The sequence below is a fragment of the Carassius auratus genome, unplaced genomic scaffold (genome assembly GCF_003368295.1).
Source record: "Carassius auratus strain Wakin unplaced genomic scaffold, ASM336829v1 scaf_tig00003436, whole genome shotgun sequence".
In the NCBI taxonomy this organism is placed as follows: Eukaryota; Metazoa; Chordata; class Actinopteri; order Cypriniformes; family Cyprinidae; genus Carassius; species Carassius auratus.
In genome coordinates this window covers 111,801-183,889 of record NW_020523520.1, presented here as the reverse complement: position 1 = coordinate 183,889, position 72,089 = coordinate 111,801, and the positions used below count along the sequence as shown (strand labels likewise).

General features: G+C 37.7%; 1 long non-coding RNA gene across 3 annotated transcripts; it reads right to left on the bottom strand.

Annotated features, from left to right (window-relative positions):
• Window positions 1-16,250: 16,250 nt before the first annotated feature.
• LOC113070196 (uncharacterized) lies at window positions 16,251-46,802 on the bottom strand. 3 transcript variants are annotated; one of them, XR_003279874.1, is made up of 5 exons: window positions 46,446-46,802; window positions 45,918-46,029; window positions 42,000-42,138; window positions 18,156-18,268; window positions 16,251-17,037 (listed from the first exon to the last, which is right to left on the bottom strand). It is a non-coding gene; the product is annotated as an uncharacterized LOC113070196 (long non-coding RNA). The 3 variants fall into 3 exon arrangements; XR_003279876.1 differs by lacking the exons at window positions 16,251-17,037; window positions 18,156-18,268 and adding an exon at window positions 20,114-20,655; XR_003279875.1 differs by lacking the exons at window positions 16,251-17,037; window positions 18,156-18,268 and adding an exon at window positions 34,882-35,078.
• Between the last annotated feature and the right edge of the window lie 25,287 nt (window positions 46,803-72,089).

The following is a 72,089-nucleotide window of genomic DNA, read 5'->3' as shown; positions in this document are numbered from 1 at the left end:
TTAATGCTAAAAAAGATGATGAGAAAGCCATATAAACACTTAAGGACCTGTATGTGAGAGAATGCATGAATATTAATGAGCAGGCATTTATGAAAATGAATATTCATAAGACAAATCCAATCTAACCCTCGTCAGTCACACTTTTTGTGCATGTTGATGTAAAATGCATATAGATGCTAATCTCTGTTAAAAATGTGTGATATAGCATGTGATAACTCCAACCGAAACAAGCTTTTTAATGACAGCATTGTTAACGTCGCCATTAAGCAACGCACCTCATGTCACCAGCAACAGAATCAGTGTGTAGATCCAGCCTAAAGATGTAGGCTTGGGGTTAATTAGCCGTTAAATACAATGCTAATCTAGTCTTTATGAGGTCACTGTCGTGGTCCGATGACCTAAGTTAGACAGGATCATGACAAGACAGGATTTGTTCCACAAGACGAGCTAGGCTTGTTTGTTTTAGTGATATATAATGGCTCTACGACAAAATACATCATACTGGCATGTAAAAAAAAGAAAAAAGAAAAGAACACTTTGCAACATGACAAATTGTGTCTGATAACAAGATATGATGTGTAACAAAATGTTTAAGATGAATTTATGCATCACTTTCATTTTCATAAGGCAACAGGTTTGAAGTCACATTTACATACAAGTGAATTCTGAACAAAAGGTGTAACTAGTAGTTCATAACTGGTTTTGAGGGAATCAGAAACAGAAAGCACAACCAGAAGTGGCATGCAACAATCTCACTCCCAGTTATTGCTCAGAAACACATTTCTGAGGGAAAAACGAGAAAACAACACTTCTATTTGTATGACCTACATTTTGTATATAAGACGCATGTTATCTTATGTTGAGGACAGCGAGGAGATGCATTAGATGGATGTTTTGTTTATTCTTGGCTTTTCAGAGCATGAACTGGATCTAGAAGTGACAGTTTTTACAAGCTAGACGATGCAAAGAGGAACCACAAAGGTCTGTGGCTATTTTACAGTGAGGAGGTCATGTTTCAGTAATCATCCTCAGAATGAAGGTCTGTTAGGAGACAACTTATAAAGTGCTTTTGATAGCATGTGTGTGACTGAAAGGAGAAGAAATTCACATGCAAAGCAGCAATCATTTGTACTTCTGCTACGTTGAACCTAACATGCAGAGATGGTGTTGTCAGTAGTAACCTCCCTTACCCTTTCTGGTATTCTTGACACTGAAGTCTATTGTTCAATAACTTTAACCAGTTGAGGCCAAACAATGGCCATCAGGGCCCTCGGGGTAATATATTCACAGTCACTAACCTCACCCAACAAAAACAGCATTTAGCATTTCTCTCTCAATAACACTGCTTGGTTTTTACTGCTAAAAAACCCTGTTTCTCTTTATGGAAGGATGATGCAGAGAAAATAAATGATATTTTTGATATAACCATGGACTTATTGTGCAGATTAAACCAGTAAATTCCTGTAGGGACTAGTGACTAGACATGAAAGTGATTGTGACATGTTTCTTACGTGCAAAGCCTCCAGCACATGCAGAAAACACATTTACAGTTTCACCTTTGACTGCCATTTGCTGGGTACATTTACTGTAAAATGACTCACTGCACAGAGGATATTGCATGCTGTTGGCAAGTAAGGCATGCATTCATGAGATTCAGCATAAAGAATCAATGGTGTTTAACGCCTCAATGCTTAATTTTCCAAAAGGGAAAACTAATTAAAAAAATTTGGGATATGGGTTTGTGGCTGTTAAATGATTACATACATCTTCAAGTATAAAGTGCCAGCATGTCACTGAATCTGAATTGCCTCATCAAAATTTCCCCAGATTATATTTTTTTTTAATAACATGTAATATAATTTTTCTTTGTTAAAACACTATCTCTTATTCCAGCCTTATATTTCCCAACACCTTTCAAATTTTTATGGATGGTAGTTTTTTTTCTTTAAGGTCTCTTTTACTCCGCAAGGCTGCAGTGATTAAAAATACAGTAAAATTATACAGCAATGTTATTTTATATTGATTATTAAACATGCTGATTTGGTGCTAAATAAATATTTCTTATTATCATTGAAGAAAGTAGCAGTGCTGCTAAATATTTTTGTGGGAACCATGATTTTTCAAGATTCTATGATGTATAAAAAAGTTCAAAAGAACAAAATGTATTTGAAATGGAAATCTTTTGTAACATTCTAAATGTCTTTACTATCTCTTTTGATCAATTTAAAATGTCCTTGATGAATTTAATTGTTTTTTTTTTTTTAAAACCTGACCTCAAACTTTTGAACTGTAGTGTAAACACAGTGGCACTAGCAAAACACTGCTCTGTTTGTTTAAACAACCATCCAGCTTCAGCAAATCAACAGTGGCTCAACCAATAGTGTGAGTTTGGGGCGGGACTACCTGTGTGGCCATCCAATAACAAATATGGGAGTGGTACTAAAGGAAACCTGCTTGGAAACAGTTAATACACAGAAATGTCACTTTTTTCATTAACCAGCAGCATCTGCCATTGCAAATAAATAATGTATGTGACTCTGAACCACAGCTTCTCATTAACCTTTTTACATGAATACAGTGAACCAATGATTGGAGCGGGATGAGTAAGAGTGTTGTATAGTATTTTGAGAACTGGATGCGTGAGCTTCAAACACTTAATGGAATGCTGTTATTCCACTTCAGCAATCTTTGATTTGTAATCAAACCCCAAGCAGCGCTCCTTCTCCCCTTTCTCTCTCTTCCTTTCTGTGTCTCTTAACACCCTTTCACAAAGGCCTCGGCCATTAGTGTTTCAGCTTGCTGTTTTCAGTAAACCTCTCCTCTCTGTGACATCATACACCAAAGCCCAATACCACTCTTTACAACCAATGTCATAAGCACATTTCCCAGCCGTGAATAACAGTTTTCTTTGCTGGGAAACTGTTTCTGAATCTAATAATTATCCTCTTCATCCTCCTAATTCAGACTTTAGTGTTTGGCTGAGAAATGGGCCGGCTGCCAGCTCGAAGCAGAGTCTGAGTTGTCAGGTGGATTACAGTCATATGAATCGCTCCGCAGGAGGCCGAGCAGCCTGCAATTACAGCGCGGCGGCGCCTTTGATTTAAAGGAAACTTTCAGAAACTGACTAAAATGTTGAATAATAAGCCATTAGAGACTCTGAAGGCCAGAGCACGAAAAGAAACCCTCCCTTACTTGAGGCTTTCCATTGCATACACATGCACACACAAAGTTGTTTGACGTCACTAAACGTCGAACAACGTCTGCGCTAGTTAGTCAGACACCTGTGACTAGCCGCTTTCACTCATAGTTAAAAAGTTTTAGAAAATCTTTACAGCAAGATTTAGAGTGGTAATCGTTTTTCTGTGCAAATAAAAATATCAGTTTATTCCATTGTACTAAAAGCCCTGAATGGGATCCTTTGAAAAGAGCGCGAATCTTTTATATGATGGCCTCTGGATTTGTAAATGAAAATGAGGGGTCAACTTCTCTCATTTTCCTAACAAAGGACTGAAAGGAAGGGACCAAGCAGACTTGAAGGCTACAGCAGAAGGTGATGAGATAAAAAGAGACGCAGCCAGTGCCGCCCCGGCTCACATCAATGCCGCATTGTGAGCCCCGCCAGAGACAAACGAGCACCGGCCACAATCGGAGCGGGACCATAATTAAATTTCACACAATATGAGGCAGCAAATGACATGTAAATTATAAATGGCTGATTCCTTGCTTTCCATGACAGTGTTAAATAAGGGAGGTGTAAGTGAAATCATTAGATTATGCCATTCAGTGACAAGAGGGAGGGGGTTTCAAAAGGTTGCCGTCTTGGAGGGCCCGCAGCCAGCCCTGGCACAAATGATGCACTCGGAGACTATTTCAAACAGTGGCGAGGACAATGCCGAACCAGCCCTTGATTGTGTTTGTCCACCTAGGTATAAAACAGACATTACGGGCACTTTGTCCCACTCACTAAGATGCTCGGGCGGGCTAAAAAAGAGAAGTGAGATAAGTGGATGTACTTCACTGGCTCCTTGTATCCTTCACCAATTACCCTCTAAATACATAGACACAGCCCACTAGAGTCAACAATGAAATATAGCTCGGAAAGAGAAAAGGAAGCCATTTCAAAAGCGTTGTCGCATGCATGGAGTACCACCATGGGGTAATTGCGGAGAGACAGATGAAGGACCAGTTCTTTTCAGTGAGGGAGAGAGAAAGACACACAAATACAAACAAGAAGAAGTAATCTCACTTCAAAAGACTTGAAAAACTAGAAACAAAAACCTTTTGAAAGCCAAATTTGAGAGAGATAAAAAAAAATTCTGCTTGCATAAATGTTCAATATGTGACAAAATTTAAGGGGGAAAACGTAACGTTGTCAGGGTGCAATTACCCCCTCCCACTCCCCCCAAATTAAAAGTTAATAAAAAAATTTTTTAATTTTAAATGCAGTTTTTGCAAACTAAAGGTGATTAAAAAGTAATGTTTGGGCACTGTGGGCTATCACATACATGTCCGGCCTTAATTAAGACAAATCCCCTTTTAGCTAGTACTAGAGAGAGAATAGACCGCCTTCGAGTGTTTGTGAAGAAACTCATTAAAAATGTGGAATGCTGTGGTGAGAGAGGGAGAGAGAGAGCGCGATACGTCTTTCTGCTTGAGTAGCCACAAGTGGCCTCTAGGATAAATGTTCCCCTCTCGTCTCAAGTAGTTGTCTTGAACCAAGTGCCGAGAGGAGAAAAGAGCCACAACTTGTTAGTCAACAAGTTAGCTTACAGGGGCCAAAGAGGGATTTGGAAGAGCAAGAGAAAGGTTGCGTCACATCCTAAACTCATGTAGAAAAAAGTAATTAGAAACTGCAACGGCCACCGCCAACCAATTGAGATCAGATAAACTCCAGTAAGTAGCATCTTGAGGAACATGGTCGTAAAAATCTAAGGAAATGTCTCATTGTAAACAATATTACAAGCTAAGCATCCATCCATACATGTATTATCATCTCGACATTACAATAATATTTAAAATAGAGACATACAATGTTTTAAATAACACACACATACATTCATACAGCTTCAAAAACAAGGCCACATATAGTGAAGAAAAGAGAGGGTGCCTTTGGCTCTCACCCTGTCAGTTCCAGAAGGCTTAGTGGCAGACCCCAGCCCAGATTAACCCTGATCGGGCCGTCCACCCTGGGGCTCTTCTTCTCCAGCTCGGGCCCTCACACCACCTCCCCACTCTCTATCCTAAACACGTGCATCGTAACTCAACTAAACAAAGCCTGATACAGCCAACATCCATTAACCTAGCCAAATAATCCTGATTCAGATCTGGCTAAAGCTGACATCGGTCCCCAGAGCATCTGCGATGCCAGTTTCACTCGCTGTATTTAAAAATTTACTGTATGATACACATCCCACAATTAAAATGGAAATGAAATTGAGAGACAGCAGAAATATTGAATGTCAATGAATACATTTGTGCATGAGTATGTGCATGTGTATGATGTATAGAGAAACAATGAAACATTAGAAGCTCTGGGACGAGCTTCCCGAAGAGGAGAAAATTAATTATTTCAAATACATATGGACCTTTCATGAGCACAGGCTTGATTTGCATTGAGGAATATTCAGCAGAAGTAATTGGTGCACACTGAATGAACTCCATTTTCATTCCAAATTTCCTTGGAGTCCCAAGGCACTACTGCATGGGATACGAGTGGCAATACAAACAAAAGTAATGTCAAAAGTGAACGCAGGAATCAAAGAACAAAAGGGAGAGCAAAATTGTTTTAGCATCATAAATGAACAATGAAAGCTTCATTCAGACAGTGGGCTGAAAAACAAAACCGATATCACATGGAACGTTGACAGCTGATTTCTTCATATAAATGTAAGAATTTACATTCTAATTAAAAATAATTTACATCTTAATAAATGCAGGCTTAATTGTTCAGTTAGTGTTTTCCATTAATGGAAAAACAACAGTGTTCTGCCAGAAACTGGATAAATACGATATTACCATAGCAAATTCTGGTGCTTTATATTCTAGGCGGGTTAACAGATTGCTACATAAAAGTTATTTTTAACTGTATATACAAAATGAAATTTTTATCTTTCTTATATTCTACAAATGATTTACAAAATTACACCCACCCACAGCTTTAAAATGAAAGATTCATGGAGCTTCATGCAGGTTACCCACTGCTGAACCCTTCACCATCTTCATTTGGAGGCTGCTGGGGTTGGTGGGGATAGTTAAAAGGTAGATACTGAGGAAATGTTACAACACAACCCAAAATTTTTTAGGAAAAAGTCAGGACGAAGGTCCTCCCTTAAGGAAAACTATCACTATGGTAGAAGCAGATCGTACAGAAACATACAAATAAGATAAAAAGATTAGCATGCTAGCTTTTAGCATTTTTACAATTCCCCCATTTCTTCTATTTCCACAATAATAATTTGTAAGAATGAGAATAAATACCACATTAAAAGACTGTCATTACATGAATACGAAGAGCTACGTACAATTTCTCTCCCTCGGCTGTGCTAATCTCTGCACATGCTAATAAATAAACAGCATGAGACAGCAGAGAACTTATCAGCTCTATGAGAAACCTGCGATAACGATGGCAGCTTCCTCTAAACTAAAGTAATGTTGGTCTCAAGACACTAAATCAGTTTAATCAGCTTTTACACTTTCCAACCACTTACACATCCAACTTAAAAACGTCGCTTCGCGCTCATTAGCCAACACAAAAGACTAGCGACTCAATGAGGCATGATTCATGAAACAGATACCTTTAATCATCACTCCTAGACCCTGAAAGGTCGTTTAGTATATTATATCTAAGTGTGCAGCTTATTCCTGCTTCATTACTGATAATTAAGACCTGTCATATTTTCTTGCACAATGTGTCGGCTTAGAGCTTTGGCATCTGCCAAATGGGCATCAATTTTAAAGCCGCGGTTTGAAAGGTAAGGCGGGACATAATAAAAAGAAGTACTGGGGTTGATTTGGTTAGTATTTCTGTTTGGCTTGTAATACAAAGAATGCCACTTTCGACTTAGCAGAAAAAACTGAGATCAGATATGACAGTTTTCTCATCTTAGTTTGATATCGGTTAGCTCTTAGTAAAAGTGACTGGGTCCATGAACAGGGAATGGCTTGCTCGCAAGAACTCTCTCATAGCGTTATCTCCTCAGATAGTTATCACATGAATAGCCTAGCAGACTGAATTAAGGGCAGAGAATTGGGAGCTGTGGAAATGTGTTAGAGAGAGACGCTGAAAGGGACACAGTGGCTTTTGCATTAGCATCTGTTGTGGCTCAACTGGCATAAACTAGAGGAAAGTGTCAGAGGTGCCACAGGGAACGAGTAATGGACTTTGCAAGAGGTAAAACTGAAAAAAAAAAAAATATATATATATATATATATATATATGACACTGATATTCTGGGACATATATGTAAACCTAAATCATGTATTTAGAACACAACACAAACAAAAATAATGCAGCATGTTTTCTAATTTACATGCTGAGAACCTATTCAAGGACCCTATGCAGGCGAATTGTTGCATCATTAAAAACTCAGTGGTATTAACATTGCCGTTTACATCCAAATGACTAAGCATGCTTTCACATCAAGAGCTGGTCACAGATTTAGCTTTTAAAGTCCCATCACGTGTTCTAAAGTGATTAGAATGATGAAATTCTTACTCTCTAATGTTTTAGCAAATACCTTTTACTCCTCTCCAATGAAAACTATAGGGACTTAATCTTTACACAAATCGTTAATACAAACATTAACAATATATATATATATATATATATATATATATATATATATATATATATATATATATATATATATATATATATATATATATATAAATAAGCATTTCTTTTTATAAGCAAGGATGCATTAAATTGAACAAAAAAGACATTTATAAATTTATTATGTAAAGATTTATATTTCAAATAAATGCTTTTCTTTGGAACTTTCTATTCATTCGGTTCACAGCTGCTTTCAACACTGATAATAATAAATGTTTCTTGAGCACCAAATCAGCATATTAAAATGATTTCTAAAGGTGACACTGAAGACTGGATTAATGCTTTGCCATAATAGAATATATTAAAACAGAAATCAGTTATTTAAAAGTATAATATTTCGCAATATATCACAGGTTTTACTTTATCAAAACAATGCAGCCTTGATGAGCATACAAGATGTTAAAACATAAAACAAAGAGAGAAAAAAGGATCTTATCAATTTACCGAATTTTATGCTAATGAAAAACTGTCACTTTCATCAGTCATTGGTGTTTGAAATCCATAAAAAGACTAAAACGATGGAAGAAAAAGGTAGGTATACACATCAGTGTTAGTGACAGATTTCTGAAAATGCCAAGATAACACTGAAAACCAATTTGTTTTGACACAGCAAAAATAGTAAGATTCTTCTAGCATTTCTTTGGTTTTCTGTATGTTTTGAAAATGGTTTAAGGCTACAGCTTCATGAGAATAAAAAAAAATCACCCCCAAAGGCCTTAAGTTTGCTCAGTTGAAATGATCTGGTTTGACAAATTTAGCGGCTCTTTTTTCTCCCTCTCCAAATGCACTTGTCACTCAGTATTAGCTGTCCTCATTAATGACAATAGGAAAGTTTATCTTAGCCACACATTTAAAATCATCCTCCGCTTACAATGGGGCTCAAAAATCTTCCACAAAATAGAAGGCGGATCTACTTACACAGACACCCTTTTTTGAAGTAGTGTTACTCTTTATGTGAACAATCTTTACCCAACAATAAGGTGCATTCTTCGGTGATCAATACTTATTATCTGTGCTCTGGTACATCTCTATACAACCTCTCTGAAAGGCTACCTGTGGGGTTTGGACCTGATGGTCACTGCTTGACCCTCCACTAGACACACACACACACACACACAAACACACACACAAACACACACAGACACACGAAGAGCTAATTTTAAAGTCATCATTGTAGGCTCTTCTGTAAACAGAGTGGGAAATTTTTATAACATTTTATATTACACATAAAAGTTTTTTTTTGTTTTGTTTGAAATAGTACTTTATTTATAAATCCGAATATACAGACAATACAACAAATTAAAATATAGATATATTGTTATACATCTGAAAATATAAATCATAACATATATTTAGAACTATACATTCTTTATATATAGTTCTACAGAATATATAATAATTAAAACAAAATATAAAAAAAATAAAATAAAAAAAAAAAACAAACAAAGCTTCCATCCAACAAAACAGCCTGGCTTGCACCAGCCCATATCTGGATGGGACACAATCTGTGGGAAAGTTATTTTTAAGTCGAATGCCAGCGGAGACAAAGCAGGAATTGCTCCTGGCTATGGCACTCTATGGCCTGGATCAAAATTCCACCTTTGGACTTCCCCCTCTGAATACAGACAAGAGGTCGGCGGATGATGCCTGGACGCTGATAACAATAAATTCAGCCAAAACCACAGCCACATGCACTCCAATTCAACGCTAGAATTTTTACACAATTGATTCTTGAAAATGTAAAGGACTTAACAACTTATGGTTGTTTTCAATGCTAATGTAATTGCTAGATACACAAAATGAAGTGTTTGCTCATCCTTTCACAGCCTTTATCATCCACTCAAGTGGCCCTTTTGTTTAATGTTACGTTATGTTTACTCGCTGGCAAAAACTATGACCTGTGACCTTTCACAACGCTAATTTGTCAGTGGTTTCACAATTTTTCCACAGGTTTTGAAATAAACTGTGCAGAAAATGATAACGCTTGTCTACCAGTTTTTAAAGACTAGCTCAGTTATATTTTATTAATACATAATACAGTAAAAAGCAAAAAGATTTTTTCCAAACACATTGACCCTTTTCAACATTTTAGTGCAAAGTCACACAAGCATATGCATTCTGAATGAGTATTCAACATATGTCCGAATCAATGTGTGCGCAGAGGTGAAGTGAGATATGCCATTACAGCATAAAATGAACTTGAGAACTCGAAAATGCAACAATAAACATAAAAAAAATATATGTTATGCATTTTTTTATAGGTGGTTAAAGACCCAATTGGCATTGACATACATAGAGAATACGTAATACTGATGGGGAATTCAAAATATTTAAAAAAAAATTCAAAAGGGGTTCAAAAATTGGCCCCCACTCACTTGCACTGTAAGTGTCAATTTTAGGCAGTTTTTATGTGGTTATCATCAATATTGCACAAATGCTGTCAGTTGAGCTCAACTTATAATGAACATGGAATATTATTTTAAGAAGGATTTTTAACATACCTCCCATTATATTTTACACTCACAAAGCATTTGCTCCTAACAATGTCAGCACGGCTTGCTTACTGAGAACTTAATCGGTCAAGACAAAGTAAGCAAAGAACACAACAGAACAAGTCTTTTTCACTCATTCATGCATTTCCTTTAATAAGAACAGACGGTAATCACTTCAGCAGCCATCTTGCCCTTAGCACTCAAAACTGCACCTTGCATCTTACATGGCTCATAATAAATCCCAACGTCAAATATTTTCTCAACAGCACAAGAACAAAATACAAGCTCTGAATTTACAATCTCCAAGCTGACCCCCCCCCCCCCCCCCCTTTTGTCCTTATTTGCCATCTCGTCCATTGCCCTTTCTCCTCCAGTCTTCCTCCTACCCACTCTCTTCCTTCATCTATCTCTCTCCTAATCGCTGTACCTCTGGCAGGCTGATGCCAACATGTTTCAGGTTAGATTGCAGCCAATAGGAGCACAGATGTCATGACAGGATCTGACAAAACAGCTCAGATAAGAGCGCTACTCCAGGTGACAAGGACCTGAACTGGTGACCTAGACTCCAGCAGCTTGGCTTGTAGCTAGAGCTTCCAGCAACTGATACCACATAGAATTTGTTTGCTATTTCAAATACACCTGGATTGAGGGAGAGTAAATTACAGGGGTCATTCTCATTTTTGTGTGAACTATCCCTTCAAGATTCTCAAAATGCATCACAATAGTGACACTGTATATAATGCCTGTATGCGCTACATTCCAAAGCAAATCAAGCTGAGCTATCTTGAAACCAATCATGTAGTCCAAATTCTCACCCTGTCAGTGATGAAGCTCCCATTAGCTTCAATCTCCGAATGCTGAAGCAGTTTAATTACATGCCTGTTTCACATTCTTAGCCAAGCCTTAGACCACCTTCCAGTGTGAAGAAACTAATCCAACAGCTCACCTGTGCTGAAGTCAGTCGTAGACTCAGGCTAACGTGAATGTTACTGTAAGTCCACCTACAACTAAGCTCAGAATTAAACAGAAATTATTTGAAGAGATATTAATCAAAATTGAATCTAATGTGAAGCATTGAATAATACTTTCCAGTTGGAAACCCCTTGAACGGACTCTGGACATGAAGCTTTGTGACACACTGTAAGTATCCCATTCCATTCTTCTGGTCAGGATCTATCAGGAATTCAGTAGTTAACAGTTGGATAACTTCCTTTAGCAGCAATCAGCCTTTACCTGAATTTTGATAGTACTCGTATGAATAGTCCAGATGTTTTAATTCTAGCTATTAAGAGAGGACCAGGCCTGGTCTTTATATTGTTTAGGTTCTGTAGTCGCCGTGAGGGGCTTTTGTGCTATTTTAAGTTTTGTGTTAAATAGTTTACATTAAGTTTAAGTTTTGTGTCCTTCTTTCAGTTCTTCTTTAATTTGAACTGTGTTACAATTATCAAGAACATTATCTCACATTTCTAGCTATGTGAATATATAATGATCTGTTAAGCATTATATGTTTGTTAATGATTTAAAAAAGAAAGTTATTATCAAGTGTTACCAATATTTTTCTGTTCAGTCAAGAGTTTAGATCTAAACGTACAGATCAGATGTTTAGAAAGACATTTTTACTGCAGTACTTAACCACATAATAATAGGCATGCCTTAAAGACATATAACAGGACGTGTGACCATCCTCTCGGTCAGACGGTCAGAAAATCAAAGGCAACTGGCATGACTCAGACCCAGGCCTTAATACCTCCTGATTGTGCAACTGTAAGATGGTTTTGTGTTAGTACTGCAGAGCGTTAGGGAGATTAGTAGGCCAGCAAAAGTTGGCCTCCAATCCTTTGCCCTGCTGACGCCTGGAGGCTCTTTGAAGTAGACCCATCATACCTGGCATTGCAGCAGTGAGAACTAGACTGGTGTCAGCGCTAATCAGTCGGCTTGTCTGCAGATAGTGAACCCAGGCTTGTGCTAATTGGCCCAATTGAGGATTATACCCCTTTGCTATTGTTCATCCTTAGCCATTTTTTTAATCTCAGATGCTTAATTTTTTTCTTTCATTTTTGAAATGGGATTAGACATCTTTTTGATGTAACAATTGTGTGTAAATATATGTTTAAAAAAAGTTAACCAACAAAGATAACAATTTAAAATAAAAATTACTGTGACAAAAGTAAAAGACAAATATAGAGCACATGCATTAAACTACTTTAGAAAGCAATTTCATTTCTGATATTTAAATCATGACATTGGAGGATTATTTTGAGGGGACACTGGCTCTAATGTGGTCTAGTTTTTGGGTAACTCCCTAGAGCAGATGCTAAGTAACTTGCTAAAATGGCAGTAGTCTGCCATGGCTGTGTTCTAGAGGGGCGCAGGTGGTAGAAGAGAGCTATTGGGTGTGGAGGTTTTTAATGCTCCTTCTGGGAATTTACGGGACAAACCAGCCTTAAATATATAAGCAAAGTTACAGAAGGGAATGAAAGTAATTCCAAATGACACAGTAATCATTTATCTTGTGAGAAAATGGGAATAAAAAATAAATGTAAACTGCTGTTTTATAGATGTTAAAGAGGCTTTTGAGTTTACTTTCTCTTGACACTCACAGAACGAGATGCTAAAACCATTCAATGGATGGATGGAATCTATAAAATATGCAAAAAGCATAAAATATGGGAATTTGTCAAGAAACAAAATACTGACATTTAGAGACAAGTTTTGTCTATTTCTAGCAAATACTCTGCACAAGTGACTGCAACTCATTTGAATTAATTAGATTCAAATTTGTTATTGTCAAATAGCTTTAGTATAGATACATCAGCAGAACAAAGCAGAAGGTGAACTGTGGCAATGTGACAGGACGCCCAAGTCTCTTAATCAAGTGGTCCGCTAAAGAGGCCATCGGGTCAACACAGGGGCAGATCGGTCATTTGAGGGTGAAGTCCCAAACACCAAAGTGGTGCCAACCCAATAGAGCAGCCGGCTTGTGAAAGAAGGGGAGGAGGAGTATGCTAATTATTCACTGAGTAGTCTTATGTGAAACAGGGCCTGGCTTAAGCCCCCTTTACGGTCTGGGGAGGATCAAATAGGTCCGGGGTTGTCAGTGCTGCCCACTTGTTTCATGTGCACCCATTATCTCGCTCCCTTGCATTGACTGGGACAGATAACTATCACGTCACTATGGACCCTCCTCTGTTTTCGCACATTCGATCTTTCACGCTCAGCTGGTCGAGGCCAGGGGACTTAATCAGAGAGATGCATGGCATTCAGACACATTCAGTGGTGGTGGCTTTGCGAGAAGATCTGCCAGACCTAAAGAAGCAGCACCGAAGCTCTTTAGATGCTACCACCGGCCACCCACAAGAGCTTAGAAACCATTATAGGCCTTTAATGCTCCAATAAAAGAGAGATTACTGATTGAGACTGAATACAATTGAGCCGAGTTATCTAAATCCGTTGTCTCGTACGGCACGAGAAGAAAAAAGCTGAGAGAGTTCTCTCTTGAAACACTAACTAGACATTTACGACCAATTTAACTGAATATGGGCAAACACTGCTGTTGCAAATGTTTGATGGACCTTGGAACTGTTCGAGTGTCTTAATTCAGCTCAGACCACGCATGTAATCAGGTTTTAAACCGCATCATTCAATCAGGAATTTGATCAAGGAGCTTCAGTAGGTAAACTATTAAATTCCTCTAGATTACAGACATGGAAAATGTTGCCAGATTAGTTAATAAGCCACAAAATGTGATCACTGAACATCTAATTGATGGTAATAAGAGGTACAAACTGTCATAATTAAAATGAATAATACTGTTCATATAAAGAAATAAATGAATACATTGAAATTTTAACAGATTTATATTGTGTATTTACTCCTTGCTCTTTCTCGTGTGTGTGAGAGAGAGAGCAACACAGAAAGGCCCTGCCAAAGGACAAAATAAAATTAGGGACAAGAGAGTAAACCTGCCAACCCAGATGGATAAACTTGACTTGCTGATGAGGGACTCAAAATGTTCACAATCCGAAAGCACCCCCTTGGACTAGCAACACCTCCCCACACACTCGCACAAACAAACACACACGCTCCTTTTGTCTGCGGTGCTGTTTCAACACTTGAGGCAATGAAGCAAAATGTTGTGATTATTCTCATGTAATGAACCAGAACAAGATAAACAGCCATTCTTGTTGGAGAGCGAACAACTAACCGTTCTGAGATTCTGTGGTCCGTTAAGACGGCTAGGGTTTGTTGTCACAGTCACCTCTGCGTGTGACGGAGGTGAGGGGTTTTTGTGCAGTATTTACAGTAAGCAGATCAGGCTATCACCTTGCATCATGCCTACAGCACGCTTGAGTCCTTTTTATTTTATTAAATGCACCAGTGGGCAGCTACCAAAACATGGACAAGTGCAAGAACAGAAGAGGGGGGAGAGAGAGAGAGAATACATATTTACATATAAAAAATGTTAAGCAATATTTATGGTTGAACACAAGTAAATATGGAAAAGTTTTGAAGAAAATGTGATGCATGATCATTCAACCCCGTGAACAATAATAATATCTATATTTGTGCAGAAAAGTACTTACATTATACAATAAAAAAATCTATGGCTTCCATTGTAACTGCATATACATTGTCAAAAGAAAAAAATGCAGCCCATTTTTTTTTTATAAAGGCTGGAGTGCGTAAAAGCAGAGGAAGTGCTCTCAGTTTAATTGTAGGTGACTTAGAGGCTGGCATGCAGGATTCAGCCAGCATTGCTGTGGCTACAAACGTTAAGACAGCTGCACTACATATTCTACCTTATGTAAAAACATAAAAGCTTGGTTTGTGACACATTTTGCTCGCCTGAAGGACCAAACATGGTAAAATTAGTTCCAAAGACCACCTTTTTTTTTAAAGCCAATATGAAATTGATTTTACTTTCATATTTACAAGAAATAAATAATAAATAATTTTCAACAAGAAAAAGTTTTATCCATCAAGAGTGGCTGGATTGGGAAGAGTGATCTTTATATGACAGTTTGAAGGGGCGGGGCTGAATAATTAGAGGGCTTGGTGATGTCATTTGAAAAGAAAAGTCCTTTCAGTTGTTTATGAGGAAAGAATTCAAAGACATATTATAATCTGGAATAATCTTCACGGATGAATTGTTTGAAAAAATAAAAAAAAGGAGCCTGGATAAAGTATTTATATAAGTACAATAGCATTTCAAATTTCTTGATTGGTATATAGTTTTTATTTTTTCGAAACAAGTTTCTTATTTACACCAATACTGTTTATTTGATCAAAAAACACAGTAAAAACTGTAATATTGTGAAATATATAATTATATAATAATAAAATATAAATTATTATAACTTACAAAAGAGCTGTTTTTCTATATTAATATATTTGAAATAATTTATTCCTCTGTTGGCAAAGCTGAATTTTCAGCAGCCAATACTCCAGTCTTCTTTGTCACCTGATCCTTCAGAAATTATTCTAATATGTTGATGAGAACAGCCTAATATTTAAATAATTTTGCCTAATATATACATGCAATTAAAAGGCATTAAAAACAAGTGATATAATGGGGTCATTTATTTTGGTAAATAAAACAGTGGGAGGAGACCTGAGTTGGCCTGCCCATATTTACAGAGAACAAACATACTCTCTCTTGCTCGAACACACACATAAACACAGCTTGTACCAAACACCCCCAATAAAACAAACTAAAAATATCCATAGACATTTGTGAGATCAAGTTAAATTAGCTATGATTTACACACACACACGCACTTACACAACAATACTTACAAAAGCAAAATATGTGCAATTGTAATAGGTTTATATCAGCTTATATATATATATATATATATATATATATATATATATATATATATATATATATATATATATATATATATATATAAAATTTATTATCCAATTCTAAAAACTAGGAGTGAAAATGGCCAATGGGAGTGTGTGTGCGTGTGTGTATCCAAGAGCAATGGGGATCTCGTACGCCATTCCGCAAAATTCCCCCGAGCCTGTCTGCCGAGCTGTACGTCTGATTGAGTCGTATCACACTAATCTATCTTGACAACACGCGAGCAGTTGCCATGCACCCCTCCCAGCCCCTAATGCACTTTTTTGTGTGTGAGAGAACGAGAGAAGCCCATCCACCCCTCCGTTCCATTCAGAGAGGATGACGTGGTGTGTGTGCGATTGAATGTATGTGGCAGAATTCATCAGGGTTTACGAGAGGGCTGATTTGTAAAGGGAAGAAAATCAATAGCTGGTCCATAGATGTACTCTGCAGTAATGCAAATAACAATTGCATGTACAGTATTTATGTCTCATACATGTGATTGTCTTAAATATTCACAGGATCATGGGAACTTTAAAACTTAAATATAAAATACTCATATATGATTAAAATGGTCAAAAACATTGCATAATGTGAAATAAAAAAAAGCCTGTAATACAAAAAAAAATTAAGAAAAATAAAAAAGCCCACAATTGGAAAAAGCTAGAATAGATGCAGTTTGTGTTGAACTTTTTCCATAGTTATTCTTGCCCTCTCGTCAGGCCTGGTCTAATCCCAGCCATCCCACTCCAGATGGGGTTCAGGGCAGGAGAGAGGACTGTCACCCTGCAGGTGGGTGTGGAGCGCGGCTGGGGGATCACTCTCCTTACGCCTCACCTTCTTCTCCACCCCCTCTCCCTAAAATCCTGTTTTTAACACATGACCGGATGCCCTGAATTATTCAACCTTTTCAATATTTCACATGGCCCCCTTTTCCATGTTTGTTGCCCTGGCCTTATGCAATTTTCATGGTAAAGAAAAAAAAAATGTTTTTGTCCTACTTTAAAACACAAGTGAGACCAAGCGAAGGATTGGTATCACTGGTGTGGAGACTGTTTTGTATGAAGAAAGGGGAATTATGATAAAGACACGCAGTGTTTCTCATTAAATTAAACCGGCAGCCTCAGGAACAATTCATAGATAAGATTATTTCTTTCTAATCACATACACTTTCTAAGACAGTCTAAAGTACACTGCTGGCCAAAAGTTTCAAATAATTCAGATTTTTTTTAATGCTTCTGAAAGAAGTCTCTAATCAAGGATGCATTTATTTGATTGATGAATCAGAAAAATAACATTACAATTAACATTAAAATGAAATTTATTTTTTAGCATCATTACTCCAGTCTTCAGTGTCAAATAATCCTTCAGAAGTCATAATACTATTCTGACTTGGTTCTTAGTTATTGATCATGTTTATTATTATTTTCAATTTTGTAAATGTTCAATGTTGTTTTACAGCTTAATATGTCTGTGCAAGCAAAATATAAATTTTGCTATACAAATAAATAAATACACCTAATTTTTCCAAATTTTGTCTGGTATTGTAAATATCTAAATTGTTAATATGACTAAAATACTTGATTCTTATTGGTGAGACGTGGCTTTCTGAGTCCAAATATTTCTATAAAGACAGCTAAACTGTAATACTGTCCAAGATAAATCATTTTCTACAGTTACGCTAATTTCACATCTCACGTCAACAATGCACCAAACCTTTATTTTTAAAAGTGTATTGTAGAAATAAACTCTGATTGTCAATTATACTTGGAAATAAGCTCAGAATGTCAGCAACATCAATGCTACTACACTAACCAGATAACTACATTGAGTCATTTTGCATGGAGTACTTTGAGACTGAGAGTCAAGGAAAGCGAACTCTCGAGGTTGGGTGTGTTGGCTGGTGACCAGCGGGCTCAAGCCACCCCATTCTCCCACTGTTTCCTTCAGAGTCCTGGCTGCCGCTACTCACCAACCCCCTTACCTTCCATACGGCCCCCGCCCAGGACACCGCGCCTGCCCTGCCATGTGGTTGGCTGTACTCCCCCTCACACAGGACCCTTTTCATCCAGAATGGGATGGGGGGTATCAAATTTTCTGAAAACACACACAAATTAAAAAATACAGTAGAAAATATGAGCAAAAAAGTAAATGTAGATGCTGAAACACAGCCTGACACACATGCGGCACCTCATGAGAGAGTTATTATTAAACTTTCAGGTCAATTGTGTGGTAGAGACTCAACTCAAGGCTTTCAGCAGCATAGTGCAGTAGAGCTGATGAAACATTCATGCTCCGAGAGCCATGTTTCTTCTTCTTTTTTCTTTTTGCATTTTCATTATATGTCATCTCAGTTGGGTCGAGATCTCTTATTTCACTAGTAACTCTTACAGCTTATCAGCCTCACATATGAAATTACATAAACAGAACTCCAAAAGTACTAGTAGACTAGCTTTTAATTATACAGAATTAAAAGTTTGAGAAAATGCAATAACAAAATGAGCTTAAAATGCTTTCAAAACAACTTTTGAACAACACTGACGTTTAGTAAAATTAACCATTTGAAACCAAATTACAGCAAGTTTAATCTCAAAATGCGTAGTGCAATGTTTGGACAAATACAGGCATCTGGTGCGGGCCGCTGTCCCGGGTCCTCAGAGTGTGACTGGTATAGGGGTTGCCCCTGCCTTCTGCCTATAGAACAAATGTGCCCATGTTTGGACCCAGGGTTGCCCACAGTCTGCTTGCACCAGCAGCCAAGACTTCCATATGCCCACCCAGCTGACACCGTCTCCAGCACGCTGTGACCCCAATGTACAGTAAGACAGACCAACACTTTTTAGCACATGCCCAGAATGTACACAGGGCCAGAGCATTAGGATACATACATAGACACTCATGCATCCGTGCTGAGAAAACTACAGAACAATTGGAGGTTGCCAAGTAAACATAATTTCAAGTAGTGAAACTATACTACTATTCAGAAATATTATATTTAAGTAAACAACACTGAAGCTATTTAAAGGGGAAATATCTTTCATATTAAATAAATAAATAATATTATAAACATCAAAAGATATTATTTATAATTTTATCAGAGCCATAGTTTTATGGCATAATGTACATAAACATGCTCAATATATAGTTTAGGTTGTAGTTTCTGTTTTAGTGAACTATAACAACCCTGATTTAGCACTCATTTAAATGAATCAAACAAGGTTTTACAGTTAGATACTTCCCAATACTGACATGCATGCACTCAAACACACACAAAAATGAGATTACATGCATAAAATCAAATGCAAACACAGTATGTCGTTACGCAGCCCTTATATCACAGTGTCCATTAAAAGTCAGAGCATTATTATCCACAAAAGAAAAAGATTACTGATCTCTGAGCAGCTCTCATCCTAAATTTACACTGCTTCTGATACATTAACACTTATCAGGAGTTATCCTCCCGTAACAGCCACCGCTGAAGGCTCCCGATGCATTAATATTTCACAAGATTAATATTTAAACACATCAAATGGAATATGGAAAATAGCACATTGAACAGAACCTCATTAGCCCACAAGAGAGAAGCTAAGTAAGTTTCAATCAAAGTGCCTTTTTATTGTGTGTGAGAGTGAAATTGGAGGGGGTTTGGTTCAGAAAACACACACACACACACACACACACACACACACACACACACACACACACACAAGAAAAGCTACCAACGAGTATTTTTTAAAACATAAAGATTAGTTATGAAAACTCTGTTTTGGCTAGAAAAGAGTAAAAAAAAAAAAAAAAAGTATTCTACCCAAATTCTAGGCAAATCAATTTATGTATTATGTATAAAACAAATAAATTATAATAAAAGAAAAATAATAAATGTAAATAACAATAATATATTTACATGCAAACTATATAAATAAACACATTCAAGAGCTCACTATGACATTTGGCAATAACTATCATCAGACATTTAAAAAAAAATATTTAAACAAGCACTAAACTAATGCAAAACAACCAATCATCTGTCTAGACTTCCTTTATAAAAGGCTGGATGGCTTTCAAAAGCAAGTCACAACTTTTTTGGCACGTCAAGCTTAGGGTCATGGAAGAGACTTCATGCATACTGAGGAGGAGAGAAGCCAAAAAAACGTCATGCCGCAAGATCACAAGACTCCCTTTGGCCAGAATCATCAACTGAGCATTCAGTTATTCATATTACAGCATTCAAAGGTGATCTGAACTTTAAAGCTAAATTTATATCTCCTGCATAAATCTTTATCCAGTATTGAGGCTGAAAAAAAAAAAAACTTATGGTGGGAAAGGCATGATGCCCTTTAACCTGTGTTGTTGTGCCAGATCACAGTGGAAAAAGACTTGCACGCTGTCATATATGACACTCAACAATACTTGTTTGCCTCTGAGCTGCCTGGAAACAGCTTGCTGGCTGCTGCTGATGGCAGACCCTGGAGGCCACCAGATCCCTGAGGTAAAGAGAGGAAAACATTAGTAACAAGATAACAGGGGAGGAGAGGGCTCAGAGAGCTTTATCAAGGCTTCTTCAGGTACCTGGGCCTACTCTCAACTCCTGACTGGAGACAGCAACTGGGTGTTACAAATGCAAGTACTAGTGGGGCTGGATATGATGGTGGATTATGATGATGATGATGAATTCAGTCAATATATTCATGATTACCATACCAGTTTGCCTTGCTATACATATAATGCAGCAAACTTAAAGAGTAACAATTAAAGGCCTTTTCCCCCCTCTAAAGCAATATTCCCCATAATAGACATAATCCCTTAGGAATACCCCTTGTGGGATTCAAACCTATAGCCTTTCGGTTACCAGTGCAGGTCTTTACTTATTTATTTTTTATAATAGCTTCTATTTAGTCTAGATTACTTGTGTTTTGTCTTTATTTAGCTTGTTTGGTTTACGTTTTGTTTTGCTTTTGGGGCTTTAACCTTTTCTTACTGTACGGTTACAATTAACAAAGGTGATTTCAATGGTACCATGGTACAGTGATGGCATCAGATGACAAATGGCAATACCATTATACTGAAATGATCACCATATTCATGTTCATTCACTATAGTATTTACAGTACTTCAAAGAATATCAGAGTAAAGTGGTACCATGGCAGCACATGTCCAGAAAGTGTTGGTATTACCATGTCCAGAAACAAAACTGAATGAAACTAAACAAAATGAAACAAAACAAAATAAAACAAAAAGTAGAGCATGGTGCTTGCAATATTTGAAGTGCATCCGTTCAATTCCAATGGAAATTAAAAACGTATAAAATGTGTACCTTGAATGCTATGTAAGTCGCTTTGGATAAAAGCATCTGCCAAACTCATTCATGTAAATGTCAAATCAAATAAAATAGGCAATACCATAGTACTTTATGTTAATGTAAGGAGTACATAGCCTAATAGTCCAAACAATTTTAATGCATGCAACACCCAAACAGATGTTCTACCCAAACAGATCTACAGAAAACCATTGATAAGTGCCGTCATTAAGACACCGGGGAAGTTGTTAATAAGTGACTGCCATTCACAACCTGCAAGAGACGCTTAACAAGGGGTGAATTCTGCTGAGACTGTGATGGCTTCATTACACTGGCCTCACTTACTGTCTGAAAAATATTAATGATTTAATGAGCGAAGTTAAGAGTTGACACCACTGCAGCACTCCGGTGCTAAATCAGAAATAACGAACGAGCCATTAATGAGGGGCTGGATGAGAAACACCTGATCTACCCCGTCCCCAATCAGTCTTTGCCTCCGTTTATCTGTCTATCCCTCCCTCCCTCTTTAATAAATAGTCCACAGCTGAATCAGGGCAGCACCTTCACCTGCCACTGCTGCGTTGAACCTTTGTCTATCAAGATACACCCACACACACACTGTGCCTCTGTCACATTACTCCTACGCTGTATACTTTACATACGTACGCACATAGACACTTTTCACCTGGAAGATTAGCTATTTGTGTTAAATTCTTTGTAAGGGGGGAGAGTGTCTCTCTGGAGTGTGTGGGGGTCTCTCTGTCACAGTAAACCCCTGTCTGTCAGACTCACAACCCCAGACGCAAACGTGAACCAGGCACGTGGTAAGAGATGAACATCCGTACACACCTGTCAACAGAAGAAAGTTTCATTTGTACAGGCCTGCCATTGTTTGATAAGATAATGACTGGGGCTGCCGGTATAATCATTTCTCACATTCATCTCTGCTTCCGAATAATGAAGGTAAGGCCTGACAGTTCCAGAGATTTGCTAAACAATCATCAACAAGTTTTGAAGTTAATGTTTTGAAATAATTGAGATAATAAACAAAAACAAAAACTAGGATAGGAAAAATTAATGCTTTACAATTTGCGTTGATTTGCTTTACCAAGAGATTTTACTCAATATATTGTAGGGCAAAAATAAAGAGCTTTTAGTTCTTGTTATTATATAGGTTCTTCAGAACAGCATATTTGGTTTCTGGTTTTCTGGGTTTTCACAATTTTCATAGTCATGAAAATAAAGAAAACTCTTTGAATGAGAAGGTGTGTCAAAACTTTTGGTCTGTACTGTGTCTATATATATATATATATATATATATATATATATATATATATATATATATATATATATATATATATTATATATTATTATTTATTTATTTATTTTGTCAGCAAGAACGCATGAATCAAAAGTCTTAACTGGTTTAGGACAGTCTCCCAATCTGAACAGGTTGGTGTCTATTATCTGGGCAGTCACCCAATCCCTTCCCAAAAACTCAACAAACCAACCTGGGAAACCATCCTAAACCAGACAAGACCAACAAACCCGTTTTTTCCCCCAAGCTGACTAGGTTGGGAGACCTACGTAGTAAAGAGCAGAAAACCAGCTTAGACTGATTTTTAGCAGAAATCACACTAAGCACATTTCAGAAACATTCGATGAGTTAAAATTTTACTTAACCTAACATTTTGTGAAATATTTTACTAGAAAAATGTGCTTGAGCTAATCTTCTAATAAATGCAATTTGGTGTGATATTTTGTTTTTGAATGCAATAACATTCATACCTTAAAAGTGGCTAAAGTGTCCAAATACTTTTGTGGACCAACTGTATCCTTGATCATACCGCCTGTGCTTCCATTTCCAGGAAGCCAATAGTGTGCAGATTCCTGTGGCTTTACGCTGTTGGGAAACAAAGGAACTAACATCATGCTAGTTTACTGGGTACTTCTTCCAAGTGTTAACAATTCCTTAGCTTTTATGATCTTAACCAGGCCTATTACACACTAAAGGGCCATAATACCAAACATTAATTTAAGCACTTTCCTTATTCCTCCAAAGAACCCATCAATTATGGCACTCTTTATCATGTGTTCCATTTTGGGCACAACTTTACAATTTAGCATGGGGTCACCTCTTAAACTTGCTTTCAAAGAACTGTCGAAGAGGCATTTTAACTTTTGACAAATAAACAATGGCACCATCTGAGCCTGCTGCGCTACACATTGCGCACCAGACCCGAATTAAATGAGGATAAAAGTGCTCAGGTCCTTTCCATCGCACCATGATTTTAAGGAGGGGAAAGCACACATTTCACACAGTTGCCTTTGTGTGTAATATATTGTATCATGGCCATCCTGCTGGGCGTATTTCATATAGATGATGACAACGGCAATGCGAATATCTACGTGAATGAGTGGGTTAGCTAATTAAGATTATAGCTACCCAGAGAAGTGTCTCGGTACAGTTTTTGCCCAGCAAGACGCTGCCATCATTGTGGGAAAAGCAGCACCATTTAAACAACAGGGTTCACGTCACCTGGAGAGCAATTGATACCAATTATACCATATCATAAAGTAACCCAATTTAATAGTCAGAGAACCAACATGGGGCATTTGGCTCATTTAGGAGACAACAGCAAAATAATTAATTTCTAGTCAGTGAGCTGTCATTGTGTCAGGATGATGAACCCAGATCCTAAACTTAAGGGTCTGACTGTCACAAATAAGGCAGGAGATGAGAGCAATTAAGCAAAACCTGACGCCAGGAAAGGGCAGTAATTAAGTGTGTTATCGTCTTTCGCATTACTATTTTAGTTTTAGTAGAGAAAGATGTTTTTAAAAGATGAATATTTTTGAAAATAATCAAATTAAGCGAAAATATTATTAAATATAGATCACGAGACACTAAATACTGCAGTTATTACTGAAATATATTCAGCTTTTCCATAACCTGAAGAAATTAGATTTTAATATATATTTAAAAAGGATAGAGTTGGGTATGACAAACTAACTAAATAAAAATAGAATAAAAAAGCAAGTAGCCTAATGCTATGTTGTATAAATGCTACATTTGACATTTTTTTTAAATAAATTAATACTTTTAATTCAGCAAAGTTGCATTAAAACTGGTCAAGTGTGACAGTAAAGACATTTGTAAAAGTAACAAAAGATTTCTATTTTGAATAAAATAAAATAAAAATGGATGGAACCAACGTTCTAGAAGGGTATAATAAGCGTTTTTTCACTCTCATTTTTAATCTTATAGAAAGTTTACAATAACCATTAAAAACTGAAATACTGAACAAAATTCTTTAGTGAATTCAAATTAAATTGGCTCCATTGTGAACGCCATAATCCACTCTTAATCTGGATCAGGGATCCCAGTGTGTTTTTTACCCCTCTCCTGAGGCAGCAGTTGCTGTCCATCCCGTGCCTTTGTGTACGTACCGGCCTCCTTAACGTTTTAGCAGGGCTTTGACTGGTTGAACTTTGATCTGATGTCTTCATTGAGGAGAACTGCAGGTTACCAATTCAAGATGCAAATCCTTTACCAGAGCCTATAGGCACTTTGTAAAAGAGAGAGAGAGTGAGAGAGTGTGTCTCGTGGGGAGGGGGAATCCCGTGTGAAGTTGAAACACTCCACACGCACCCCACCCCTCCCCTCTAAAACACAACTGCACACACACATTCATGCTCTAATCCACATTGCAATATGGATTAAGGTAGGGGATAACCTTTTCTTAACGTGCGAGAAAGAGTATGGCAAGGACGAGCCTGGGGTGGGCGGCTGGGGATCTTCTCATAATAAAGCAGTGCGGTATAAAAGCACGCTCTGTGTCAGGCACTTATGAATGGGCCTCAAAGCAGCCCCATTCCCAGGCCTGGTGGGGAGGCTTGCCAAAGCCTACCTAGAGCCAACTAAGCGTGAGTAATCCGTCCATGCTCAATGGACGGGGTGAGCACCATTCAACCCTTTCAGAAGTTTAAGAGTTGATCAATTTATTATCTGTGGCGATTAGGGTCCAGGCCCAGTCACTTTTTTTAAAGCCTGGCAGTCCGGGAAGAAAAGAAAAGGCACTGTCATCCCTTGGCTCTGTGTTTCTACTGCTAGCATCACATAACCGAACCGATTTCATGCTGTGACAGTTTATATATTGCCGCTGCTAGACAAACGGCCCACTGAATAGAAACTGTGCCTTCTAATTTTCTAAAACTAATCACTTTGTTACATACAGTAGGTAGAGAAAATTGTGCATAAAAATCATTCAGCCATTTTTTTTATTCTTACAGTCTGATGTTTTAGACAGGAATTAGATGACAAAAAAAAAGCTAATTCGAATAATTGACTTGTAATTACGCCCCAAAAAAGGCTTTGTGCATTTAACAGCTTGTAATGACAACAGTTAACAGAACAGTGTGAAAAAATAAACTCTACAAGTCAAACAAGCTTTGTATGCAAAGGGATCACACCCACTCCAACATTCACAAAGGGTGCAGTGGTTTGGGACAAATCTCAAGTGCTCTTCAGATACAGACACTTCTTAGCACAGTATAAACAGTTTTATTAGCTCAATTCACAATGGCCATCGTCGTCTTTTTTTTTTTTTAGAATCTTAAACACCACAGGAGACCAAACAAACAAAATGACAACCGAAAAGTGTGGTGAAGTTGCACTGTATTCCTCAGAGCAATGATGAGGTAAACAAAGCAGGTATGGGGAGTGGTTCTAGATCCCTAGTTCAGTAGTTAGGACACTAACTAGGGAGTGAGCAATGCATGTCAAAATAGACACATTCACAATTCCAAAAACTGGTGTCATTTCCACCACATCTCACTTTCTTTCTTAAAAAAAAAAAAAAATATTATATATATTATATATATATATATATATATATATATATATATATATATATATATATATATATATATATATATATATATATATTACCATTTATTTGTTTAGCTAAAAATAATTTCATAGCTAGCATTTTATGTATCCTATAATGTACATTTATGTAATCTTTATTTTCTTTACATTTCATATCTAATCTCAAGATACTGTACTTTTTTAATAGTTTTTATATAAATAATTTAGCACTTTATTAAAGGCATGTTTGTTCATTGTTGTGGAAATGATGCCCAAAACACTTGCTTTTAAAAGACTACTAATCTTATTTTAAAATAAAAGTCTGGGTCTGGACTAATCAACAGCAAATAAATTAAATGATTAAAAATCATTAAAAAAAAAAAAAAAAAAAACAGACAGACATAGGATGAATTGTATCACAGTGTCTTCAGGACCAAGGCCCTTTTTTGTTTTAGGACATTGAGATAACTGAATAGCACATCCATAGTTTATCAAGTGAGATATTCCATTCTTTCTGTCCAAAGTTGTCATCAGTGCTTCGGTTCATGTGCTCATGGCCCTGTGTTTGACAGAGGTCACTGCAAACCCACAACAAGCCACCACCTCATTACCCAAACTAAATAACTTGATTCTCTCTATTAAAGCCATGTGACAAATATGCTACATATTCACATGGACGCTGCTCAAAAGTGAGGCCCTGATTACAGGCCCAGAGCGGAAAAGATTGTTTCATCGTCATTCTCACACTCAATTGACTGTGTGGTTATGTGTGTGTGCGTGTGTTATGCTATGTGTGTGTCCTGGAGTCATTATGTGCAATTCAGGCAAACATGTGGATGGATGTGTGTACAGAGCTTTCTATCATGTTTATGAGGGGCCGTTCGTGCGTATGCATGTCTGTTTGACTCCAAGCGGCTGTTTCCTCTGCGGTCAATTAATCTTAATGTGAATTGAATGTGCTAACAACTCCAGCGCCATCAGACATCATTTCATATCCATCATCCTTTATCAGCCACACTGATCTACAACAGCGAGCACTCAGTACTTGCTAAACAGTTTTACTGTAAACTATGAAATTTATGTTCAGAAGAATGGCATAGAGGACTGTGTTCAAGTTTGGCTTCCTTGCAAACCCTTTTCACAATATAGCAGATCCTTAAGTATATTAGAATAAGGTTAAAACATTTAAATAAATAAATAAATAAATACATTCTGCACTCTTACACAGAGCCAACACTTTGGAAAACAAACAAAAAAATTGATTGATTCATTTATTCAGCATTACTACACATGAAAAGTTTTTTTGGAAACTAAATGTTTTAAAAATGTTTATTTATTTATTGTGCAACCTACATAAGACAAATGTTTAAGAAATAAATTAATTAATTATTTCTGCAACTTTACAAAAGAAGAGCCATTTGGAAACAACTACAAAAAAAAAAACCCATTTAATTAATTAACTCATTAATTAATTCCAACCAACTTACATAAGACACATTTTTTTTTAAATAAATAAACAAATACACAAACAAACCTTCTCAGGACAAAAAATGAGCATACAAATGTACACATTAAATAATAATAATAATAATAGTAGTAGTAGCAGTTATTACTATTATACAATTACTATTATTATAATTTTCAGTCAGAACACTGTATTGACCAATCAACATCCAGGACTGCAAACATAACATTTAATAATAAAAAATATCAAATCTCTATCATTAGATAAATTATAATCATTTATCATTAAAGGACCCTTTTATCACTTTTAAAAGGGTTTTTGCAAATCATTTCTCAAAAATCAAATCTGATTCAGCCTATACTTTGTAACATGTTGCCTGTTCCATGTCTCTTGGCCCCTAAACAGGGCACATGTGTGTGAGAAGATGTGTCAGAGCCCCTGGGACAAATCACCTTTCTAATGCAATAACAAAACAGGCCATTGTCTCGCAGATAACACTTTAAATTAGCAAAGCCACTTCTTAACACCAACACTTCCTGATTAGACCTGTGAGGAGCTGGGGGCCAATCAGAGGGTAAGACCATGGGGCATTCCTTTGTGACATCATTAAAGGTAATGTGTGGTTAAAGGCTGATTTGGTCACTGTTACAGTTTGCTGGTTAGGAGTGTTTTTTCTGTTTGGGAAGGAGAGGAAGGTGTGAGTGTATGTGAAGGGCTGAATTCACCTGTTGCTTTGGACTCTTTCACTTGTTAACGCCTCTTAAGAAAGGCAAAAATCTTATTGGTCAGGTCTAATTTGACAAAACAGGCAATCCCTTGGGTCAGATCAATTTATCAAGGGGTGAAAAAACCCCAACAACAATTACCCGTAGGGTCACTTTACAAACTCTTGTACTTTATGATCAAATCTATCTCAAAGACACCTTCACTATTGGATATTCCTATAAGACCAGCAGGAACTTTACACTAAAACAAGGTCAGATACACAAAATATTTCCGCAACATTCTTAAGCACCTTTAGATCCATGGAAACCTTCCCTAACCTTCAGTGTCTCTGCATTCTGCCATGCATAGGAATGGGAGGCCTATCAAAAACAAGCCAACATCCTGCTTTGGATTCCCGCCGTACCCATTTATATGGAAAACATAAGGTTTACGCCTTGACCCCACCTTCCATCAATCAAAATATTTACAATGGCCTCCCATCTGTCGGCTGAACTGAAGCAGCCCGGGTGCCTCTGTTCCTGTTTGTATGACCCCCTGGCTGTGGTGAATGCTCAGGGAGGTCTTTAAAACCAGCAACATCACCGAGCTGTAATGACAAGCACAAGATGCACTTCCTCTTTACTGGGATTCACTGATTTAGCTGGTGGCTTTTTATTACACTGACTCAGCATGGCTTGGTAGTTTCGCTCCAGAGGCCAAATCTGGACTGAAAGGTTTAGGGAAAGGTGAAGGAGCGGATTCCAAGGAAGAACAATGTTGATATATGAAAAAACGACAAAAAAGTTATAGACAAAGACATTATCACTGGAAATGAAGAAACATCCAGTATAAGAATTTTTTTATAATCCAATCATAGTCGAAAATGGACCTACTTGAGCTGTAGCTGGATAGTGAATAAACACACATAAACTGAAGCTCTTTGCTAATGGGTAAATTAACTCACCCAAACGAGTCCTAAACATATGAAAGTACTCAAATAGATACACAAAACAAATGTCACATTTCAGCTTACATTTGCAAAAAATTACATAAAAGTCCGCTAGAATCAAGTTACAGAATACTTAAGCCACATGACACATAACACACCAAATTACGAATTAGTTTGAGTTATTTTACATTATTGTACATATCTTGTCCTGACTAGTAATGCACTGATTTTAAATTCTGCCTGATGCTAACAAGTATTATTATATCATGGCCGATAATCGATAAATGGTCAACATCCATAATATAGGGTTATATATTTTCAGATTGGAAATGCTCTCACACGTATTTCAGAATGAAATATGATCAGTTTCACAAGAACATGTGCTCCACCACCCCCCACCCCAGACTATGCCTTTCAAAATAACAGAATCAGTTACAGTAAAATTATATTTTGATACGCTATGAATGTCTCTTTTCATTTCCACCCCCAAAACCATTTCGATTTAGCCTAAAAACAAAAGGCACCATCAGCCTCAACATCACTTTGCCCCCAGACTTGCTGATTGTTCAACTATCTGCCACTCAGTGATAAAAGTGCCACCCAAAAGCATGGCTTTCCTGTTTCTCCATCCATCCCGCCTTTGTCTCCAAAACGGTGTAATTTCAGAGATTGAAGTCCTCGCCAGTGCCTTCATTCCCCTGCTCTGACAACAACAGGACCCAAGTGCTTTTAGAAATGATGGATAAATTACTAGGTAGTAAAATATTATATCTAAGGTAGGTGATGGTCCTTTTTTGCAGGGCTTGTCTCCATCAGTCTCATGGCACTGAAGGTAATTATAGTCTGTTGGATTGTCTCTCTCTCGGCATGGGAGAGAGCTCTGCTGTTTGTCATGAACTCATCTTGCTGAGCGATAGGACAGTAATGGTTCGAATTAACATCTGTTGCCTGTCTGGCATCGTGAAAGGCAGTGACAGCTCCACCACTGACCTTTTCTGATTATTGACCACAAAAAAAGAAAGAAAAAAAGTGAACAATTAGCTCCCCTCCCATGGGCCAATAGCTTAAATTACAATGTATATTGTACGTTTGACTGAAAGACTGTAAATGGGCTCAGATGTGTGGTTTTTCGTGTCTTTTCATTGCATTCATTTGATCACTTACAGACGGTGGTTAAAACCTGTTATCTGGACTGGCGGTATGACATCGTTGGGTGTTTTGCTGAGGTCAATAATGTGGTCCAGCATTTCCTTCTACTGTTTTTTTCTTCAACTATTCCTTCAACTTGTGTGGAACAAGCCAGATAATTTAACTGTTTAGAAAACTGTTTGGAAAACCACTTAATAAAACATTATAATTTTACTTCATCACTTTTGAGGTCACAGTCTGTTCCAAATCTCTAGCCAAGGAGCCACTGTACAATTCACCTCAGAAACAACTTGACCCCCTGACGGCCATGTAACAAGCAAAGTTGCCTAACAAACAGTACAGTGGCCAAATATCATCATCCTCACCCATAAAGTACAAGCTGAGTAAGGCAAAGACAAGAGATTCCACCGCTCTTCAATTTGTCCACTCAAGGATTGTCTTTTATTGATGGCTTTCTAGGTCAGCGACCCTCCGTGCTGTTCAAAGGATCTAAGAGGCACCCAGATGGGCCCTCTCAAGATGGAGCCTATTGTAGCAAACTTTCTATAGTGTCTTACAAATGAAATGCGTAAAAGCCATTAGCCCAGAGTGGATTGTTTTAGGGGGTGGGAGTCCCTCTCATGGGGGGTAATGATGACAGTCTGGGCCACAGATCAGTCATCAAAACAATTGTGTTCCTATCCTTTTCTTTTGATGAGAGGTTTTCGTTCTACTCGCTCTCATTACTCTTAACTGGGAATAAACTCCCGACTGCTTTAACAGTAAGGAGCTGAGAAGCTGCGAGTAATGAATGCTGCAATCCGTAATTTTACACCTCAAGAATCAGCGCAAGGAATGTTTGACTGATTAATGATATAGATATAAATAGAATTGATTCAGTTTATTTACTTAATTCTCCCTCAGCATGATGCAATTAAATCTTTGTCAGGTCACGACTACAGCAGGTGATGTACTCACTGTTGTCTTAAGGGATTGGAAAGGTGGGTGTCAGCTTTCCACCTTGCTCGAAACCAGCACTGTTCAAACTCCCAGACACTTTGTGTGAATTCAGTAGATAAGCACTGACTGACACGGACATCACCTTATTGAATTAGCTGTTTGTGCAAGCAGCCACCAGAGCATTCGGCTTCAGCTCTGGTTCTCACCTGTTGACAGATGGGACAGACATGAGAGATACCTCAGAGGAAATTAGACCGGGAATCCAATTTGAATGCCAGCTGTTTTTTTTTTTATGCAATTGGAAAGCCCTAGTTGTTGTTCAATGGGGTCATCTAACAGGTCTTAGGAGTAGAAAAAAGAACTGAGGGGAAAATAAAGGGTTAAATAAGAAATTCTATTGTTTCAACTTACATTTTATCTTTTACTCTGTCAGTGGTGGGAAGAAAACATTAGCCAAATGGAATGACATATACAAAAATTAATCAAAAACAACTCAAATCAAACCAAGATCTTACACTCACTTAAACTGACGGTAGTTAATGAAAACTACATATTGTTTTGGACAGATGTGTACATAAAGTGTCAATGCAAGATATTTTTTTGCAAGAGAATCACCAAAAATGCTGATATGCATTTAAAACACTGAGAATCTACAAGTAAAAATACGGATAGAGTAAAGCAAAAGCATTGACGCCAATTGAAGTCAAGCAGCCAGAAGACATCAAGTGCTTCCAACTTACATTTAAAAATACAAAAAAAGGCAAAGAAAGAAGTCATAATCACTATCAAAAAAAAAAAAAAAAAATTCACTAAACCCCTGTCATCAAATCCAATTGTGATCATGTTGTTTGATTATCATATCTAATTTGTAAGTTGGGCCAGTGGGACTGTGGATCTCTGTAATCCCTTTTCTCTCTCCTGCGCTTTGCTAATTTGAGTCTGTAATGTCGTATGCTTGTGTGGCAGTGATTGCCATCAGTGACACAAACCTCCTGGGAAGTCTGACTGGTGGGGCCTCATTGATTGAGCTACAGAACTATCTTGCTTTATTTGCATAAGCTTTAGGCAGCTTTGATACTGAGCAGGCAGGTGTCACATATTCTGTGATTGTACACTTCACTACAATCATACTAGGGGTGCTGTTATTAATACCGATAACTAATGAATGACACACTGATAACATACTGATGAATAATGAATGCAAAATGACTGCAATGGGATAATATATAGAATTTTCCACCACTGGGACCAGAGTGTGTGTGTGTGTATATGTATGTATGTATATGTGTGTGTGTGTGTGTGTGTATTAGGGCCGGGACTCGATTAAAAAAATTAATCTAATTAATTAGAGGCTTTGTAATTAATTAATCGAAATTAATCGCATTTTAATCGCATATAAATATTTGACCTGAGAGAAGTGAGAAGTCACATGGATTTATAGTATACCATTGAATAATGACTGAATGGCGCCCGGGGAGCAGTTGGGGGTTCGATGCCTTGATCAAGGGCACCTAAATCGTGGTATTGAAGGTGGAGAGAGAGCTGTACATGCACTCCCCCCACCCACAATTCCGTCCGGCCCGAGACTAGAACCCACAAGCCTTCAATCGGGAGTCCAACCCTCTAACCATTAGGCCACGACTTCCCTATATATATATATATATATATATATATATATATATATATATATATATATATATATATATATATATATATATATATATATATATATATATATATATATGCTATTGCTATATATATAGCAATAGCATATTTAGAAATAGTACATTTCAGAAATTCAGGAAGCTTATTAGGTGCTGGAACCTTCTGTAAAGTGTTTTTTTTTTTTTTTTTAAGTAAAACACAATACTGTCAATTACATTCAGAACATTGTAAACACTGACTATTAGAAAACATCTCTCTGTTGCTTCAGAGGCCATAACATACTAAGTCCAACTCTCAATAACCTTGGCCAAAACAATAAAGAGTTCAACATAAACTGTTGCACCAACAAAATAATACATAGTTCAACATAAAGTGTAAAGTCCATGCTAACTGCTATATGTTTTGCGTTGAGGTGATACTTGAGGCTCGATGTGCTGCGGTGATATGCGAACGCTAGTTGGTGCTTCAGTATAATCGGTCCGCCGAAACTCATCCAGTGAGAAACGTTCCGCGGTGCAAAAATAAGTTATTAAAAATGCTAGTAATTGCTAGAATAAAAATGCTAGTAAAAGTAATTACTTCATCTCAATTAACGTGTTAAAGTCCCGGCCCTAATATATATATATATATATATATATATATATATATATATATATATATATATATATATATAAGAAGATTGAACAGCATGTGTTTAATAGTTAATGCACTAGTAATGCACTCATTTTAAATTCTGCCTGATGCTAACAAGTATTATCATATTATGGCAGATAATCGATAAATGGCCTTGATAATATTCTAAATAATTTAAATAAAACACTAAAAAGCACTGCTTCAAATGCTCCAAGTGAGTTATATCGCAACCTTATGAAAATGCACAGTATGAAAAATTTATATTCATTTTGAGATTTGCATTAGCAAATTATTAAATGAGTATTTTTAAACAATAACTATACCTGAAGGTTATGGCAAAGGTAAATGTAAAAGCCAAAAAGGAGAAAGCACAATTATATTCAATATCAGCTGATAACCAATATAACTAATATATCATGTATTCCTACCAATGGCCAATATGAAAGTAACTTAAATATTGCTTATTTAAACTTACTTGAACTGTACTTGGGAGTTTGTTATTAAAAAGTAATGAATCCAATACGAGTTAACATCATTCTAGTTTCCTTTTGTTCAATATTTTGACACAACATCACAATGCACATGGCTTCATTCGTAGTGTGGTCTGTGTTTGCTACACTGTGTGGAAAGTATTGTTTAATACTAGCAGGTATGTTTTTCTATTTGGGACCCCCTGGCTTGAAGTATTTCCAGTTTCCCCAAGTTTCCTTTAGTGCTTGAATGCCCAGCGGACAAGGATTCATGGAGCCATTTAGGAGAGCAGCGGGTTGATGTTGTGGCCTTGTGCTTATTGGTCCTATTGAGGCGACAGACATGTCCATTTCCCACATCACACAGTGGGACAGGAACTACTACTCGACACCCCTGGATCATCAGCTCATGAGGACAGTTATCTTTTTTTTATATGAGGGATTTTCTAGGAATGCTGGTTTGAAGATGTGGGAATGGGGAGCCATGAATGGTGAGATACTCGAGAGAAAAGCAGCTCCTGGGATAGAGGGGTTTCTCAGCATGGGCCGTCACTGTTGAAACTATGGCATCCGAGGTATTCTGTGGAAAAAAGGAAACTTATACCAGCTTTCTTGACCACTTGGACTTTTCTACAATAAGGAATTTAGGGTAAGAATTTTGCATTTGACAAACATAAGCAGGTCGTAGAATCACAACATCTCACTTGCTTTGACTGCTCACTGAGAATGGGAAGACATCACCCAGCAAGTGTTCTTTGTCAAGCATCTGCGGTCAAAAGATACAAATCAGTGTAGAAAGTCCCAGGAGACTTGAGCATCATTGCGGGTCATTGTAGTGATCATGGAAAGGACAGCTGATCTAACCTCTCACATTTAAATGTGGAACTAGGAAAGATCCAGACGCTGATAGCCATGACTGCAAATGGCCAACTCATTTACAATCTGAATCCCATTTAATTCCCAGCAGCTCTCCCAGGCACCTCTCTCCACAAGCTGTACCACCCGCCAATGAGCCGGCGACAGAGAGCCAGCTTGCCACATATGGATCGTCCCTTGATATCATTCAGTCAGCGTGTAATCTTGTTATGCAGAATCTTAATCTGCACCTATGTCCTAATGCCCAAGGGTGGCAATATTGTGATATCAAGGTTCTGGTAGGTCATGTTGCATGATCCCTACTCTATTCTTTGGAGAAGATGGGGGACTTAAAAGCCATCCCTAGAGGCCAAAGAAAAGGAGAGAAAGAGAGATCTGGGGCAGGACCAGATGTATGGGTTTGTGTTGTTTTCCCCCCTTTTGGAGAACAAGATTGACTTGAGGTCTCCATCTAGGATTAGACTTGTTTTGGAGCAGAGGGATTTTTTCCAGCCGACACATTATTCCACAAGGGAATAAGTGACCACCAGCATGCCGAAATTGGATCAGGATTGGCAATTAATGTGAGTCAGCGGTAACAACGACTAAACAGCAGCTGCCCTGCAGATCTCTCCCTCTTTTCAGGTGAAACCACCTTTCCAGTCTTTCGGAAAAAGAAGTGGACAAAAAGTAAACTGAGGTTAGAAGAAGCAAAGAGATATGATGGTTAGTTGTAGTGGGGGTAAATTTGATTTTGGTGAGATTTAGCATTAACATAATGGGATTAAGCGAAACACCTTTTGTGCCCGGAAAAAAAGCCACCTGGTGCTGTAGTGAGAAGAGAGGCAATGAGAGAGAGACAGACACATAGATAGAGGGAGAGAGGGAGAAGACTAATCCGTTCCCACCTCTGGGATGTCATTCATAAAGCCGAGAGTGATTTCCGCTCTGCTTGCTACAAGCTAATTCCATCACCCGGAGCAACGGGCAATGGAAATAAAGTGCTCATTATTCCAAGCACGGTCTAAAATATGCATGCATTCCCATTTTACTTGGAATTGATACCAATTGATGTTTCTTTTAGACCTGGAAGTTGTAGATTGATGATCACTTCCTCAAAGAGTAGGGCGGGAGAAAAACGAGCAGCTCAGGTGAGGTGGACACCTCAAAATGACACATCTATGGCTACAGTGGCTGCAATTACCACCGACTGCCTCTCAACTCCAAATTAGTGGGTTTCCCCGCAATGGAGCTATGAAGGCCAATAAGCAATTAAATGATTGGCGAACAATGAAGTTGCATCTCCAAGCAAGCTGTGCATGGCCAAGCAGTTCCTTGTTGCATTTCAAGTTTATTATCAAGTCCGCCTCCTTTGAGACATTACTGCTGCACCTTTTCAAAGTCTTTCTGGCTAAACAAAAATCATCAGTCTGCCAACTTGTATGACATGCTAACATTAAAAAACAGGAAAATGAAGGTGTGTGACAAGCAGGATGACAATTATTGGCAAGGGAGAACGGTGTGTGTTTTTGGTGTAGTGGTTGGGGACAGGTTTGCTTTATTAACAAGCAGGAGTTATTTTTAAAACCAGGTCCTGACATGTCCGGGCTTGTGGCGGTGGGGTGGGGGCACCTGAGGGCCCAATAGCTTCATGGGTGCACCAGTGCTGTCACTTGCTCAGTCTATGAGTACATTTGGGAGACTGTGGCATTGTGACTCCCCTTGGCAACTGCTTTCACAACAAATGTGTAAATAGCCTTTAAAAGAAAACAGTCATGATTCAAACACATCAATTCATATTTCAAGAAAATAGCTCAGGTCTGCACATTACAGCAAAAAACAAATAAAAAACAAAACAAAAAAACAATCTTGTCAAACCGGAATAAAACGTACCTACAGTATGATGTTTCATAAGTATTTTGAGAGGTTATGTTTTGGCTTAATAGAACTGCATCCCTTGTATCCCTGTAAATATGTAAACTGTAAATATCCATATTTACTTATATCAAAAGGAACATGTACAAATACTGTAAAACAGTAGAATAAATGCAGATCTACAATAATACTATTGTTAACCAGTTTAAATTAAACTGAATTCTGAATATTTATAAGGCTAAGAGATGGAGATATTTTCATTTTGTATGCTTCTCTGCCTTCTGGCTCAAAGTTTCCCAAAAGGTAAGTCTTGACAATTTGGCTGGACACTTTTGATCTGACATAGGCATATACACATCCTTGTCCAAAACAGGGAGGCCATTAGATTCAAACTGAAACAGGAGTAAAAAAAAAAAAAAAAAAAAAATATTCTGTTCAACTGAGATTATGTCTGCATTAAATGAGAAACCAAGAGGGCAAAAAAGGTGATGAAAGTTAATAAAAAAATTAAATAAAAAAAAGTGCTCCTCGCTTCCTGCATATTGGAGTTAAGGCTCTGCATTAAAGAAAACTATTTCCAAAACTACCTGTGAACAAGAACCAGGATCAGTGATAGTCTTGCTTACTTTGACAAAGATTTCAGGTTACCAGGTTCACACAGTCAATGGGGACAATAACGTGAGAACAGTCCCCGAAAAAGGGAGAGTCAAGGTTTCACTTAAATAGATTGTTATGATGTAATTTCCCCCACAAAGTCACATTAATGTATTCCTATTACACCCACTATCCTAAGACAGATATCTGCAATAAATTTGAAAATATTTGAAATATTCTTTAAAAATGTGGTCGAAATTAAGACATTATTGCATTAGCCAATAGAATATACATTGCAAATATTATTTTTAACATAAAAAAACATAGTTTTCTCATTTCTCAACCCAAAGCTATATACACACACAAACACACAAATCTGATCTATTTTCTGAAACTATTAAACACAGAAATAATTCAGTTGACCAACAGAAATAAAAAATGTTTACTAAAGTGACAAAAAACATTCAATAAAAAAAAAATTACCATGTAAATTATTATGAATTATTATAATTCAGTCCTTACCATGTACAGTCACATACACAGACGTTAAGGGACACTCATTCAAATGAAGCAGCCTTACTGTCTGGCCAGACCCACAAGTGTACGCTAGGTTAAGAGTTAGCTCCCCTCAAAAATAGAATGATGATGTCTATCATTGCATTATAATGCGTTGTTTATCCTGTCTGTACATATAGGGGGAACTGAGGACTTAATTAGAGCTTTGACAAGCCCACTCTCCAAAAGTGATGAGATTATCTGTAATTGATGTCACAGTCAATTACAGTTCGGTCCATTGCTGGGCTACTATTGCTGGGCTACCGGTAGGTCTAGCCTAGGGTCAAGCCTCAGGACATTGATGAAAAGCGTGGTTTTGCCCCGATCAAGCTGTTTCTACTGTGGGACGACAGATTTTAGCAAACTAAATAAAGGCATGACCCTATTCCAATGCAGCAACCTTGTAGACCCCCCCCCCCCAATCAATAACTGGAGGACCTTTTTCGACCAGTGATGTGTGGAGGCAGTTTGTGACTTCATTGTCGGAGGAGAAAAAAAAAATATATTTATTTACATGCAAGCAAAGTTTACAAAAGCTTAGAGGTTACTGAGCTGCATGGACCTCTTAAACACAGGGGAGAAAGGAGGGGTTAAGGAACAAACAGAATGTTTGGGCTTTTTGAGACCCAAATTCTTCAAACCAGTTCTGGTTATTTGGTGATGCACTTGCTGTTAATGTAAATTTGAAAATGTTGCGTGCTTGTGCAAGAAAAGAAATGGATAATGGGAATGTTTTGACAGTGTGGTTGCTTTGAGGATCTATGTGGAGACCATTAAAAGACCATTAAGAAATATGATGGAGATGAATTCTCCTCCACTGTGACAGCTGTATATATAACATTTAGTGTCTGAAACAGAAGAGATGCTTTATCATTTTAACACAAACTGGTTGAGGACAGAGCATTAACCACAATCCCAGTTCATTTCGTTGAGGGTTATACAAGTGTCCACTGGCCAGCTCTGTTTCAGTTCAATTGCTTCAGAAAGAAATGCAATATGAAGTCAAACTGATGATCAACGAAGCAATCATTTTAGGCAATATTCCATCTTTCTATCAAAAACAAACCAATATTTCCCCAAAGACCACTTAAGAAGTCATTTCAGCACTGCGTTTCAGCATAGCATACAGGAATGCAATACATTACAGCTAATACACCACTAATATAAAATATACTGACCTTAGAAATAGCACCATGTTTAATTTTTGACAGGAATGAAAATATGACTGTGAATGTTTTTTTTTTTCAAAATCGTACAGTGTGTTCACTGGACTATACAGTTTTTTTACACAATTACGATTGTTCAGCTAATGTAATGGCTTCCTGAGTAAAAAATAAATAATAAAATCCAGTAGACAAAAACTTCATAAAAATGATTATATTAATATATTCATCCACATTAAATTATTTGATCCTTTGTGCTCTCACAGAAAAGAAAGAGGGTCTGGAAGATTCAAAGCATCTGTATAAAGTTTTCAGAGCAATCCTTGCTTGTTGAAATATTTAAGCAATAATCACAGAGGATTGGTGGGCCGCTGTTCCACTTACTGTATAAGAGATTTAGGAAAAGGGAAGCTGCAAAGTCACCTGAAGTCATTTAGCATGACCTAGCAAAGCCTTCTTGTCTCCTACTGCTGCTATGAATACACAAAAATGAGTTGTCTTCAAATATTTATTTTGAATATTCAAGCAGGAAATGTTGGGGCATCTCATAAGTGTCAGTTTTAAAGGCTGCTAATAAGTGAATTTGAAACTAAAACAGTCCGTGAAAAAGTGCAATATGACAATTAATTGTCAAAAGGGCGAGAATGAAATTAGATCACGTTGCTTCATAATGAATCAAGGAATTTGAGACACAACACCTCCATGTAATGGTTCTTTTTCCTTTCTGGCAGCCTGTCTGAGATATTAGCAATTAACAGGTGTGAATGCTTTCTTTTAATTAGTTCAAAGGAATGTAGTAAGTAGGTGCCAATTAAGTTCCTGCGACTAATTTCTATCATTCATTCCCTAAAGATACAATTAAAAAAAATAATAACTTGCTGAGACAAAGAAATGAGCTTTGTCATTGAAATAAGTAGTCTGATGTGTCTCTATTCACCTAAAAAATATGAATCTCTTTCGGATGTAAAATGAAGCACAAATCTAATGGTAATTGGGGGTAACTGAAGGGAAGATTTCTGTTACGCAACCAATCAACTCGATTAATTACCTCACATTATAGAGAGTACCCAAGAATAACCTCCAGTAACGAATGCATGGCTATCACTTGATGCATTTCTGCTTAGGCATTAAATCAGAGATGATTAAACTGATTAGAGGCATAAAGACTTCTCCTATGACCGTAAACAGAAGTAAAATTGATACTTTTTTTTTTCTTTAAATGAGCATTACAAAAAAATGACAACAGTAATTTTATTGCAAAAATACAGGAAAAGAGCATTAGATTAAATATCCAATATTAGTCAATTAGTCCAATATGGACCGAAAACAAAATAAATTAAATAATACAAATAATATCAGAAAATATCCCAAATGGTATGGCTATTTGTTACGCAAACCCTACTTTTTCAATGTACAAAATAAAAAATAAAGTTAAATATTGATTTGATTTTAAATTATTTCTTTTTATATATCTTATTAAAATATACCACAAAATTTACTAAAATTGCACTTTTCCATACAATATATAGGAAATAATAAAGAAATGAACAAATGATAAAGCAATGGCATCAGAGAATGCATTTAACAAACTTTTTGGACGGATATGAGCATGCAAGCTAGTTTTCTTGAGGACTGGTATAATTTGAGACCCCTACTTAACTTTGTAAGCCTAAATTTATAATACACATAAAGTTTAACAGACATTCAACATATATAATAGTTATCATAATATCTAAAAAATAAATAGTTAATAAATATTTTTTTTTTTTCAACAATTCATTTTTATAAATATGACTACAATTGAAGGCAAACCTTTATCTAACACATGCATATGAAGCATGTCTGACGTTGGACTTAAAGTCACAGCATCCAATATAAGATGTCAACTCCATCACTCCTGCATGTGCAGCCCAGTCGAAGCCTGGCTTTTCTGTGGACGCTCTCTAAATGTCAGTTCTGTGGCTGATCTAGCTACCCCCCCCCCACCCGAAAGCTATGCCACAGTTCCCCAGTTAATGGGGCACAGGACCCTGGATGTACACTTATTGGAGGTCCTAATGGAGAGCTAGGGGGAGCTTTTCCTTAGGCGAAAGAGGAGAGAAGCAGACTATCACTTCAAGTAAGAACTGGCCATGTGTGACAGACCTGACCTACATTCTCTTTCTCTCTCTCTCTTTATTTCCCTCCTCCTCTGCTACACACAATTCTCACTATGCTCTTCTGTAAGGAAGCATCTGTCCAGACCAAAGACAACAGCTCGGTTTGTATTACTTCCTTTGGTATTTTAAATATTTCCGACAATTTTAGCCATCTGCCCCAAAGGGCTAGTGACAAATCTAGTTTATGATTTTAATTTTTTTTTTAAATCAACAGTGATGAACATAAACTAGACTTGTCCAAATTGTCCAATAATGTTTTGCTGAGCATTTACAAAATTTAATACAATAAATCCCATTACACCCAAATATAATCCTAGTCTAGCTTCAACAGTGGTTAAAACAAAACTGTTAGTGTATTCTGGGCTAGGCTAATAATTATCAACCAAAGCCCAACTCATCTAAACCACTAATTCCTCCAAATCCTTTCAGTCTAGTATGGTTTCAATACTTAAGAACCCATGAGAGGATATACAGGTGGGAACGTACCCTGTAGCTAGAGGTTGTACTCCATCTGGCTCTCCTCATTACTCAAGATCTTCCAAGCCTGGTCCACATCAATGAATCGCTGAATGTGCTGCTCAGCTTCACCTTCTGATATGTCTGGCCTCTGCTTGTCCAGGTGAAACTGAATCAAAATTAAGTGATGAGATTGATGGCAGTCGTGCTTTACTGAAAGTATTATATTTTGACAAGTATGTTTAATTAAATCACAGCTGAAACTGACTATATGATTGGAGATATAAAAGGCAGACTAAAGAATGTTAATAAAACTACAGTTGATGGACAAGTTCATGAGTTCATGGACAATTTGCTAATGGACTACCCATGATTTTAGACAATTTACCAAAGGCGGCGACCACGTATATTAATACAAACGATGGCGCAAAAAAAAAAAAAAAAAAAGGCAAAATATCAGTTAAGACAGATGTGTCTTCTACATGACAAGACTTGACAGAGTGGACGGTTAGAAGGGCAAAGGTCGCCCCTGTCCTCCAGCTAAAAACACTAATGCGATCTCCACTTCGCATCCTAAAATATGACAGTTCGTACTGTAACATCATAGCTTCAGTAAAAGAAAAATTATTTTTTTTACCCAGAAGTCTAATTCAGCCCTCCTAAAGATAGCTTTAGGGGTTATTTTAACAGTCCCTTCCAGCCTGGATGGATTCGTACAGTATAGAGTTATTCTTCTCCTTGAGGAATCTACAGAGAGCAGGCTACGGCTATCGATTAGTGGGGGTCGAAGGTCAGGCAAGCCGTGGGGCTCTTCATTCGCCCACTGGAGAAGAGCAAGGTTGAAAGGGGCAAACGGAAAACAACTTGGATCCTTTCGAGCAGGCATTCAACCAAATTCTGATTATGCTCTGGCGCAGGCGAGCAGAGTACTGCATGTGTGTGTTTGTATGGTCGCTATAGTTCAGAAGCTGCACCGCCGCCACAGTCAAGTGGGGTGACACTGGGCTACAATAACCGACAATCCGGGGCAAGCCAATTTCTGTCCACCTTGATTATATTTGTACGTTTAAGTAATAGGAAGACTGAATCCAACTAATAATTTCAAGCAATTACGTTTAAAACTAATTAAAATTTAAGGGTGCCCGTTTTCCATTGTTTCCCGTTTCATTCTGTTAATGGGCGGTCAGAATGCGATGAGAAGAGGAACAGAAAAGAAAATGCAACAACAAGCTAAAAATCAACTTCCTCATTGAGAGAATCATTAACCATTTCTTGGCCTTTTTTACAGCACGGGGGAAAGAGGACAAAGCACTCTGCCGCCTCAAATATGAAAAAGAGGGGCTCATGTGCTTTAACTGAAAGATCTTTAAATATATTAACGTAAATCATTCATTGCAGCCATCCAAATGGTGGAAGGCTTTTGGGAGTGCGTTCACTTTCACATTCCACTTTTACGTTCTGAGGAAGATTTCAAATTGGTAAAATATAAGAAAAGCAAATCTCAGTTTAATTAAAAGTACCAGAGTAAAAAAAAAAAAAATAGATAGAAACAGCTCAAGATACCAGCTAAGAGGATTAAATAGATTTGTGTTTAGGACGCTTCAGATCTGAGGATCAGAAAATGACCAAAGCTAAATAGCTTAAGTGAAAACCTGAGCTGAAAATAAAACTTTAAATCAGCATGTGCAGAAATGTTAAATGAAATGCTGTTTTTAATTTAAAACTTTGGTAAATCTGAAACACCACCTTCGCTAAAGAAATATGTCCACATTTATTCTCAGCCAGACCAGAAACAGAAAAACAGCTCTGTTCCCAAACCCTGAGAAGGGTCGAGCAAGCTTGGCAGCACAATTTCTCAGTTACCTCCAGCAGGATGCCAGATTCTGCCAGAGAATTACTCTCTCTCCCCAGTGGCGGAATTGGAGACAGGGTTTTGCTTCCCTCTAATCTTTGTAGGTGAGTTTGAGGAGTCAGGACCACAGGTGTGAAGTGCAGCTTAGCCCTGACAAACACATACTGCTGCTCTACAAACATCTTCCTGGGTAGTCTTCTGTCAAAAAGACAATCCCTGTGAACAAGGTTTCAGGTCTGTCGTAACTGAGCATTTGATTTAGTGTCTGATGGGGAACATTTTAAACAGCTAGATTTGAATGGTAATGCTTAGTATACTTTTATCCAAACCCTTTTTAGGAATCATTCTGACGTTACAAGCACTAAGCTAGTAATCACACATATTCCATGTGTGTTAATTTCCAGTCTGTGTGGTATAGGTACTTGTCATAAATGCATAACACAACGAGATGCTGGTGCTCTGTTAGAGCAGCCCGTCCTCCTGCCCCTCTGGAGTTACACGCTTTAATTGCTGTCTCTTTGCATGCATTGTAAAATATTCATTTACCGGGGCTAATGGAGCTTGGAGAGCAGGAACACTATATAAAGGGCTGGGCAATTTGGAGCACTTGCAGCTCTAACAATACATCATCATCTCTCAGCAGCTTGGAAGGGAGCACTGCCACATCCTCTGCTGGGCTCTGGTATGCTGCCTACAGCCGATGTTTGCTTCAATGGAGAGGGAAGAGAGGACACGGGGCACAAAGGCTACTTCCATCACACTACTGCCACCTACTGTCACGCTGAACTCAGAATGAATGAACGCAGGACACAGACCTACTGCAAACAGTATTACAACAGTATGGTTTAGTTTAAGTCTGAGGTTACACTGGTAATGCAAATTGTGAGGTTGATTCTGAAGCAGTAAACTTATTCCTTTTCATCTGACTGGCTATAATATGAAGAAACGGATATTTGATATAATCATGATACACTGATTCATTTAACTGTGATAGGTAAAAAAAAAAAAAAAAAAAATCAAATTTCATTACCAATGATTTCCCTGCTGTATATTGTATAAGGTGTTGGTCTGGCCTCTTCGAACTGCTTCTACAAATTGCACGGCACATATCCTGATTGATCGACTGGTGTTATGTGATTGCTGTAATTAAAATGGGTTTGGGATTAAACAAATCAGCTTTAGTATAACTTGACTGGGATAAGTCAACCTGCAATGTGTATTAATGTGAAATACTGATGCCATTGATTAATCGTGCATATGTTTTCAAAGCTAGTATTTAGCAAGAACAATTTGCCCTTGGAGGAAACTTTGATGGGAGAATCAAGCATAATCTGCATAACCTTTATCTGTATGAATTTTTTCACTATGAACTCAGTAGACGTGCAGTGAATTACATTAAATTGCTTTTTGACTCCAAAGCCTACCAATTTTCTAGACTATTTTTAAACCTATGAGCATCAATATATTAAAATATATTATATTATAATATATAAGTGTTCCTGTGGCTCAGGTGGTAGAGCATTGTGTTAGCAGCGCAAGGTTGTGGGTTCGATTCCCAGGGAACGCGCTAAAAAAAAATGTTAGCCTGAATGCACTGTAAGTCGAATTGGATTAAAGTGTCTGTTTGTTTTGGTTTTTATTATTATTATTATTAATGCATTTAGCAACCGCAATTAATTTTGTAATTTCAGATGTTTTGAAAATTGTTTGATGGTTTGAATCTTTACATTATGGTCAAAAGTGGGTTGAAAGTATCCCACGAGGGAAAAAAGTACATTTATATACATCTTTTTTTTTTTTTTTTGATAGAAGTCTCTTCTGCTCACCAAGCCTGCATTTTAATTGAACAAAAAAAAAGTAATACGGTAATATTGTGAAATTTTCTTACAATTTTACAAAACTTTTTTAAATATATTCAAATATATTTTAAAATGTAATTTCTCCATGTGATGGCAAAAGCTGAATTTTCTGCATCTTTACACCTGTCTTCAGTGTCACATGATCCTTCAGAAATCATTCTAATATGTTGATTTGCTGCTCAATTATCAATACTGGTTCTTATTATGAAGGTTTAAAACAGTTTGCTGAACACCTACCATGAGGATGAGCTTCTGATACTTTTGTTTCAGTTCTTGTATGCCATCTGTTGGACAGGCACCCAGTATTGAGTACCTGTTTTTCTGTGGACCACTGGAATCTGCCATTATCCTGAAAAAATAAATAAATAAATAAATGCACAGGAAATCATTAATTATGTTTTTAAAACAAGAGGCGGAAACAGGACAATTCATTAATTATTAATTTACCAACATACACACCCCCATATTTAGCCTTTCAAATAATAATTGGTTAAAGGTCAATCCCCCAGTTTCAAAGACCAGGCTTAAAGGGTAACGTACATAACATGCAGTTTCACCTAATCTCATGTTAATCTTGAGGACCTATAGAGTAGTGTTTAGTTTTTATTGTATTTATAAAAGAAAAATATAGCTTTCCGATTCTTTCCTGAAAAAGCTGAGCTCCTGGAGGAGTGCTGTGAGCGGAGCTATAATACTGATGTTTCGTGTTGTTGCCATTAACATATATTCACTTATGTGCTGATTTCCAACAAAATACAGACTTACATGAATGGGGTCTTTTATCACAGGGAGCACTCCATGTTTTAATAGCAAAGGATGTGCAAATCCAGCGTCGACTTGGGCCTTGTTTATAAAACATTCGTCACTCAGAACACACAAACGCACTTGATACACTCTGTTGCTGCCACGGAAAAACAAACTGTATCCACTGTTCGTGTAATGCTGGGTTCTTGGCGAAGCTGAACACGGTAAACTTTCCCTCACATCCAAAATTGCACTTATTTGGATCCTATGCAGCGCTGCCGACGATTTTGAAGTAGGTTGATGTGCGCGGTCTTGCTGTCCTCTGGTCAATGTGTGCGCAGGCGCGCTTTTCCAACAGAAATGCTCATATGGACTTTCGTTCTCGTCTACGTCATTAGATCCACGATCAGAAAAAAACAGCCGAAACTTGTACCAACCCTGGAGTAAGATTTTCGGCACAGAAATTCTCAGTCATTCTTCTAAATTATTTTAAAAAACTTTGGCCATGTTTAGCCCGAGAATCCATCTCTTTAACACTGTGAACAACTCTGAAAACACAAAACACAATTGTGACCCCCATTTAAGCCTACTCCCAGACTAAAATTTAAGTCTGAGCTGTTTCAACTGAAATAAACTTGTATAGATAGAAGTGACCTGAGTTTGACATACAGCCATGTATGATGACCCATTTTTAGAATTTGTGCTCTGCATTTAACCCATCCAAACACACACACACACACACACACACACACACACACACACACACACACACACACACACACACACAAAAGAGTAAAAAACGGTGTAAATGTTTAAGTGACCATGTTTTGACTGCATGTTTTTAAAAATTGCTTAAATGTCCTAATTGAACTATAGCCTAATACTAAGCCCTGTCTGCGAAAACAGGCCAATGTGTTTTTATTATAACTGTTTTTAGTCAGTGGACAATATGTACTGTACATCAAATATAAGTTACTACCGTAACAGCATACAAAGCGATAAAAAAGTGTAATATACTTATATATATATATCATATATGAAAACTGTCAGGGTTACTAAGCTAATATAAAGAGATTTTCTCAGCGGTGTCACGAGCGTCGTCCTTCCAAGTCCATGCTGCTTCCATCTAGTGTGAGTGTTTGCCTCGCGATTTAACGCCCTGACAGAAATACGTGTGATTTAATAAAGAGCCATATTTAGTAATTACAAATATAATTAAACGATACAAATTGGGCAACAAATCATTTGTACCTATGTTTGTGCTTCAGTAATTAAATGTCTATGTTTTGACATTCCACTGCTCTGGAGCTGGCGGAACTGCTAAAATTTAAACGTTTCTACACGGATGCTTTAGAGAGAAACACGTAAAAGGAGCGCAGGCACGCTGCTGTATCTATGGAAACAGAAGACGCGTTTTGTTTGCAGCTTGCTCATTTTAAAATATATTTAAAGCTTTTAAAAGTTTTTATATTTATCTTTTGTTTAAATTTTAGTTTACAGTTTAATGAATAACAACAACTGCAACAACAAAGGTTCTTAATCGCATTTTATTGAGATAATATGTATAAACAAAATCCATTTAAGGGTATTCTATAGAGGTCGGGATCGTTGCGTCACGTCGCAATGCATTGTGGGAATCGCGGTACAGAAGTAGATGTACTGTATAGTAGGCATTAGGTAACGTTGGTCATTTGGTCATTAATTTTGATTATTTTTTGGAAAATGGTTCAGTATTGCTGTATTGTGACCTGCTGTAATCGGTTTCATGATCGACAGGGCAAACGCCTCGTGAATCATATTAGTTTTCAACATTTTCCTACTTGGAAAAAAAACACAAGGTGTCTGAAATCACCAAGAGGCGTCAGATGGCTTGGGTCACCACTGTACGGAGGGAAACCATCACCTTCGATAATATTATAATACATAGTTATGGTGAGACATGTTGTGTATGGTCTCTCTCTCTCTCACACATACACACACACAAACACATTACGTTTTCTCTAGTTTTTGGCCAGTAAGGGAGTCAGTTTAGTGTCTGTATTTTTTGTTTAAACATTTTCTTTTGACCCAATCCTGAACTTAATTTGCTTTTTGATATTTTTGTGCTGACTGTATTTAACAAATTTGAACAACTTGTTTAAAAAAAAATAAAAAACTGGAACGAACTTCAAAATAGGAAGTTAAGCGTCTTGTTTTGGTGAATGGTGGGTTGTGTCTGAGGTGAATGTTCGTCAATATTATACCGGATTACAGAACTACCGGAGGAAAACAGTGGATTTTTGCAAGTATGATAGGTGAGTAATTACTCCTGAAGTGTAACAAACCCGCATAGACAAGCTTCATAGCTCGCAGAATCTGATAAGTGTGTGTGTGTGTGTCACCACTGATGCTTGGTTAATGTTAACATTTCCTTAGTGAAAAAGATTGTTTTCTCCACGTTTAATTTGCAGATCCATTTATGATCTGCAGGTGAGCCTCCAGTGACTTTTTGAAAAGTGAAAGTGACATTTTTAAATTGATCGGAGGTGTAAGCGCTCACTCCACAGACCCGGTAGGATAAATTATCAGGGAAACTGAGGCTTGGTAAACTTTCATGTGTTCATAGGGATCGATTCCGCCTACAACCTCTTTTTTTTTTTTTAAGTAGCGTTGTTTGGCTTCATTATTAAGTTTGTCCGTATAGGTATAGGCAACTTTTTTTGTCACGTTCTATAACTTTTTCTGGATACTGGCTATTATCTTATTACAAACCTGCTTTGCGATACCTCTAAAATGGCCGCCGTTACCCACAATGCACCATTCCATGACGTCTACGCCCGAGCTCTATAGAATTAGAATTCTATAAAAACAATTAACGTTAGGTGTAATTTGACAATTACTTAAATAAATCCCAATGTTACACTACTTCTATTTATCTGAGAAAAATCCTGATAGAAAGTGTTTTTTTTATTATTTATTATTGTTCAAATACAGAACTGAGCTAAAACAGAAAAAGCAACAATTATATTACAACGGAATGGCACAAAATCCTGAGATTTTACATTGGCAGAATTAGTCAAAACACTTCCATCTGGTAGCATATGTGACAAGGGTTGCGAGAAAAGTTGGTGGATGTTTGTTAATTGTGCTGGGAATTATCTAAAATATCCTGGGTGTCACAGTCTACTGAGGGCAGAAAAAGAAAAAAATTCACACGGTGCACACCTCAGCCACTGTCTCCAGCTGCTAATTAGCAAAGTCTTTAATGAGCACTGTGATAGAAGCCACACGTAACAGAGAAACCAGATTGTTTGTCGATGCATGTTTACTCAATTTGGGTTTATTATGAAGCAATTAATAATTTCCATGATGAAATCTACTGATTTCTTTTTGTTTGACATTTCAGATGTATAAAGAACAATAACTGCTGTTTGTTTTCTTGTTTTACCGATGTGTGTAATTCGTTTTTCACCTCTAGAAAATCAAGTCTAAAAGTGCGGGAAAAGATGTGGTATTGGAATGTCTCAAAAGTTGTAGAGAGAATACTACAGCTTCATTACAGAACACTTATCATGAACATATACTAATATGATTACCTTTCTAAAAATATAAAGGCAATATTTATATACAGTATTTAACATAGGCAGCATGTCTCTTAGAAAACCAGATTTATAAAGAACCTTTATGTCAAACAGTGTCTGTTGTAGTGTCTTTAATACTATTCGACTGCTGTTGTTATCTACAGAATCTAGGTGTTTCGACTGGCGTACATCTAACGGCACTCAAATATTACTTTAATTACTGGAATTGAAAAGTAAACAGAACAAACTTTACCATGACATTGTGCAACACTTCTAACATATAATTATCTGTGCTAATTACTGATTTTGGAGTTGGGAGGAATTAAACAAAGTAATTAGCAAATGGCATTGTGATTAGTTCGAGCCTTGTTCTTGTGTATGCGTGTGATGATCAAACGAGCAAACGCATCTCTTTGAGGTCTTAAGGTCATTCGTAAATTAAGCACGGTTTTGTTTTTTGGTTTAATAAGGAAGTGCTTTATGAACTGTGCAGAAAAACTTCAAACCTATGCTAATAGATACACTCTTAAAAATAAAGGTTCCAACATACCTTTCATTCAAATCATGAAGAACATTTTAATAATCTGAAGAACTTTGGTCCATTGTAAAGAATCTTTTGTTGCCAGATGAAATGAGATTTTGTCTCTACTTGTATTGGATTACTTTTGTCCATTTTTGGTGCATGATCGGGACAAAACAGCAAGGAATCACCAGGTGCAGCTCAATGTGATCCTCACCCTTGCCCTGCACACTCAAACATATTCATCTTCACTAGAGAGTGTGTGGGTGGAGTCTCACAATGCCAAGGCCCTAATTAAATTAGAAGAAGGCCAATCTTTTGTTTGTAATAGCAGGTTGAAAATAGAGCTAACACTATTATATATACATAAGATTTTATTTTAGCTAATTCCCAAATTAACATTTTTATTTTGAGATCAATTAAAATAAAAGTAAAATAACTGTTGTTAAACATAAGACAATTTTTTAAATGCACACACACACATAGAGAGAGAGAAAGAACAGAACGAAAAATATATATACTTCACAATATTTACAAAAATCCATAATAGTATATCATTATTATTTTATAAAATATTTAGAAAATGTATAACATATATTTTTATAGTATTTATAACTATAATAATTTACTGTAATGTAATGTACTGTAAAAGATGAGGAATGAGTTTTTCTGATGTATTTGGGACATTGTTAATTCACAAATAACAAGTGATGAGGTGAAAATTGTGTTTTCAGGGAGTTTTTGCATCCCAAAAATCCTTGTAGATCCCTTTGATACAATTCATCCACCAACACCTCTATAATGGTAACATTACTTCAAAGAGTTTACAGACCATATCACCACTTATTTACTTCAGCCGTGACACAATCAGCAGTTCAAGACTGAGGTTCCACGCCTGGCCATTAGTATGAAAATTATCCCCGTGTTTGTTTGCAAAGCACTCCAGTGGCTATGAGGGAAGTGTTTGAGTTCCTTGTGTGTGTATGCGTGCTTGTACTCATCATTTCCAAAGGTGAGGCTGGACGCTGCCCCTTGAAGGGTGCATTGAAACACCCTTTCTTCTCCATGAGTACCAACCACTTGTAATTCAAGCAGAGTTGGCAGCTTTGTCCCTCGGTTCACCGATTGTTCCCGGTCGACATGGATGCCCCCTAAATCAGTCTGAACAGAGAGCCCCCACCAAACATACGGGCAGAGACATGAGAAAGAAAAAAGGGGAAAGAAGATCCAGGAGAAGAAAGGAAAATACAGTCTCTATGTCTTGGCCGTGACATCCTGGTTGGAGAGAGGAATTCAAGGCCCTGAATGACTGCCAAGCTTTAGGGTTGCTGTCTCCGTCTACATGGGGGGCCCTTCGGTTCATTCTGGCTGTTAAATCAAACACGGTTTACTTTCAGGGAGGGAAGTTGTCCTGGATAATGAATGTTGTTGTGGATGCGTGTCGCACCTGAGATGACACAGAGGTACCGCGGCGGAACGCAGCGCTGAAAGGAGTTCAAGTGAATGATGACGGATTAAAGAGTTATATCTCAGCACGACACACACTGTACTCACAAGGCCTCGCTGGTTAATGCAAATCTACCACAATGGCTTCCCCCGCGACAGGGGCTTTGACCGACAGTAGTTTGGCAGGGAGCTACAATCGAGGGAGCACCCCTGCCAACCGTCATTATCCAAAAGGTGAATTCCCCACTAGCGGGCCGCCCAAACGACCCAATGCTCTGAGCTCTCCTAGAGGAGGTAAGCTCAGCCCAGAAGCACTCAGTGCTCATATTTGTTTTTCAATGGGAATGCCGACCACATGGGGAACGCAGGCAAAGATCTTTAGAAAGTACAGACATTTGGTATACTGTTTAGAAACTCTACCAAAGAAAGGGTGTTTTCTATTCAATTAAGAGCAAGTGGAAACCACATAGTCCTTTTCCTCTCCAACTCGTTTTCACTTAATTGAGTCTGAATCACACAAGTGGACATATTTTTGGTAGATTTATTTTATTAAATTTAAAAATGTAATTCAATATTTGCATTCAGCAGATGCTTTTATCCAAAGCGACTTACAGTGCATTCAGGCTATATATTTTTTTTACCTATCATGTGTTACCAGGGAATCAAACTCCCAAACCTGGCGCTTGATAGCACAATGCTCTACCAATTGAGCTACAGGAACACTGATATATTCTTGAATACAACTGATTAAATGTCTGGTAGGAACTTTTTCACTATTTCCATAAACATGCAAAACTTAAAATAATGTGTGGTGTAAAACTGAACTTGGTGCACATTACAGTCTACATGGTAATAAAAGAAAAAACATTCACAATATGGTGTTGTAATGTTATACATAATTATACAAGTATTATATAAATATTAAATTATATAAAATTATTATGTCATATTTAATTATTATAAATATTAAGTTTTATTAGTAATATATAAGAAATATAAAATTAAATATATTTCTTATAATTATCGATATATAATTGGTATATAAAATAATGTGTTTGTTTATGTGTGAATATACATATATTTTATTATATATACATGCACACATACACAAAAAAAATGCTCCTAATTAACTTTTTTAAATAATAATACTAGGCTCAAGCTTTAACATATTAGTCGGGTCATGATGAGATTCTCTTCTATTCAAGTGCCATTACATTGAGTTGTTCCTCTCCAAATGGATTTTGCATGAGATCATGTGCTATTTATCCTGGCCCATGAGACTCAAAAACAGTGCCATCTTACAGCCATGTTTATTTATGAGTCCTTTGCTGGGTGCCAAGTTTTACGGGCCTGGAACTTCTGTGCTGCAGCTGTGTTTCCTTGGCTGGTTTTCATGGCGACATGCACGGCTGTTCTCTGAGCGCCCCAACACAGAGTGTGGTTGGCACAGCCCAGCGTAACTTTGTGCTCTGGCTCTTTGCTGGATCAGCAAGCTTTACCTAGTGAAATCTGCTGCTAGCGCTATGGGCTTTGACTGATAATCAATCTTGCGTGCCTGCTCGACAGTTGTCACTGGGACGGAGAGGCGGAGCAGGTGGCAGATGGGGCCTGTCTGCTGAGAGAGGAGACGCTAGATGAGCCCATAGGCTTGGCCCAGTGCAGAGAGGTGAACCAAAAACCACCGCACACATTTAACTTGCAACTCCACAGAGGTTCAGAGAGGAATGTGTAGGTGTTGATAAACAGGGCTTAGAACTACACTAACATGAAAACCAACATAGTCCTTGTTTGAATGATCTATTTAGATTTTGGCCTTGATTTTATACATAGAAGTTATATTGGGAGACTGGTGCTATGGGGCTGTTCTCAGTAACTATAAGGTTTTAAGTTAAAAGTCCAAGAAGTATGTTGGTTTAAAACACCTATTTCAAAACGTTCTTAAATTATGATTTTTACCATTACAATAATCTTACCATAACAGCTGTGATGTGAACACAATAAAACCACACTGGCATATATTAAAGCAAGTATCAATAATATAATAATAATATTATATACAAAGTATTTGTTAGCCAAAACAATATGATATTTTTGCATTTTGCCTTTTACATTTTTCATCTTGTCTGAATCAGGTGAGAAATATGCACAGATCTAGCACCATTTACAAGCAAAACAGTCCATTTCTAAACAAATAATTTGGTGGATTTGGACTAGAAGCATTATGATTAATTATGGAATTGTAATATGACCTTTCATTATCACGTTCCAGGGGTTAGCAGCGCCAGTTTCAACACCCCCCTGCCCCCCAATCCCCCAAGGGACAGACCTGATGATCATTAACAGGTGATGAGATGCTGAATTTCTCCAAATCTGTTCCGATTAAGATTTTTATTCTTGGGTTAACTTATAATTTATTTAAATTCCATTATGACAACTTAGCCCAGAATATTTTAGCTTTTCTCACAGCATTATTAACTGGTCTTCACATACTTTCTATTACTTTATTTATGCATTTATTAAGGGTTTATTTTGTGACTACACATATTTTCACATTTGATGTCATTGTTCTGTCAAATAAATTACTTTGCCCTTCTGTCCTAATAATTTTTCAGTTTAAACTGAAAAACAACAACAACAAAAACTCCAGATTTCTTTCTTTTTTTTTTTTTTTACTTCTGTTGAAGTTCCATGAAATAAAAGCAGGTTCGTCTGCATTCTGTTCAGCGCACTAATAAAAACACACTTCCATACTTTCTTATGAACCGTGAAATCAAGGTGTGGGAGGAAAGCACACGCGAGCCAGCCACAGGTGCGAGGTGTGAGAAAAGGCCGAGCTGTCAGCCTGCGTTTTCCACTGTTTGCTCACGGAGCTGATGTGTTGTGACGGGCTGTGATTGACACAGGGAGGTGTGACTGGCGCGAGTCTTGTTTGCTGGGCGGAAGAGGGCGGGTTTACATCCGTCTAATTGCTGACTCCTCTCGAAGGAGCGCGGGAAACTGCGGAGACAGGTAGCGCGCAATCCTCCTCCTCGCGCCAAGCACGGCCTCGTGTGTAATTGCGCTGTCATTTTTTATTTTATTATTATTTTTATTTTGTTAATGAAGCTCAGGGAGACGGGAATGTTCCCACCCGCAAAGTTCAACTTGCATGTTCGATGAGAGCCAGGCGAAGCACTCCAGCGAGGCGTGATTAAAATCACGCATCCACGCACTTCACTTACACCACCTTTTTTCTTCTTCTTCTTTAAAACAGAAGGTGCTGGGGAAATAGATGATCTTAGTAGTAATTAAACAAAGATGAAAGGATAGACTGAAAGGCCTTGTTACAACTTATGGTTTCTTAAAGGGTTAGTTCACACAAAAATGAAAATTATGTCATTAATGACTCACCCTCATTTCGTTCCAAACCCCTAAGACCTCCGTTCATCTTCGGAACAAAGTGTAAGATATTTTAGATTTAGTCCGAGAGCTTTCTGTCCCTCCATTGAAAATGGATGTGTGTGTGTGTGTGTGTGTGTGTGTTTTATATTTCATGGGATTCATTAGATTTGGTATAACATGTCATGTCACAGGAAATGTCAGCTACCCAAATACAGTTTTGGTACTTTTAAAGCAGTTTACTGGTTGAACAGCTGTGTTGGATTCATTACCCTAATATAGCTTGTGGATTTAGAGGCGGAAAAGTAGCACAACGAAGCAGCAAGTGGCACAAACGATTAAATGTTTGTTTTTTTCGTTTGTTTTTTAAAATATACTCCAATAGACATTACTTTATTTATAATTGTGAAAATCTATGCAGGAGTTGTAAGTAAATGAGTGTTATGATTTGACAATAAGGCCTGTTTTGCATGGGACATGTTGGGCAAAAGCTGTTTGGGAATGTTGAGGAATGTGTGTGTGGGTTTCTCATCTCTGTGGAGCCTTGTCTCTGTGCTCTGACAGGCTGACTGGCACAGCTAATGGACTGATCATAATGCCTGTCTAAAGGCACTGTCTGTCACATGACACCGATGCCAAGTCATTAGATACAGCCTTAAGGCCATCAATAACACATAATGCATTTTAAATTCTTGTTGAAGCATATGCACTACAGACAGAATTTTTAAAGGTTTTTAATTGTGCATTCTCAGTTTTATTTTACATTTAGATTATTATTATTTTTTTATTTTTTTTGTTATCAGCCATAAATTGAAAATAACTATCAATATCCACCAGAATTATAATAATGATGCATACCTACTTTTTTTTTTCTTGCCACTAGAAGTACATTTCTAGAGAGCATTGACGATTTGAGAAAAAAAAAAACATCAACCTTGCCCCAGTGTTGCTTCAGAATTGCTTACATTAAGCTTTTTTTTTTTCCTTTGAGAGAATATTCTGGTCATTCAGATGGGGTTAGAAATACAATGTGTTATTACAGGACAGTCCAAAGAGAGATGCATCAGGAGTCATTACACAAACACTGCTTAACTCCCTACTGAATTGCTGATCATCTGCTCATAGCATGTTAAAAGGTGGGAAGATGTGTTCATGCGAGATGTCTTGAACAAACTAGTGCATGCAGGAAAGGTCGGCAGGGCAGATGCCAGGGGCCCTCTAAGAAGACCGATATTGAATCAGAAGGAAATAATCAGCTGATAAGTGGCAGAGCAGTGCTAAGGTGAATTTTAATTATGGCTAAATTGTGAAATTATTCCCACATGCTCTCAGCATCTGTTCCCTTCAGGAGTGCTGATTCATGGTTTCTATCAGCCCAAGCAACCTGCTCACCACTGTCTGTGATTCACATATGCATGCTATGAATGAGATGACCATTCAGTGCAGGCAGAGGGCCAAACTCCTTAAGGTTTTCCATATTACCGATATTGCCCAAATATTATTAGTGTTGCAGAGAGGTTGCCAGTTGCAAGCAATATAACATTCATATAACTAGGACCCATTGTCCTATGAGCTAAACCTCATATACTGAAATAAATCTTGTAATTCTTTCCAAAATAAATCCTCAGTACTGTCATATGTTTATTACTGTATGTTATTGGCAGGGATGTTATAAAAATCTACAGAACAGTCTTTGCGCATTTTGTGAGCCTTGGCATTTGACTTTTCACACCATTTTCACAACATTCGTTAGTCAATTTTCAGGTCCTTTCTGCCGGAATCCCTCAGAGAGCTTCTCCAAACACCTTTTGTGAAGAATCCCCAGCAGCATGCTTTAAAATTGAGCAGAAAATCCCCCTCTAACGCTGTTTCGTTGAACCCGGCTATGTGACATGCAACATTCCTTCTGCAAGACTAGACTGTTTTTATTCTTGCGTGATGGTTTGATGGAATGTGAAGCGCACGGTTAGCTATTTCGCTGCTCTCGTGATATGTAATTCCCTCTTCCAACCAGATATGAATTTCAAAAGATCATTAAAGGGTTTTCTATGCCCTAATACACAGGCAGAATTTGCTGTTGCAAGGAGTGAAGAGCTTGTCAGAAAACAGGGATACTACAGCTGACAGAGTCTTTGCTGCTTAATTACAATAGAAACTCAATATTTCAGTTATATCTATATTTGTTAATTCCTACAAATTAATTCCCAACCACCACTGTGTAAGTGAAGCAGAAGAGTAGCAACAACAGTAGATTCTTGTATAGAACAGAAAAAAAGTGATTCCTTGGTTACTGTATTAACTATTTACTTTAATATATATATATATATATATATATATTGGCATGCAATAATGTGAAGTGATGGACAACCCATCAATCCTCTTTGTGTCAGAAATGTCACACAGAGATTAGTATAAGATCTATGAATCATGGTGCGGCTTCCTAAAGGTTGTGTATCACAAAATGTATGTACAAGGCTTTATGTGCATGTTTTGTAAAGATAATTTGAAGTGTTACAGTATATATTGTACAGTATATATATATATATATATATATATATATTGTGTCTTGCCCTCAGTGTCAGTCATTGAATCCCTTAACAATTTCATAGTTTTTCATTTGTTAGTTTTCTCAATCAGTACATTATTTAAGGTAATAAACTAATCACATGTTTGCTTCTAAATGATTTGCTTTAATTCTGGGTTTAAAATATTAAAATTTTATTACCACAAACAATAATAATAATAATAATAATCTTTTGACAGTTATGCACTTACAATTGGGACAAAAAAATAAAAATACACTGGGCAAGCATATAACATTTTGCTCAGATGACCCGCAACCTGTAATATTCCTTTAACAAATTCTCACTTTTCTAGATAGACTAAATTAATAATACATATGTTTTATTGGTAACACTTTATAATAGGTAACACTTGTTAACTATTAACTACGACATTTCTCTTAATACATTTTTAATTTGCTGCTTATTAATAGTTAGTAAGGTAGTTTTTAGGTTTAGGTAGTGGGTAAGACTAGGGATGTAGAATAAGGTCAAGTAGAATAAGGCATTAATATGTTCTTAATTAGCACTAATACATGGCTAATTTTCTAGTAATATGCATGCTAATAAGCAACTAATAAGTGTTACCTAATCTAAAGTGTTACCGTTTTATTTTTAAACCGTATTAAATGCTAATTTCACCACATCGTCCTGGTGAGGGCAGGATCCAGACATGGAAACTCATATGCAGAAGATCTCTGACACCTTTGGAGTGATTGCACTCAGCACTGGGGACCAGTCTGTCACTAACCTTTACTGTGGAGAACAACGCTCTAGCCAAGTGTGATTGTGGTAACCAAACCCACACTTGCGAGCATACGCACACTTTAGCACCTCTGAACCTCCTTTGACTGTCACCTGCTTTGGTCCTATGTCTAATTCAATATTTTTTCCCTTACTTTCTAGGCATACTTGGTTCAAAGGACTCCAGTTTCATTGACACTTGGAAGTACAAAGAAAAGCCAAATTCTGTATTCTTATCCCGACACAGTATCTTCACAGGACTGTTTCCGTCTCTGCTGAATAATCCCATCTTGCCGGAATCAAACACAAAGCAACTAGTCACTGTGCAGCTCCCTGTTTGTACAGTAGTATGCATTATTTATGAGGCAGCCTGTGCTGTGTGCATCCAAAATCAAATAAGCCTTCTTGTATTACAGCACTGTTCTGTTAACCCTCCACCAACCCTGTCACCCACCCCATTGCCAGTCAGCGTCATGTGCATTTGAGTGGATTTGTAAAGAGTAAAGGATATAAATATGTTGGGAAAAGACCCACACATCCCATGCAATTTGGGTCCCATTGGAGTTCAGGGAGCGTGTGATCGGCGGAGTGCCTCTGAATGTCGTCCTTTAGGGCCCATGCTGCTTGGAGGCTGGGCCCCAACATGTCTTTCCCCCCTTCTCTCTATCCACACAGCAAACCTCCTTCACTCTCAATTTAACCCGAAATCTGATGAACCCTCTCTGCCTCGTCTCCCCCACGCACGCACACATAGACACTAACACCGGATTTCATGGAAGAAAGAGTAGATACAGTTGCAAGCTGATCAATCAGCAGGCATGAACTGAGGCAGAAAGGCATTAACAATTCACATCGTTCTCAGTCCACTCGCCCAAGCAGAAGATTCCGACAGAATATATAATGCACAGCTACCTCACTTTATTTAAGGGCAGGCATGACTCACAAGCTATTCTGTAAAAGTGTGCATTGATTTAGGGGGTGGGAAAGGATGAAGAACTCTCAGTTGCCTTGCCACTGTCCATATTAGCGTTGCACCTTATCCAGGCAATTAAAACATCATTCCAGATCTTGGAAATACCTGTCTTCTCAGCTGTGGCAGCCTCTTTCGAACAGTTTTTTTTTCTTTTCTCTATAGGTAAAGATGTCCCATTAAGGTTCCATGGTGCAAAATTACCACGGTGGCTTTGCCATGTCGAGACTTTGTTAGCAACCTCAGGTGAGCACTGGCAATTTAACAGGATCACTGGAGAGCAAAGCAGCTGTGAGAGATTTTGCTAAAAGTAAATTCAGCATTGATATTTAGGAGAAGAAGGGTCAAATCAGGCCCTGAGGGATAAAGCAAGCCTCGCCAGCCAGGCCAAGTGTCAACACTTGGAAGGACAGCTGTCATAGACTGGAGGACCACCTAAAGTTGTGTATGGGGTGTAGCATCGAAAACAGTGAGTGTTGGGTAGGGTCCTTTTTAGTGAGTGAGTGAAGTGACTTGTGGTGTCCCATACTTGGAATTTGTGCTGTGCATTTAACCCATCCAAGAGCACACACACACACACACACACACACACTGAATATACAACCGGAGCAGTGGGCAGCTATTTTTGCTGCAACATCTGGGGAGCAGTAGGGGGTTTGGTGCCTTGCACAAGGGTTTCACCTTGGTGGAAGAAAGTCCTGAACCTGTGACTTTTGGGTTTTATAACCATTAGGCCGTGACTTTCCTTTAAACAGCTTGTCCACAACTGAACGTAACATAAATCTCTTGTGCCTTAGCGCTAGTGGTTGTTGTACCTATAATGTGCATCTCATTTACAGCAGTGGCGTTATGGCATACAGCCACTGCTTGTCAAAACTTGCAAATGAAATCTATGTGTGACTGATAAGTGCTGCAAGTTTTCACGTTTTTGTTTGTTTGTTGTTTTCTTAACACCGACCAAAGCTGTTGTTGATGAGCTTGGCAGGGCGCTAACTTGGCGGAAACATGCTCACTTCAGCCTATGGTTGGTTAGTGTGAAGCACTGTTGTTAAGTATCATGGTTCACTGTTACCTTTCGGGGAATCTACTCAATAACTTATGAGGCTGACATAATCTTGCTTTTCACTCACATTTATTCATTACCTCTCTCTCCCTTCCTTCTCTCTTTCTCCACCTCTCTCTTTACTTCCTCTCCACTCACCTTTCTTCCTCACCCACTCGGGGTTGACAGAAGGCCCCTTGTTCGGATGCACACCGGGCTTCACACAGTTTTTCATTGCCCAACAATGAAAGGAGCTTTCAGCAAGGCTGGTTCCAATTCATCTGTGATAAATGAGAAGATAAGGCAATCAGAGCACACCATGACACGGTGTGAAGCTAGTTAGGCACACTTCGAGCTCATTCAGGTGTGCCTGTGAGTCCTGACGTTGGGGGGGCCCTCTGTATATATACGTACACAGCCCTGATGGTGGCTAACACTCGGGAAGGAGCTGGATGTTGGTTCCTTGGTGTAGCTTCTTTCTGTTGACAGGTCAGGTGTTGCGATGTTATATGAATCAGAATATGTGGGTTGCGGGAGTGAGAAGATTACTTTACCACATATCTCAGTATTGCATGGACAACTGAGGAAGTCAGTGTTTTCACTGGAGGCATCTGTGGAGGTCTCTGAAATAGGTGTCTATGTGAGGGGTTTGCGAAGGCCCAAATGGAGTGGGTCTCTTTGGGCATAACAACCAGGAACACCTGAGACAGGTAAGTGGATGGTGTGGGTTGAGGGAAAATTTTACTTTAGATTAATTGAGGTACGTCAGTTTGAATGTGGTTCACTGGTATGACAGGTGTCATTTTCTTCTTTCTTGCCTCCTTGCAATCTCACTCACTGATTCTTAACATTTAACTTCATCCATGCAAAGAAAAGCAGCTAAATGAATTTGAAATGTGCAACCTTAGGGAATTCTTTAACTGTCTATTGGAATTCCTCCCCTTGACTGACATGTCTAAACTTTTTATCATCTTTCTCACAAGCTAGGAAGGGCCGGGTTCACACGGAGTTCAGAAAAACTTAATTTGGACATCATGTTAGACTAATTGGCAGTTCTGAAATCTGAATGTTTGTTTGTGAATTTGAGTTCTAAATGATTTGAATCATTTCATGTGTGGCTTGTTAAGAGTGTGGGTCAGCCAAGTTCAAAAAACGTATTTAGATGGCAAAACTTTATTCTTTTTCAATGTTTGTATATATTTTTGTTCTTATGTAATTGTGGCCTTCTCACTCTTTCTGACTTTTGCGTTTCACTACTGACTTTGTTTTTGTTTATTTACTGGCGTGATGCCTTACATTCTTCTCTTGGCCATCATGCTGTTTTCAAAACTACCTCAGTTTCACTGCCAAAATCCTATCAGTTTCAATCCCTTACCTATGTGTACATATGAGGATTAGACACATTTGTGTGATTAGAAGGAGAGTTAAATTCAGGTAACAAACTTAGTATATACACTCAATTTCACACTAGCTTTAAAATGGTGATGATGCACATGTGTGACTGACCAAGTGGCTGGTTGTAGAAGGATATTGTCAGTGACAAACAGACCTACAGCATGGTGATGTGAAAGAACTGGGCATTTCAGACTGAAGGGCGGAGTCCACGCAACTGTCAATCACACCATTAAAAAAAGTGAGAGAGTTGTTGCAGTACTTGGCTTGTCAAACAACAACATTTCAACTAAACAATATTTATAATGCTTATTAAAAGTATCTGATTTTATATTGATAGTATTCATTTTTCAGTTTCTTGTCAAATTATCATGGCACTATTTAAATAATAGCAAATAATCAAATTATGTCTAATGCAAATCATATGTAGTATAGTGAAGAACATGCACTAATATATATATATATATATATATATATATATATATATATATATATATATATATATTATATAGCTACTTTATTTTAATAATGCAAAGCTTCACCTTCTCTGCACTAATTAGGAAGTTTTTGAATGAACTCATTAAATATCAACATTAAATATCAGGGCGTGAGATTGACAGCAATGGTGCATCTGAATCTTCTGACAGCTTTAAGTGCCATAACCTATAGAAGTCCTCACCTTGATTAAATGAAGTGGAAATTGTATTCTCGTCTCTCTTGATATGAAAATGGAATTTGCTATCATGAAATATACACGGTTGTCACTTCTTAAAAAGGTGTCAGCAATTTGCTTCACTGGGTAAGATGAATATTTGGCACGACTGGAGAAGAAGAAAAGGTTTGAGAGAGAAGGGGGGGGGGGGGTGATGTCTGTGATCAATGAAAGACTTCATTGCCATGCGCTTCAATGCTTTCTAAATAAGAGACTATAGATCTCGAGTTTCTGAGGCATGTGGCGTCCGTATCTCTGGTGGCATGACAACACTGCCACCTAGAGACTGATGACTATTCCTGAGAAATCTGCCTTGGTGTGTGTGTGTGTGGTTGTGCGTGTGTGTTTTTAGCACAGACAGATGCACTCATTCCCACCTTTTTTTTCACCGCTCTATTGACAGGAGCTCATTTGGATGATGTTCATTTTGATGCTACAACACATGATGGTTTCATTTGAATTCCGAATTGAATTCCCAGTGCAAAAAAAAAAAAAAAAAAAAAAAAGAAAAGAAAAAACCTGTGCGCTTTTCCCTTTGTGGTCAAATTATATTGTTTTAGGCCAATTGTCTCCAGTAGATAAACCCAATATATTCCTCTTTGACTTTGACAGTGTTAAACTAGAAAAATGTCATGTGCTTGGTAAGAAGTAAATTATACTGTTATTTAGCTTCAGAAAACTGTAAAATTTGTTTGCTGGTTTAATTCTGAAACGATGGCCATAATTTGCTCAAAGCACAGATTAGAAACTCTCATTTAGTTACTCAAAAAAAAAAAAATTACTTAGTTTCTCTCACAGATACTGGTTTAGCCCCGAAAATTAAGCCACAATTGTCGTTGATAGCAGGCAAGATGAAGCCCCTCTCAGGGATTCACAGACCTGTCAGGTGTGCCAAACAATACTAATGTGTGAGACTGCGCATCTAGCCATCCATCTGCGGAGGTCCTGCTGAACACCCTCAACCCAGCTGCTCCCTTCTCATGACCCAGGTGAGTCAGGCAGGGACAGGGTGATGTGTGCTAGCCCCCCGTCCCCAGGAAACCGTGTTCCCGCGCTGGGATCAAAGATCAGTTGGTTCATGGAAGTTGTCTAGTCTGGTGCTTTGAAGATGGAGCAGGAGGGGATCTGGTTGTACTGAAGCCAGGTTGTAGAGCAGGAGTTATGGGCAGGGAGCAGACTAGCCACAGGGATGCTGGGGTGCTGGGGTGCTGGTGGGATTGGATGGAGTGAGATGAGCGGCAGAAGTGACATGGGGGTGTGTGCTTTTGCAAGTGTTTTTGTGCATGCTGTATTCTATTTGTCCATGGCTGACATCAGAATGAACAGAATACCATTGTTTTATATAGATTAAATTAAATTAATTAATTTTTTTTTTTTTAAGTTTCAATACACCCTGTATATTATATTTTCATTCACTGAAAATTGATATGAGAATAAACTTGAAATTGACTTCTACAGACTTCCACTAGAGATCATATTTTAAAATTGTACTAAAAATAATTTACATTTAATATAATTCAATTAAAACAAATATATAGTATTTTTAACAGAACCGGTGTATTATAATAAGGTATTCTACAAAACCTTCTTTGTGACTGCTTATCGGTTTGCACATTTCTATAGCATTTATTCAATTATACTTTTTATTAATTGATTAAGATCTATTGTGTGGAATAGGTACTGTAGCACATTCCCTATATCTTTTTTATGTGATATTGTTCGTTTTTGCAAAGATGTCCTTGGTGTAACCCTGGTCTGCCCTGTCATATAGATTCACCCGTTGCAACAGTGGTGCTATTACAACTGGGGTTCAATGGTGTATCTCCAGCGATACTGTGAAATGTCACTGAACATGAGGCTGACTGAGGAGCTGATTTTCATACGTCTAAAGAGATCAGAGCTGTTGCACTTGGGAATATGGTTTGAAGCAGTTGGATATTATTGTGAGCTCACCATACATAGGGATTGTCCCCACCTTGATAAACAATCCCAGTATGTTTCCTTACTGTTAATATCACCATCTAATGATTTATGGAAATATCTGAATTTGTATTGCATTGCATCAAAACATCAAAGCCATTTTGAGAGTGAGTTCTGTGCTGGAGATGATGACATGATGTCTGTTGGGCTGAATTAGAAACAGAAAACAATACAGGAAGAAAAGCCTAGTAAGAATTTTTTATCAGGAATTATTCACAGACATTATGAGAAACTGTAGAATCTGTGTAGATGACTTTGACATATCTGGGGCGTTTGTTTCTGTAACTGCTTCAAAAGACAGAGAAGAAAGTTTACAGGATTTATGTGATTTATACATTTATACAGCCTTTTGTTGTCTGGAGTTATGAAGCCCTGCAGTGATGTCCAGTACACCCACACACAACTCACAGACAATAACACTCTGCAACCTGAGATTGTCCAATTCCAACAGGCACCTGTCAGAGTGCTACAGCCCTGTCCCGTGTGGGAAATTCCCATCCAATTGCCCTCTCCCCAATCAGCTTATGCATGTAGAGTACCATGCACAGAATGTAAAACCTTTTCTGCCAGACAAAGATTACTTTCTTTTATTAACTTTTACCCAGAATATTATGATAGCACATTTCTTTCTCACAACAAGTATAATCAAGCCATGGTATAAGCAACAAAGTTCAAACTGCAACTTTATTTCTTGTAATTTACTTAATATCTTAACATTTTCACTTAAAAATGTATTTCACACTTGCCTTTTGGTCACTGCACAATCTGGAAAAACAATGGTGTAGAAAAATTTCCACACACAGTTAGAACGAAACAAAAAGCAACCCACTGAACCAATTAAACATGATATTTAGCAGTAGAAAAAAATTAAATATATATATATTATAATTGTGAATTTAGTCAATTATGAGAAAGTACTAATTACAAGATATAAAGTCCTTGCTGTATACTGCTGTTTGGAAATGTATGAAGAAAGTAGCTTTTTGTAAAATAAAATAAAAATCACCTATCTCCACCTTTTTGAGAATTGTTCTTCATTTATGCAACCAGTTTAAGCCATTGAACATCGATTAATAAAAAACAAATATATATTGGACTCTTTGGAGACCAATGTTTTGTTTCCAAAGTCCCCTCTAAAATGGTTAAAAATCACTAGTAAACATATTCAATACAATAATGAAAAAGATCAACTTTCCCCTATGTTCTAGTAGACCAGGATCTTTATTTTAACGTCTTGAACGATAGCCTGTAATTCACCATCTTGCTGTCAGCAAGAAGTGTATAAAAAAGGCGTACAGCAGTTGTGTGGGGTTTTAATTGAAGCTCCCATGACAAGCTGCTCTATAGGATCAGTGTCAGGACCTGCAGAGGCTAGGGCATCTGAGCAGCGCTCCCTCACAGGCGCAGGACGGCTGGAGTGGGGACGAGCTTCTAATTGCACTCCACAGAGAGCAAACACCCCTGTGGACGAAAATGAAAGCGCGCCCTGCCTAGTTGCATCTCTATTGTGTGAAAATAAATACATACAGTCGCTGCCCAGGGTGTGAAATAACACACCAGCCATCGGATTTCACTGGTCATTTCACCCCCAGCTGCAGGGCCCAAAACAAAATGATATGGTCTTAAACGGTGAGAAGGTAGAGACTATTGTGGGTACCTTACGGTTTACCATTTAGTTTATTCTTAGGAAGTGGAACCAGACAAGTTCTGGCATATTAATATCATGTATGTGCAATCACAAAACTTTACCGACCAGCAAATGTGGTAAACTATGATATTTGGTAATATTACAAACTGAATTATGATTGGATGCACCATGTTGCCAATGTGCAATTCCAATAAATTCATAACCTTCAGGAGCTGTTTCACTTGGCAATTTCTTTTATAAAAATAAAAAGTATTCTGATAACTGTCAATCATAAACTTAACTGTGCTTTGAGATTTTGTGGAAGCATCAAGCCACTAAAGTCCATGATATAATGTCTATAATGATAGAGCTTTTTTTTTTTTTCATGGTTAGGGCTTTAATGGAACAATTATTTCCTGTGCTAAAAATGCTATAAAACATGGTCTCTTTGGCTTATTGCTTCAAAAGAACCCTCCCTTCGTAAATCTGAATCACCATTTCACTGAAATGGTGAAGAAAGTGTTGTTAGCATGGCAGACAAATGGCTTTCTTGTATCTATTTAATAGACAAGTAAAAATATGACATTTCAGATTGATTTGATCTTTAAGTGCAGAAAGAGGCATATTCTGCCCTCGCAAACAACATCTCAGCCTTTTCTAAATAACTAGCTTGTCACCCAAACAGGAGTGTTAATGTGGGCCCTACGACAACTGTCTGATTTATTGTCCGACTCGCTCAAGACGACGACAACAAAAGGCTGATGTTTCTTTTTTCCCTTACACCCAATTTAGCAGCCACCCGTTTAAGTGGCATTGTCCTGAACAGCATGGCAAGCAAAGAGATGTGGGCCGTCTGCTTCTTGTCACTTCCTATTATTAAGAAGGCGCTCCGTGGCACCTGGGGGAATGCCAGTCTCCGCGGCTTCCATCAGAAATCTGCATAACGCTGCCTGATGGCTGTGGCCATCCAAACATCCAAACACAACCTGTCATGTCTCAGTATTACCCAATATGCCATGAGCAGCGCCGGGCCTGGGGATGCTTTCGAGCGGCCTAACACTCGATGTCTCCATCAACCACACTTATATAGCTCTACAAATCAGAGAAGTCACCAGGCATATTTTTACTGCCAGGCCAAGCAAAACAAGGAACTGTTTGCAGTTTACGCTGTGACTTTGGTCTTTTTGTTATGTTATATGCGATATGTTGTCACTATTGATACCTTATTGCCTTTACAGCAGAATTTAAAGGATTATATTTTTAATCTTGCTTCATTACAGTTGATTCTTGTCATAAAGTGTGAAATTATAAGTCAGTTACTTTCACTGTCAAAGCATGCCAGTTTTTTTTAAAAATATCTAGATCATCATAATTAGAAAGTAGAAGAAAATGGGTTAAAAGTTCAATCTTAAGGAAGCTTGAATAATTTGAATTCTAACCTGTCTCTGTAATGTTCTTTTCCATGTTTCCTTTGGACATTTTGGAAGGCACTGGTCGTCATCTTGAAATGTTGACTACTCTACCTCATACATTTCACAGTAAAACATAGATTTGTCCAGAAGTGCTCCACACTACAGTTCACACGGAATGTATTCTCTGTTTTGTAGATTACAGCCTGCCAGACTTTTTACAATCCATTAGATCCTGGAGGTACATCAGAAAGAAACGGAGCTGGAGTGGAATTTCAGGCAGACGCAGGTGTCCGGATCAAAAGTTGAAAACATTCTCAGGGCAGCGGGAGGGGGTGGCATGCTTGTTAGACCTGAAAACGAACAATTAGCATCCACCATGTTGCATCGCTCATCATCTCCATAGCTCTGCCAAAAGGTCCGAAAGTATGTTTGTTGAAAGGATTTGCTTATAAACTCCTAGATTTCCAATTTTGAGATGAAAATATGAAACATTTGTCTAGTTGTATAACATGCATTCTCATGTCATGTTGTATATAAGCATTCTCTTTCAACCAGATGGCTGGTCGTGGCTCCTAGGTACTTCAGGTCTGGCTGGCCACCAATTGGGTCATCAGTAGGAACAGAAGAGTTTTAGCTCAGTTCACTTGGTAGGGTTAGGTGGACCATCTCTGGAGGGTTTTACATATGTCCACTCCATAAACTGTCCACCGTGATCAGAGCCACCTCTTTCATCCTGGTTCCAACAGAACTATTACTGTCTTTTAACCAAGCCCCCCGGTAAAAAGACTGATGTTCATTTAACCATCAAACGTTTGGCGAAGTACTCTTATAGAGAGGTTACTTTTTGACGTCGGTGTTTATTTTGGTGCTCCACTTGTTTTAGAGGCCCAATTTAAACTATTGCCTAGTCTTTGAATTGTTAATTCCATGGGATCCATTAGCCTTTCGAATGCCAAAGATTTGTGAGCAATTATTTCTTGTAGACAGGATACTATTCATCATGAGTAAATGATATCGAAGAACAGGAGTGTAATAGCTCGTCAGTGTAAATGCAGGTTGTTTTTGTGTAGGAGCCGAAGGTGTGGCTTTTCTAATAATAAACTGCAATGTCATGCCAAGAGGTTACAATCCAGTCCCACTCCTGTGTGACCTGCTCCATGTTGGGCTAACAGTGGCTTTTTTGTGTATACAATAGCGGGACTTCCAAGTGTGAGGAAGGAAAGTGAATATTTGCACTGCGAGGGGGTCAAATTAAAAGGGGCGTCGCATTAGCCACACCATTTTCTCCCTTTCAGTTTACTTTGCTGCCTTATTTTGAAATCATCCTGCAGCTGACGTGTGTTTTAATTGGTTCCTGTCCGACATCCAAAAGAATTAAGAACCTTTCAAATGGCACGGAAGTTTGAAGATCGGTCAATTGTTTCTGTTGTAGTCGAACATGTGTCGTTTCTTAAGGACCTGGATGTGTATTTTGTGACATTTGTCAGTGGAAGACTGGCAGGTTATGATGATGGTGCCGTGGCAGACGTGGGGGGTTTAATTAATACGAGAGGTGTTACTTGCTTCTCTGGAGCTCAGCAGGGTTTTGCAGAGAACAAGAATGTGACGGCAACATGCGGCTCCATGAATCGAACGCCATGATAGAGTTAAACAGGTAATCATGGAACACACTGTGCAAGGAGATTTCTGGGATTTTTTTTCTGTAAGCACTTTGCTACATGTATTTACAGCACTTCATAAATCTGCAATCTTTTTTTTTTTTTTTTACATATTTGCGTAAGTCATTTTTGATTACCATGATGATCAAAAACTGTTCTGACAGTAGTGTCAGTGACCCTAATTCCTTGCCCTATATTTATCTAATTAAACAATGAGGGATAAAAAGAACAAAGGGGGTCCAGGAACCCACACTAAAGGCAGTGGAGGTGTCTCTAAAGTAATGGAACTCGGTTGCACCTGCCCCTAACTTTAGTCAGTCTCAACAACTGTGGGTTGTGGGCTGGATATCAAAGGCTATTGTCACTGTCCTATGTGGGGAGGCATGGAGGGGGGTGGCTTGGGGGTGAGACAGAAGCCAGGCCTCCTGAAGGGGATTAGAGTCTCCCAGGGAGAGGAGAGGATGTGGAACGAACACCTGCTACGTAGTCAATAGAGTGCTGGAGAATCACAGCAATCATACACAGCACGGCCTTACTCAATGCAGGCTAGTGGTGGGTACAGAGGAAAGAAAGCATTGAGCAATGAGCAAACTAGTGCAAACCAATATCACACACACCCTCAATACAAAATAGCTGAAAAAGTTGCTGAACACGTCAGTGCAAATGTGGAAATGTTAGCAAATGCAGCGACCTGCTATGCTTGAGAATGAACTTGTGCAGAAATATAAGTAAGAATATACTGTTGATGGATACAGATTTCAGATAGACGGGATTACATCCATGATTGAATGGTGAGAGGAATGTATTACATACCAAAAATTAAGGCATAGCAAATTTGGGTTGGCTAAATAGACTTTTGATTAAAAGAGATCAGCCAAAGATTAAACTTATGGAATCAGTTATGATGTCATCCTTTGCTCACCCTCATGTCATCCCAAATATGTAAGAATTTATTTTAGCTGTGAAAGTGCAAACAATGAGATTTTGAAGAATGTTTTGGAAAGACGGTAGACCCCGAAACTACACTGGACCTAATCGACTTTCATTACATGGACAAAAGAATTTGCTCCACAGTAGAATTTAATGATTTGAACCAATTAGTTTAAAAGCAAATTGAGACAATTTACGCTTATTGAACAGACACTGGTAGCTCTTTATAGTTCAGCAAAAGCAGGAATACTCTTTTTTTCATTGTGCGAGCATTGTATGAGCCTGTCTGTTTTTCACTGAACCAACACGATATCGCCCCATTATTTGGGTATTCTAGTTGTTAGCTTGGATAATGACCCAATGATGCTAAAAAGGGATCATATCCCCCAATTTGAAAATGGTGTGACCTCCATACAAATTCTCCAAATGCTGTCATTATGTTAAGTTTCTCCAACACAATAATTCTAAAGACAACAGTTTGTCTTCTCTGGAAGGGTTCACCACACTCTTGTGGAGCCCTACTCTTCCCATTCTCTTCTTTGTCAGACTCCACACCTGAGCAGCCATTTCAAAGGGCCCTGCCTTTCATAAAGAAGCCCAAGCTGTCATTCACCCTCTTCTCCACAGTGACCTGTGTTCCTCATGCACTTCTTCTCACCCTGCTTTAAGTGTTAAGTTGAAGAAGGTGATTAAGTGCCCTTAGCTCAGTCTGAGAAAAAGGAGGAATTGTCAGTCTACAGATTTTGCCAAATTGAGAGGGAAAATGAATGTTTCTGAGAGTGTAAGAGTGGAACGGTCCTTCCAGATGATGACTGCTTTGTTAAACTTGACACAAACATCTCTTGTGGCTGGCCTCAATTACAGACAGTCACCATTAATTACAGTACTGGGTAAACTTTGGTCTGCTCGCAATGGCTATGTATTACATCATCTATATGCAGTTTTTATTTTTTCTGAAAAAGATTTAGTGTTTAAAGAGATATTCTCTGTTTAATTCAAGTTAATTCAGCATATGTGTCATTAATGTTGATAAGCCCAAAAAATTATTGTAATTTGTCTTTGTTGTTTCTTTGGGGGAAAAAAGTTAAGATGAAACCCTAACTAAGTGGGGCGAATTTATGGAAGATTTAAAAGCAGAAATATGAAGCTTCTAATTTATAAAAGGGCTTTCATTCTTCTGTTAAAATTTGTATTGTTTACATCCATGCTTTTGTAAATCCTTTAAGGATTTTTTCTTTTCCATTTTAAGTGCCTCGCAGTAACCCATATTTACCCTTTAATTTTTATAGTTCGAACTTCTGCAAACATTAGGAGAAATGTTATGAGAAATTTTGAAACATTATGAGAAAATTAGCTGAATAGTTGTGTTTTATTTATTTCCTACTATGCTTTGTTTCAGGACAAAACCTTATCTTATATACCTGCGTGGAAATAATGCTACACTGTCATTATTTAAATTAAGCCAGTGTCTTTTTCCATAAACATAAATAGCACAAATTAGTTTCACCATAGATTAAACCATATTCAAAATACATTCTATTTACGTACACTATTAATGATGGCAAAATCAGAAGTTGCTTCATGCAAACTGCGTGAACATTCTTTTAAATAATTCCTTTATTTAAATCAGGCACTAAAACAGGGCAGCAGGTGCCATTCATTCTTAATCAGTTTCCTCTATGTCTTGTTGAATATGTAAACTCTCATAGTAAAAGTCTACAAAAAAAACATTC